The following is a 53777-nucleotide window of genomic DNA, read 5'->3' as shown; positions in this document are numbered from 1 at the left end:
ACCACTACATAGTGCACATGATGTTCTCCAACTTCCTGGGCCTATACCAACCAGCTGTGGTTGCTACTAAATAGCAGTAACAACTTGTTGGTTGGAGTCCAGGCCCCCTACATATGTATGGACTGCCCCCCCCCATGGCGGTCCTGTGTGTAGACTTCAAAATAATTTTTTAAGATCTTTTTTTTTTTTAATTGTTGATTTTATTTAAAGAATGATGTATGTGTTTTTTATATTTTATGGTTATACGACATAGTTGTAGCATGCCGATAATTTTCTTTACAGACATACAAGTCCAGGTCTGTGACCCTGAAAATTGGAAGATTGTTTAGAATGAAGGTAGATCTAGAATTTGTAGAAATAAAATATCACAGATCCATTTGTGTTGTGATTGCTCCACTGTTAATTTAAAGGGGAAACCCCTTGTGAGCTGTTGATGATATATCATTACCCTGTAATTAGTTACTGTGTATGAGCTGTAATAAGCAGAGGCTCAGCTTCTAATTCCTTCAAGAAATACATAATGATATGCTCCATTCACCGTGTGCGTGTCATCAGCTAATTCCAATACTTCATTTAAAGTACACCTGATGTCACCCTAAGGACACTGAACAGGCTCCAGCTCCTGCAACGCAAGCACTGAGTAGTGCCTTCACACATTTTTAGTAGCTCTCTCGTACAGCCCAGCAGCCTTAAACCCCATTGTAGTCTGAAAAGTTCAGTAATGCCGGTAATGCCCCTCTGACCCCTGAACTATGTACATTATCAAATTCTACCCCTTGCACTCTGTACATTACATACTCCTGACCCCTGTAGTCTGTACATTAACCCACTTTTGACCTCTGTACTCTGTACATTACCCACTCTTGACCCCTGTACATTACCCACTCCTGACCCCTGTACTCTGTACATTACCCACTCCTGACCCCTGTACTCTGTACATTACTCACTCCTAACCCCTGTACTCTGTTTATTACCCACTCCTGACCCCTGTACTCTGTACATTACCTATTCCTGACCCCTATACTCTGTACATTACCTACTCCTGTAATTCAGGAGAGAATGATGGAGATCTGATGGAGGTCTGCAATCTTTACACGGGTCTACCACTTTTTTGGGGCTGTTGTATTACACTGAAGAATTCAGGAGGAGCTGGTAGAGGACTAATCGGGGTCCGATAGAGGTCTGACAGAGATCTGATGAAGGTACAGAACCATCATACAAGTCAGCCAGCTATTTTGGGTTAATGAGGCTTGTTGTATTACAGTGAGGGATCCATGAGAAACTGATAGAAGTCTTAGCCCTTGTACACACGGACGGAAAATGTCTGATCGGACTGTGTTGTCGGATAATCCGACTGTGTGTGGGCTCCATCGGACTGTTTGCGTTGGAATATCCGACCGACAAAGTTTTAGAGCTGGGCTATAAAACTTTCCGACAACATGGTCCGATCGGACTTTGTCCAATTGTGTGTAGAGAATTCCGATCGGACAAAGTGCCGACCAAAGCTATTGGCTACCAGCCTGAACGTAGTCCCGTCGTAACTAAATAACGCCATCACGTTACGTACGATCGGATTTTCCGACAACTTTGTCCAACCGCGTGTATGCGACACAAGTTTCGGACAAAATCCGTCGGACAAAATCCAATGGATTTTGTTGTTGGAATGTCCGACCGTGTGTACAAGGGCTTATAGAGGTCTGGAACCCTCACACTGCTCTGTCCCTCTTTCGGTTATTGAGGCATGTCATTTTATACTGAGGATTTCAGAAGGAACTGATAGAGGCCTGATGGAGGCCTGATGAGATATAATGGCAGTCTAGATCCCTCCCACAGGTCTGCCATTCTTATGGTTATCAGGGCTTGTTGTATTACATTGAAGAATTATTAATGGGCTGATAAAGAGCTGATGGAGGTCTGGAACTCTAACATAGGTCTGCCACTCTTTTGGTTAATAGGACTTGTTGTATTATACTGAGGAATTCAAGAGGGGCTGATAGAGATCTAGAACCTGTATACAGGTCTGCCACTTGTTTGGTTAATTGAGCTTGTCATGCTACACTAAGGCCGCGTACACACGAGAGGATTGTCCGTCCAACTTAGTCCGCTGAACCGTGTTTCAGCGGACAATCCGCTCGTGTGTGGGCTTCAGCGGACTTTTTCAGCGGACAGTCTGATGGACTAAGTCTTTCGGAATTTCCGTAATTTTGTCCGTCCAAACTTGGTTTCAGCGGACAGTCCGCTTGTGAGTAGGCAAGTTGGACAGACTAAGTATGGCGCATGCTCAGAAAGGATTTACACGGCGAAGGTTGCATTGCAGTGTATTGGACGTCGTATTTCTAGTCCCGTCGTACGTGCTGTACACGTCATCGCGCAAGCTTTCAGCGGACTGTCTGTTCATCGTGTGTGGTCAAGTCCGTTCATTCAAAAGTTGGACGGACTGTCTGTCGGATTGTCTGACGAACTTAGTTGGGCAGACAATCCGCCCGTGTGTACGCGGCCTTAGGGATATAGAAGGGGCTGATAGAGGTCTTATGGAGGTCTGGAACACTTAGGTCTACTACTCTTATTGAGGTTTGCCATATTACAATAACTTACCTGAGTAGGCAGCTCCTTGCAACCAAGTGCTAATAAACAGATAAGAGGACCTTGCAGCGCTGAGGCACAGGGATCCAAAGACAGTAGAGGTTACAGCCCAAGCTCACAGGTGTACATGGAAACACAGACACTAAGAACATGTGCATGGAGTAGTACAACCAGGAGTGAGTAGCAATGCTAAGAGACAAAGAGGAATCTCTAGGAACAGGTAAAGGTGCATGGGGAAACTGAGCAGGAAACAGACTACAAATACATTGGGAGACACTGATCCAAACTGCAGACACGTGTTGGCAGGTGTAGGTCCTACTCCACCCAACAGGTGGCACCTTGCCACCTTGGAGATGGAATGGAGTCTCAGACAAATGATGTTCCTCTGCAACTTCCCTAGATGTCACCAGGGGAGCAGCTATCCCATTGGACAATGTAGCCCCTAGTGACCTTCCACTGCCATCTTGATTGAGGAAGTGCTAATAAATAACAGTGTCCTGTAGGGTTATCAGTGTACATTTGCGAGTGGACAGTGTAAGGAGAGGAACTCTGTTTGGCAGGGAGAGTGGATTAGTGTTAGGCCCCTTTCACACGGGCGGCTGTTCTGCCGCAGTTTATCATGTTTATTTTTTTCTACAAAATTCAAGGCTCCAGGCACAGCGATCAGCTGCGTTTGCACAGTGCGCTTACCAGCGTTTACATGCGTTTTTATGCGGTTGCGTTTAACTGCAGTTTTTATTCCCATAGCAACCCTTTTATTTATTTATGTTTTTGTTCCCTGGAATGTACCCATGATGCATTGCGGTCCTCTGTATTTAAACCTGTTTCTTTGTTCTCTGGCTGAGTGTGTGTTGGAGTTTTGCAGGAGTGGAGAGGAGTGCTCAGTTTTGTGCCAGAGTTTTTTGAAAAATGAATGCAAATATGGGTAGTTTGCTTGCAATGCTCATTTTGCTGATGATGAGGATGAAGACAAGAAGAGCGATCCAGAGTAGGCGACGTCCTCGTCGTTACTGGGTCCATCCCTTAACGTCTCAGCGCCTATCGATCGGCTACTTTGCCCTCATGTTCGGTGAGCTGAGGACTCATGGGGACAAGTTCCATAATTACACAAGGATGTCGGTGGCGTGCTTCGATGAGCTGTTGGTACTTGTTAGAGGACACCTGACCAGAACCACGACCAATATGCGAAGAAGCATTAGTCCAGAAGAACGGCTGTTACTTACTTTAAGGTAGGTTTTCCATATGTTGAACAAATGCTTAAATTCATGTACATGCAGGCTTAGGCAATAGTGTGTATGTGTGTATGTATGTATGTATGTGTATATATATATATATATATATATATATATATATATAGATGAATCTATGACCTAATCTATATCACAACAGCGATTTTTCGCACATTACTACCATTACCATTATTTTTTATCCTTGAAAACTATCTATCGTGCCTTAACACAGTCAGTTTTATTTTTTGCAAATAGGAAACGTCATCAAATTTCAGTAGTTTCTCATTATGCAGGTGAGCTCTGAACACAAAGGCAGAATTTTGCATTAACAAGCAAGGTACCACCAAATAATATTTTGTACTAGACCAACCCACCACCAGGCTTCCTGTTTGGATGCCAGCACCTACTACCAGAGCCGAGGGATGTTTTATCTTTGGGCTGCAATGTGTTAAAAGTCATCAGCTTATATAGATGCTGATGTTTATTTGTTACCATGTAGAACTCCATATGTATATTGATTTTTTTTTTTTATTTTATTTATTTTACTATATTTTATATTTTCTGAATTGTTATCAATTTTGTATTGCAGATACCTTGCCACTGGTGCCAGTTTCACCTCCCTCCATCATCAATTTCTGATGGGAATTTCCACCGTATCCACCATTGTGCACGATACCTGTCATATTATCTGGGAAGAACTGAGAACATCAGTCATGCCAGAGCCAACATCCAGTCTGTGGGAGGAAATAGCGGAGGAATTTTGGGAGAAGACCAACTTCCCAAACTGCATTGGGGCATTAGATGGGAAACACATCCGGCTCATCAAGCCTCCAAAATCCGGTTCCCGCTTTTTCAACTATAAGAAATACTTTTCCATTGTGCTTCTGGGACTCAGCGATGCAAATATGAAGTTCATCGCTGTGGATGTTGGAGCGTATGGGAGTTCTGGAGATTCTAGAATTTTCAGAAATTCCGTAATGGGGCGGCGGTTTCAATATGGCGAATTTCAGGTGCCACAGTCAAGGCCTCTCCCTGGTACTACTGGACCAGATCTTCCATTTGTAGTGCTGGGAGATGAGGCATTTGCCTTATCTACTCACCTGCTAAGGCCCTATACCAGGCATGGTCTCACTGCCAGGAGGCGAATTTTTAACTATCGACTCAGTAGAGCTAGAAGAATGGTTGAGTGCGCATTTGGCATTTGCACTGCCAAATGGCGTGTTTTGATGACAGCCATGCATCTAGAAGTTGATCATGCCGTCAATGTGGTTCTAGCATGTTGTGTTCTCCACAATTTTTTGAGGGGTAAGGAGATCGTGGCCACCGAAACCCCTGTTTCTGAGGAACCCATAGGTCATGTTACTGGCACTCGTCCAAGTAATCAGGCCCTATAAGTCCGTGAACATTTCACTGATTACTTTTTGAGTGAAGATGGACAGCTGCCATGGCAATTGGACTATGTGTAAATTTTTAACCGGTGTTGCACGGACCTTACATGTCAAAGTTTTTTCATCACAGTTTTCAAGTTTTTGTGTCAGTTTTCACGTTTGCCTTAAATAAAGTAGTCAAAAATTTTCAACAATTTAAATTGTTTTTATTTCTATCTTTTGCAATGCACAGGGTGTATAAAAAATAGAAAAACCTTACAAAAACATTGAATGCTTGCAAGTATAGAAGAATGTTTTTTAATTCCTTTGGAATATATATATATATATATATATAAAATCTCCTTTTAGTTTCAAGTATTGAATTTCAAGTGCAACAGATAACGAGTCCACAAAATATCCCCCACTACCCCCCTAAAAAAAAAAAAAAAAAGGATACAGTATTCCTGAAGTGCTGTAAGGCCCCTTTCACACAGGGCAGATCAGTAATGATCCGTCCCGTGATGATCCGCTCGGTCGGCAGGGATTGTTCCATTGTCCATTGTCCCCACTGAGCCGGTGGCAGACAGGGCTGTCCCGGCACACTGTGCCCTGTGAGCTCTCTGTTCTCTTCTATGGGGATCGGAAGAGCACGGACCATCTGTCCGTGTTCATCCAATCCGCTCTGCAGACGGCTAGAAAAATTGGATTTCCCTCCGTCTACAGAATCGGACAATTGCGGTGGCACCCGATATCGTCCGCCTCCGCAACAGTCCGATTCTGCAGACGGAGTAAAATCCTATTCTATCCGTCTGCAGAGCGGATCGGATGGACACGGACAGACGGTCCGTGCTCGTCCGATCACCATAGAGGAGAGCGGAGAGCTGACAGGGCGGTCCCTGCACAGTGTGCGGAGACCGCCCTGTCCGCAGCCGGCTCAGCGGGGACAACGGAGCAATCCCGCTGAGCGAGCGGATCATCACGGGGCAGATCATTACTGATCCGCCCCGTGTGAAAGGGGCCAAAGATGGGCACTGAGTGCGGTAAACAGTTCTGAAATATTTGGCTAGATGGAGAAAGTGCAAAAGATGTCTCCATGTACACTCCACTGTGTAGATGGGGTAATCTCCCACTGGGCCAAGTCTCTCAACCTAAACAATGCTAGCACCCAATCAGAAAGTTCAGGTATTGTGAGAGCAAGTGGGGCCAAGTAGCAACATGTATAAGCTTGGGACAGTGGGAGATTCTTCTGTGCGTACAGTTCAGTGTACATGGAGGAATCTGGGGTTGGTTGTAAACATTAGTTCGTGTAGGTAAAACATTAAGTAGTGTAGGTAAAACATTAAGTAACATTACACAACAAGAAAAATACAACCGTCATATCACTGCCATAGGAATACTATAAGTTTTCATATATTGGATAATTAGGGTTACGCAGGGAAGAATGGCTTGGTTCACTGCCAACATCTACGGGTGATCCTGAATGGGAAGATGAGGGTGAAGACACTGGGTGTGGCTGCACATGCATCCTTTGGTAACCAGGATTAGACGGGTAAGATGTATACAGTGGTGGGGGTCCTGCATAAGGGTTAATGGCAGATGTTGTGTCATGGCACTGCTGACTGGGCATTGGTCTACTGAAAGAGCCACTAGGTGAATTAAAACCCATAGCCCATGGCTGAAATTTAGGATATGGGCGTTGCTCTTTGCAAGCGGACACAATATACGTTAAATAGGCATGTATATCACCCCTGACCTCAGTGCGCTTATCTGCAGGAATCTCCCTGATTACACAAAGCAACATTCTCAAGAACATAACATCTGGGTCTGAGATGTTGAGGAATTCATCATCTTTGGCCTGGTTTTGTGATTGTTTTCTCATTTCTTCAATGATACGGTTGAAATATTCTTCAAAAGGTGTCTCTTGTTGAGTACGTGTTCGACGGGTGGTGGAAGTAGACCGGACTCTCCTATCTGGATTTGCCTGCAATAGTTATAATATATAGATTATGCATCTGATACTGAGGTCACACTTTAGTGAACAGCATATGATGGCTTGTACAAATATTGCAGCACCTGTTTAGAATAGATCACACACAGGTACTTGTTTTGCTGCAAAAACCTGATCTCACTGAAGACCTCCAAAGCCAGAAGAACAAGTCACACCTTGCCCAAAAATAAGCTGTTGTTGTTTCTCCAACATTTGTGCCAACACCAGCTGCCTTTTCAAAATGTAAGTAATACGTTTTTTTGTGGACAGAAATTGTGACATTTTTAAAATACATACCGCAGGTTCTTGAGTGGATGGATGATATTCTTGGGATGACACTGTCTCTGTGGTTTCTTGACTGGTGTCAGCGTCTCCTGATGGTGATGGCGACGAACTTTCGCGCCTTGCGCTTGCTCTCACAGGGACACTTGTCACAGTTCTAGGTAACAATAAAGATTACACGTTTAAAAAATGAACATGAATATGCCTTTACTGGTCACAAATCGCTAAGTAAAATAAATGGATATACTTACGTGCGCATCTCAGTGGTGCGCCTCAAAAATGACAAAGCCTCTGCATGGGGGTTAGGCCTGCGACGAGTTGAGGGTGCTCCGCTTCTCTCCGCAGCCTTCTCTTCGTTGACTTCTTTTTTGTAACGGTCGCGCAGGGACCTCCAACGTGTGTAAACCTCCTTTCCTGCAATATATAAAAAACATAGAATGCACTTTTTGGTTAAGTTCTATTGGCAGATAGCATGTCTAATTTTGTGGAATTTGCAGCATTGTCAGTGCTGTATTGCTATAAAATGGCCTGGTCATTAGGGGGTAAAATCTTTACTAGGATGCATGTGTACCCTGCTGCATAGACACAACAAACCTTGCACTCACCTCGGTTATCCTGTTCAGTTGCAGACATCTCGTCCCAGTTCGGTGTGACATATTTGTAGACTTCCTCCCACTTTGCTCTCTTCAGCACTCGGTCTGCATATCCTGGGCATTCTGAGTCCCATAACTCTGGTCGGGCATGCACCAGTGCGATGATGGCCTCGTGCGAGATATCTCTTGCCGCCATGCTGTCTTCTCCCCTTTCATCCCTCTCAACTTCCTGTGTCATTTCCCAGGTACACCTGCTGTATAGGATGTGCTTCCGGGTGTTTTTTTTCTTCTTTCACGCTGCTGGCCGCAATTGACACAAAAGACTGCGATTACCTGCGGTTATGTGCTTATAGCTGCGCTACATCGCACCTGGACGCATACAATTCTATTTTTTCTATTCGCACCGAACCGCACGTAACGAAATCGCAGTTAAACGCTGTGTGTGAACAGGGCCATAGGAAAGCATTGTGTGCCTTTGGCTGCGGTGGAAAACTAGAAAATCCGCAGCTAAAAGCACCATTCTATCCGCCCGTGTGAAAGGGGCCTTAGGGAGAGGTTACAGTGCAAGGATGGAAAGAATAAGAGATGCTGCTGTATGACCCACATAGCCAACAGTTTTTAGATCCACTGCCGCTACCTACTCCAGCCTAAAAGCAACAGAGCTACTACCTATGCCAAATGCCCCTTCAGCAGATGTATTCTGGTAATGTAGACTGTGCCTTTACTGAGACCTACTGTACCTGAGGATCTACCACTGCATATCTGTGGTAAGACCCGGTTCACACACGGACGACTTGTCAGGCGACTTAGCCGCCTGACAAGTCTTATTCCGTTCTGTACTATGGAACCGTTCTAAGCCCTTGTACACACGGTCGGACATTCCGACAACCAAATCTGTCGGATTTTGTCCGAAACTGTTGCATACACACGGTCGGACAAAGTTGTCGGAAAATCCGATCGTTCGGAACATGAATGATGACGTTATTTCGTTATGACGGGACTACGTTCAGGCTAGTAGCCAATAGCTTTGGTCTAGGAATTTGATCTGAGCATGCGTGGCACTTTGTCCAATCGGAATTCTCTACACATGATCGGACAAGGTCCGATCGGATGATGTTGTCGGTAAGTTTTATAGCCAAGCTGGAAAACTTGGTTCGTCGGATATTCCGACGGAAACAGTCCGATGGAGCTGACACATGGTCGGATTATCCGACAACACGGTCTGATCGGACATTTTCTGTCGGAATGTCCGACCGTGTGTACAAGGGCTTATAGGAACGACTCAAGTCGCTCCGACTTAGAAAATGGTTCCTGTACTACTTTGACGATGACTTCAGGGCGACTTGCATTGACTTCTATGCAGAAGTCATTTTGCAAGCCGCCGGTGAAGTCGTGTGAAGGTCGCCTTACAGAGTCACGCTGCAAGTCGGGCTGCCCCTATGTGAGGTGTGGGTAGGTGCAGCGTGGTGCAGAGACAGTAAACACTCAAAGTCCAATTACAGAAAACAGAACTGTATTGAAATTTAAATTCAGTAATGCACAACAAGCCCGGTGGGAAGATAACTTGACTGAGGACACTCACAGGATGTACAGCGATTAATAGTAGCAGTAGGTCACAGGTGTGCCAACAGTATCTACTGGTCTGTACCCAAGTGGGGAGGCTTCCACGATGGAGGGTGTGTCCTTGCATTTTCCCTACTTGTCTGAGACCTCTCCCTGATGCTAAGGACTGTTCCTGACAGACGGATGACCTGTCCCTACTCTAGCCACATGTAAAATTTGTGCCAAACCTAGGAGCTAGGGTCTTCAATAAACTCTGCCTGACCCAAGATGGCACCCAAAGTAATAAGGGATGTAAGCATCCAGTCAGATGCTACCTCTCTATGACTGAGGAGTAGTGATGGACGAACTTCCGACGGGACATTTCGCGAACACGGACCGCGAACGCGGCTGATAGTTCGCGAACCGGAACGTTCGCGGCGGGCCCCATTGACTTCAATGGGAGGCGAACTTCGCAAACCTATAGGTCAAATTCGCAGCCACAAAATAATTATTAGCTGTGCACAAATAGTCCCACCACATGGCCAATGACATAACACATGTATGAGGTGAATCTGGGATTGACAACTACAAGCATTCTTTTTTTATATGGGAAATTGTTGTTACAATTCAGGACTGTGGAGCGCATGAAGGCAATGGAGGAGAGGGAAGGTCAGGGACCAGGGTAGGCAAAGAAGAGGGTGCAGGAGATGATCACCAGCAGCGTGACATACAGCAATGACACCTGCACCGTGATAGAGTCATCTGACAGCAGCACCGTGATACAGAGCACTGACATCAGCAGCGTGACATACAGCAATGACACCTGCACCGTGATAGAGTCATCTGACAACAGCACCGTGATAGAGAGCACTGACATCAGCAGCGTGACATAAAGCACTCACACCAGCACCGTGATATACAGCACTGACAGCAGCACCGTGATAGAGAGCACTGACATCAGCATGGTGACATAAAGCACTCACACCAGCACCGTGATATACAGCACTGACAGCAGCACCGTGACAGAGAGCACTGACATCAGCACAGTGATATACAGCACTGACACCTGCACCGTAAGCAGCCCCAGGAGGAAGTCAGCATAGCACAGGGATGGTGGGAGCCCCTCATAATGAGCATAGCACAGGGATGGTGGGAGCCCCTCATAATAAGCAGCCCCAGGAGGATGAAGCAGAGAGTGAAGAAGAGGGTGCAGATCGAGAGGATGAGGAGGGTGCAGAAGAATAAGGCTGAGCGAGCCATTCAACCAAGTCTGGTGCGTCCTTTAAAGTAATTGAATGCACCTTCTGCAACTTCCCACTTTGGCTCAAGCCTGTTGCTCCTGCCCTACCCCTACCACCCCTGCAGAAGGGCCTGCCTCTTCCTCTGCCTGTCATTTTTTAAATGACCCTGTGACAAAGCTCTCAGTCCCTATACCAATGAAGGACTGCTGCAGTATAGGGCAGCGGTCAGCAGTAGTGCACCCCAACCCTATGTATTGTGGACCGATACCAGTCCTTATAGAATAGCAGACTGTACCTCACTCAACCCTATATACTGTAGCACCCTAGACCAAGTTACCAGTTCTTATAAGGACCTTTGTGGAACAAGCAGGTTGTGTGTGACTGATTAGCAGACTGTACGTCAGTCCCTATACTCATGAAGGACTGCTGCAGTTTAGGGCAGCGGTCAGCAGTAGTGCACCTCAACCCTATGTATTGTGGACCGATACCAGTCCTTATAGAATAGCAGACTGTACCTCACTCAACCCTATGTACTGTAGCACCCTAGACAGACCAAGTTACCAGTCCTGATAAAGAGCTTTGTGGACCAAGTAGGTTGTGTGTGAGTGATTAGCAGACTGTACGCCAGTCCCTATACCGATGAAGGACTGCTGCAGTATAGGGCAGCGGTCAGCAGTAGTGCACCTCAACCCTATGTATTGTGGACCGATACCAGTCCTTATAGAATAGCAGACTGTACCTCACTCAACCCTATGTACTGTAGCACCCTAGACAGACCAAGTTACCAGTCCTGATAAAGAGCTTTGTGGACCAAGTAGGTTGTGTGTGGGTGATTAGCAGACTGTACGTCAGTCCCTATACCGATGAAGGACTGCTGCAGTATAGGGCAGCAGTCAGCAGTAGTGCACCTCAACCCTATGTATTGTGGACCGATACCAGTCCTTATAGAATAGCAGACTGTACCTCACTCAACCCTATGTACTGTAGCACCCTAGACAGACCAAGTTACCAGTCCTGATAAAGAGCTTTGTGGAACAAGTGAGTTGTGAATGATTAGCAGACTGCAGCAGAAGGGCAGCAGTCAAATATAATATTCTTTCTATATTTGGAAGAAAGAATATTATACGTGTACAAGCCTATTAGGCCCCTTTCACACATGCGTCCGATTCTGCAGACGGAGGAAAATCCTATTTTTCTATCCGTCTGCAGAGCGGATCGGATGAACACGGACACACGGTCCGTGCTCATCCGATCCCCATAGAGGAGAGCGGAGAGCTGACAGGGCAGTCCCCGCACAGTGTGCGGAGACCGCCCTGTCCGCAGCCGGCTCAGCGGGGACAACGGAGCGATCCCCGCTGAGCGAGCGGATCATCACGGGGCGGATCATTACTGATCTGCCCCGTGTGAAAGAGGCCTTACCATACCACTGATACCAGTCCTGAAAAGAACCTTTGTGGAACTAATAGTAACAGCTACTGATTAAACTGACCCTCACTGCCTGACACACTGCTTCCTGCCTGTCCCTATGTAAACTGGCAAAACAGAGGCTGCTGGAACAATAACTGGTTACTGGAATAGCACTTTTGTGGACCTGATAGTAACAGCTAATGATTAAACTCACTCTCCCTGCAGCACACAGCGTCCTGTCCCTTTCTCTAAACTGACAAAAGACACTCAGACTGCTGCAACAATCACTAGCACAGCACTGCCTATCCTGAACTACACCTAACACCTATACCAGTCCTGAAAAGAACTTTTGTGTACCAAATAGCTAGCGATTTGGGTCACTGTAATCTCTCCCTGCTCCACACAGCAACCTCTCCCTATAGTGACAGAAGAAAGAATGTAAAATGGCCGCCGGATCGGGTGTATTTATAAGTTAGGGGGAATGTCCAAGTGTCCATGTGCTGTAATGTCTCAATTGGCTGTCCTGTACCCCATGATGGATGTGTCATCAGGTCAAAGTTCTTTTACACAGTAAAAACACGGAAGTCCGCCGGAAGAACCGCGCCAATAGTCCGCCGAACGGGCGGACCGCGAACAGCCGAAATTCGCTGCAAAACGACCGCCGGGCGAACTGTTCGGCCGTCACTACTGAGGAGATCATAGAGGAACTAGTTTCATCTCCACTTCCTCCTCCATCTACATTGACACTGCAGAACAGCGCCACCTGGAGTGGAGAAAATAGACTGCACCTGCCTAAAAAGGGTTGTAATCTCCCAGTACTGGCTGGCCTAGTTGAAATGCCATATCACCCCTGTACCATTAAAGGGGTTGTAAAGTCAGAAGGTTTTTTATCTTAATGCATTCTATGTGTAGCGATATAACTTTGGACAAGGTGTCTGTCATGTACAAATTTAGTTTTTGCCTCAGAACAGTAAAGAGGTTCTGAGGGTTAATTATGTAGGTTTAACTTTGACATCAGTTTGGCTGGGCTATGTTGGAGTTCTGCCTGGTCATGTGTACAGTTGGGTGCACGTGACAGGCCAGAACCAGGCCTGGTTGGATGTTTTAGGTATCGGCGTTCCCCGGAACCAATCAGTGGGTGCGCCGGGCCCGGCTGAGGAGTCTGGGGAAGGGTACTTAAGATGTTGAAGTCACGTGTTCTGTGTTCGTTCGTGAGGCCATAGCTGCCTGTTCCTGATTCTGGACCGGGGTAGCCCCACAAGGGGTCCCGGTCACGGGAGCGTGCGTCTCTCCGCAACATGCTTTGGTTGACTAACCCCAATAGAGCCGCCTGGTCTGGGGTAGGGATCTGTCTGTTCCCTAATCTTGGAGCCAGCTGGTCCGAGGCGCAGTAACTGAGGGATGATTCAAGGCGTCCAGGTGTGCTCTCAGCTTGGAGGGGCACCGCAGCTCGTGTAAGCGACCGGGGGAGGACTCTTCGGAGGAGGGCCAACAAGCTGGCATCCCAAGAAGTGCCTGGTTACTGGGTTGTGAAAGACACTAACGAATCCATGTTTTTCCAGTACTGCCAAGGAGACAGAGAACGTTCCAGGTACTGAGGAAAGGTTCCTGCTCACTTTCTGTTACAATTTATTCAAGGTCAGAGATTTTACAAGTTCTGGATCAAAGTGCTGACTGCCATAATCTCTGGCTAGAGATTTGTTCAGCTTTGAAGCGCCCAGCTGCGAGTGGCTACTCTCTGGGTGGCATTAGAGACTTTCTGATGATTAGCAGTTCAAGGTGCCTGAGTTTCTTCACCCTTGCCCTCTGTTCCCATACGAGACTGTGTTTGTTGGATGTTACCCCTGCAAATAAAAACCTTTCTAAAGGACTTTTATGGTGTCAGCGTCCAAAGTTGTCGGGTACAATCCCGGGGAACCCCTAGACGTGGAAGAACAAGCCAAGCGGAGGTAACCGGTAAGCCCAAAAGTTAAGGCCACCCAACAAGGGTTATGGCCGCTACATACAGTATGCGTTAAGATAAAAAGCCTTTTGTGTGCAGCCTCCCTCAGCCCCCCTAATACTTTCTTGAGCCCCATCTTTATCCAGCGATGTCCATGAGTACCTTGTCAGTCAGGACTCTCTCTCTCCTGATTGGCTGAGATGCAGCAGTGGCTCCATTTGCTCCCACTGTTGTCAATCTAACTTAGCCAATCAGGAGAGAGGGGGGCGGGAACTAACTGCACAGAGCTGCAGCTCGACTCAGGTAACCCCATAGCAATCTGCTTGCTGTGGGGACACTAAACAGGAGGGAGGGGCCAGGAGCTCCAGCAGGGACCCGAGAAGAGGAGGATGTGGTCTGCCCTGTGCAAAACCACTGCACAGAGCAGGTAAGTATAACACGTTTGTTATTTTAATAGAAAAAAAAACAAGACTTTACAATCACTTTAAGGACTGAGAAGAACAACCTCAGCCTCTCTGGATCACCTGGTTGAATCAAAGTCACTGAAAGAACTTAAAGGAACAAAAATGTGGATACCTTTAACTTGGTTGTGAATTAGCACCAAGAAATAGACACAAGACCATTTAGTGGTAAATGAACTCAATGTATTGGTATAGGTTAGAGTAAATGGTGGTTTGAGCTCTCTACCACTAGACTGGGATTAACTCATAAATCAGCAAGTCAGCCATAAACAGTACATATAAGCATTAATGTGATTGTAAAGTCTCGCTTTAATAATAAATAAATAACAAACATTTTATACTTACCTCCTCTGTTGCAGTGGTTGCACAGAGCAGCCCAGATCCTCCTCTTCTTGGGTCCCTCTTCGGTGCTCCTGGGCCTTCCCTCCTGACGAGTGCCCCCATAGACCATCAGCTTGCTATGGGGGCTCCCAAGCCGAGTCAGAGCTCTGTGTATCCATTCAGACACGGAGCCCCAAACCGGCCATGGCCACACCCCTCTCTCCCCTGATTGGCTAACTGACTTTGATTGACAGCTGTGGGAGCCAATGGCACCACATCAGTACCCCAGCCAATCAGGAGGAGAGCCCCGGATTGGCCGAGGGAATCATGGACATCGCTGGATAGAGAAGGGGCTCAGGGTAGGTATTAGGGGGTGCTGGGGTGCCTGCTACACACAAAAGTTTTTTTTTAATCTTAATACATAGAATGCATTAAGATAAAAATACTTTTGCCTTTGCAGCTCCTTTAACTGCACTGTAAATAATAATACTATAACTAGTTTAGAGAGGACTTTAGGAGAATAACGAGGATATGGTGCAATGTCCCCTTAGAGGTACCTTCTAGTATAAACAATAGGTGGAGATTTCTGTGTAGCAGCTGTAAAAGGGTAGTATTTAGTCCTAACTTTTCAGCCGGCTAGCATTGGGGCCATTTATACCAGTGGACCACATGAGAATAGTCCCAGTCTGACATGCCTGCAGGCAGCAATAAGGCTACCAGGTGGCTGTATGGTCAGTTTCTAAAGAGCTCAGTCTCTCTTATACTGCGTACATATGGGCGGATTTTCCGTCGGAAAAATCTTGGATGTTTTTTCCGACGGAATCCCGCTGAAGCTTGGCTTGCATACACATGGTCACACAAAAGTTTGTGGAACTTTCGACCGTCAAGACTGCAGTGACGTACAACACTACGACAAGCTGAGAAAATGAAGTTGAATGCTTCCGAGCATGCATCTAATTGTTTCCGAGCATGCGTAGGAATTTTGTGTGTCAAAACTGCTACAGACGATCAGAATTTCCGATCTGAACTTTTTCCGACCGAAAAATTGAGAACCTGCTCTCAATCTTTTGTTGGCTGGAATACGGCCAGCAAAAGTCTGATGGAGCGAACACATGGTCGCATTTTCCGACCAAAAGCTCTCATCGGTCTTTTTCTGGCCGAATTTCCGATCGTGTGTACGCGGCATAACAGAAGATAGTAAAACTCCACAGCAGCAGCCCACCAGTCCCTGCGATATTGCAGCTCATCATCCGGTCACACACAGTGATTAGACCACTCTCTGCTCTGCACTGCCCTCTGGCTGTCGACACATCTGGACACAGCACTCCGAATCCCGCTCGGACAGTGATGGTGCACACTGAACATCGATGTGCACACTCCGGTCTCCCTCGTGGCAATAGGAAGTCCTGTTTAGCCTGAGAAAATGCAGCTCTTTCACCTCCTCCCAGCAATCTCCCTCTGGGAAATGCAGTTCAATGGTCATTAGAAGCCCACAGTATAGCGCCCTTCTTGAACTTCACTTCTCACATTCCACTAAATTTATACACCTGCAAGAGAGTCGTTCTTTTGAAAAACAACAGACTTACTGGCCAGATCACCAGATTAAAATAGAAGAAGAGAAAGCATAGAAAAGAAAACTAGTGCAGCCATTGCATCTAAGAATTGGTAAGCTGCAATATAACAAATGTTTGCTTTTGAGTTTAAAATTGATATAAATAGAAAAGGAGATGGGATGGCTGCACTGGACTTGTAGCTAATTGAATCATCATCAGGTAGAACAAGTAAAATCAGAACTGTGCAAATTAAAGCCATGGAACTACAAGTATCAGCATGTCTGATGATCTTTGGGGATAGAGGAACTGAAGTTTAATCTGCTAATATTTTCCCTTCCCTGGTTACCCTCTGCCCCCGTCATCAACATGCTAATACCATTTTTCCATTTTCATTCCATACTTTATTTTAGATGTAGCTATGTCACCACTGGGTCTCTGTCATTCTCTATGCAATGCAGGCAGATCGTAGCTGGTGGGAGGGGCCAGCAGGGTGCTGTACATAGCATCCTGAAAAAAATCACAGCACCCTGCCTCAGTACTCCACTCAAGAGCCCTCACCCCCAATGAAAGCAGTGTTCTGGCTCTCGGGAGAAGTTATGCAAATATCAAAATGCCTTGATGGGTGGATGTCAGTCTGGAGGAGTGGGCGCTCCTAGGCAGGCTGTTTTGGCATGCAGATCACTCTAAGGGTCAGGCCAGGCCAGGCACAGTCAGGCTCTCTGTATGCAGGTGCAGTCTAGTTTCTCCACTGCAGGTGGCGCTATTCCGCAGCGACACTGCAGTTGGAGAGGAAGCAGTGGCGGCTGGTGCTCAAATTTTTTTTTTTGGGGGGGGACTGAAAAATTCTGAAAAAACCCCCATCAATTGCAGCCTCACTGTACCATCAATCGCAGCCACTGTGCCCATCAATTGCCGCCACTGTGCCCATCAAACGCAGCCACTGTGCCATCAAACGCAACCACCGTGCCATCAAACGCAACCACTGTGCCCATCAATTACCGCCACTGTACCATCAAACGCAGCCACTGTGCCCATCAATTTCCGCCACTGTGCCATCAATCACAGCCAGCCACTGTACCATCAAACGCAGCCACTGTACCATCACGCAGAAACGCAGAAACTGTGCCCATCAATTGCCGCAACAATCAATTGCCCATCAATTGCCGCAAGTACCATCAAACGCAGTCACTGTGCTCATCAAACGCAGCCACTTTGCCATATCAAATGCTCCCACTGTGAAATCAAATGCTGCACTGTGCCCTATCAAACGCAGCCACTGTGCCATATCAACTGCTGCCAGTGTGCCCCCCGCTGGCCTGCCATCTGCACTTAACCTCCCTTGGTGGGAAAGCTCCTCGATGTCTTCTCCCGTCCTCTCTTCCCTTCCTCTGCTATGATTGGAAGCCTGATAGGCGTCCAATCACAGCGCCTGTCATTTCAGCCAATCAGGTGACGGGTAACAGATCCTAGCACCTGATTGGCGGAGAGGTGGTGAGCTGAGTGACCTGCGAGCGCCCATGCATGAATCTATCTATTGGTACTAGAGGGGGTGGCAGGAGATAGGGGGCGGCGCCCGTGCACCCTTATGGATGCACCGCCGCTGAGAGGAAGTCAAGTGGAACATATATTTGTGTCACTCTTGGCATGGTTAGCTAGAACAGGAACCTAAGGTGAGTGGAGGATCAGAGAGATGGCTATTTGGATCACTGGCATGCCATCTTGGAAAATATATTTATAATTGAGAGATTGGCAGTCCCGCTTCATACCCTCGATTTCCTTCTATGGAGCCCCAAAAAATCCAGACCCCCGATCATGTCACCGACGCTATCCCATTCATTCACTTTGTGGGATTCCATCAAAGGCAATGCACACCTAATTTCTTCTTTAGAACCCCTGAAACACTTATTTCACAACCCAGACTTCCACCCGGGCCTAGACATCAAAGCGTTCCAGTGGTGGCTAGACAAAGGGCTCTACAGAATAGGTCACTTTCTCAGACCTTTAGGCCCCCTAACGAAGGCCGATTGTGTCAGCAAACTGGACATGCCTAGATCTGAACTCTTCAGATTTACACAGATATCCGCATTTCTTCACAAAAAATATAGATCCTTCCCAGACGGTCCACAAATTACCCCTTATGAACAATGGTGTGGGCAAGGCATCGAGCAGAGGGGTGGGATCTCACTGGTTTACAGGGCACTCTCGGGTAAACAGTCCAAAACCTCTTACATGTTGGCCTGGGAAGATGACTTAGCCCAATCTTGGGACCTGGAGACTTGGCAAAGGAATTTTTCCTACTCATACAAGGGCATCATGAATACCGGTCTCATAGAAGCGAGCATTAAAGTACTTACCAGGTGGTACTTAGTACCCACGAGACTTGCTCACATCTTCCCGTCCACATCTCCTCTATGTTTCAGTGGCTGTAACCTTAGAGGTGATATGCTTCATGTTTGGTGGTCCTGTCCCAGGGTGCGACATTTCTGGCGTAAATTTTTTTCCTGGATAAGCATAATTACCTCACAGCCTATCTTACCATCCCCCCTCATTGCACTTCTCAACTTCCCAGTCTCGGGAACGCCCAGGATTACACAACGCCTCATCCACTTTATTTTACTGGGTGCCAAAATTAACCTGGCAAAAGCCTGGAAAACGCCTACTGTTTCACCCAGAGCAGCAAAGAAAAAAATTTCCTGGATCATGAATCAAGAAAAAATGGCCGGTGTAATCCTGGATCGTTCTGAGAAATTCTATCACACTTGGGAACCTTGGGCATCTTTTGTTGGGATCACCCTCCCACATTGAAATAGCTGTACTACTGGCTGTCGCTCACTTCTCCAGATGACCTTCTACACCGCCCTTTACCTCCTTTTATACTCTTCTACGCTACTTGTCCTTTTCTTCTACTCTTCCTCTACCTTTCCTGCTCCTATTTTCTTTGTCTATTCCTTTTTCCTCCTATACTCCATTTTCCCCTTCCTGTAGGGGATGCTCCCTTTGATTGCAAATATTCTTTGTGATTAGTTAACAATTCACTTATTGGATTTCCTAGTCTATACACTGCAAGGAAATTTTCATCTGTTCTACTATGTTCTTTTGCTCTCCCTCCCAGAAATTGAGTATATATCGCGTGTGTCTTATTCAGTTGCATAATTCAAAGTTCTCACTTGTACTATTTCGTTTACAGAACCAATGTAGTTTGTTGGCCAGTCCCTTTCGCTGGGGGGTGGGGGGGGGCCCTGGGGAGGTGCCCGGTCGCAGTGTGATCCCATTTGGGGCGGCAGGGCGATCTTCCCTGGGCCCGCCTCGGCCTCTGGTGGAAGGTGCTATGGAGGGATCTCCGGGGTCCCCATGACTTAAGGGGGGGCCTCGTTGACCCTTTGTTCTCGAATGTATCTTTGCTATCACGCGCTCTCATTCTCGGGCTGGTCAAGGTTTATTCTCTTATCTCCTATATTGCAACCTTGGTCTGGGGGGGATATGTTTTTCTTACTTGTTTTCTCCTTATATGCTTTACCAGTATGATGCATATGTCTTTTAGGGGGCGTCTTGCCCTACTATCACTTATTATTGACATGTTTTGTAAACTGTTACTATACTTAATAATAATAAAAATCTATTGAAACGGAAAATATATTTATACTTCTCCTCTAGGCATAGGAACTGTTTCTATGCAAGAAACATTTTAAAGAATAATTCCAAGCATGGTATATTTTTCACAGGATGCCAGGGATAGGTCTAGGACAGGAGGTATGTAGGCAAGTGCAGTCTCTCCTGCAGGTGGGGCTCTTACACATCGTCACTGTTGTTGGAGGAGAGGAAGTTAAGAGGAACAAGGTTCCGCTATGGTTTCCGGGGTCACTGGGGAAGCAATCCTATTGGATGCTGCCACCATATGTGACTCTAGCGGCCATCTTGGGTCAGGCAGACCATTTTTAAAGAGGAAGTAAACCCTGATGGATTTTACTTCCTCTTTTTTTTCCCTGCAAAGTAAAAGCATAATGGGCTTGTTTCGTCTTGCCTACATAGAAGGCGCCGCATTCATATGCCATCATATAAACGACCCCACGTGTTTGGCAATTAACGAAGTACATGGGTGTGAATATTTCACCATTCAGGAGAAGAAAAGATTTTTCCCTTCCAATTCCCTTCCAATTAGGAGACAATGCGAAAAAATGTCCACATGGGAAGGAACCATTGATCGAACAGTGTTTTTTGGGGTTTCCTTTGTACTCACTTCGAACAATTTTATCTTTTATAGAGGGAGCTCGCTTGTAAGTTTTTTTTTACGATATGAACTGTTGGACCTTCTGATCATCCAAAGGATGGACCAATGTCTTTGTACAATTTCTCTGATCTGTATGTGTAGTCTAGGAAAGCGCATAATTAGTCTCGTGGAGTCAGGTTCACCTGCATTTTTGAACTTCTGTTTGAAAAGCATCTCGGAGCGTAATTAATTGTTTTGTTATACACTTTGCGTAAGCATGATCGGCTATATCCTCTTTTTAGCAGTCTACTCTGAAGCTTTCCAGCTACATCCTTGAATAGGGCATCATCTTAACAGTTTCTGCGTAAATGCAGGTACTGTCCATATGGAATGGAATTTTTTAGAGGTGGGATGGAACCTCAACATATGCAGTACCGTATTACCCACATCCCTCAGTATTACGGGTTACCTTGACATCTAGGAATGTAATGGTTTTCTTATCGTTGACCATAGTGAATTTCAAGTTGTAATCATTGATGTTGATGTTCTGGAAAAACTCCAGAAGTGCACTCTCCGGGCCCGCCCATATGACGAAGACATCGTCAATATAACGGAGCCAAGTAGACACAAGGCTTGAGTATTCGACAAGGTCCTCGCCACTGAGGATGGGAGGGGAAGATAAGGGACTATGTACAAGATTTTTAGTAAAGATACCGGTACCATAAGCAGTAATCAGCATGGATTCATGAAGAATCGTTCTTGCCAAACCAATCTATTAAAGAGGAAGTAAATCCTGATGAGTTTTCTTCCTCTTTCATTCCCTGCAAAGGCAAAGCATAATGGACTACTATGCATCACATAGTAGCCCATGCGCACGGGAGCTGAGACGCGCGGCATTGCGCGGCATCTTCGTCATCGATGATGCCACACTCAGTGCGCCTGCGCACCGCTGTCTATGGCGCATGCGCCGTAGACAGCGGTGCCCGTCTTCGGGCAAATATCTCCTAAACCGTATAGGTTAAGGAGATATTTCTTGGGCCTACAGGTAAGCCTTAATCTAGGCTTACCTGTAGGTCAAAGTAGTTTGTAAGGGTTTACAACCACTTTAACCTTCTATAAGGAGGTGATCTGCCATCTAGATAAAAGAAGGCCCGTAGATGTAGTGTATCTAGAGTTTGCAAAAGCATTTGATACAGTTCCCCATAAACATTTACTGTACAAAGTAGGGTCAGTTGACATGGACAATAGGGTGAGTACATGGATGGAAAACTGGCTACAGGGGCGAGTTCAGAGGGTAGTGAAAAATGGGGAGTACTGGGAATGGTCAGGGGTGGAAAGTGTGGTCCCCAAAGGTTCTGTTCTGGGACCAATTCTATTTCATTTATTCAAAAACGACCTGCAGGATGGGATAAACAGCTTGATCTCTGTATTTGCAGAGGATACTAAGCTTAGCAGGGCAATAACATCTCTGCAGGATGTGGAAACATTGCAAGAAGATCTGAACAAATTAATGGGGTGGGCAACTACATGGCAAATGAGGTTTAATGTAGAAAAATTTAAAATAATGTATTTGGATGGCAAAAATATGCATCCAATCTACTTACTAGGGGAAGAACCTCTGGGGGTAATCTAGGATAAAAAAGGACCTGGGATCCTAGTAGAAGCTCAGCAATGGTATGCAATGCCAAGCTGCTGCAAGCAAAGCAAACAGAATATTGGCATGCATTAAAAGAAGGATTAACTCCAGAGATAAAACAATAATTCTCCCACTCTTCTGGACTCTGGTCCTGCCACACCTAGAGTATACTTTCCAGTTCTGCGCACCAGTCCTCAGGAAAGATGTACTGGAAATGGAAAGTGTCCAGAGAAGGGCAAAAAAATGAATGAAGGGACTGGAGGACCTTAGTTATGAGGTAAGGTTATGAGCACTGAACTTTTTATCTCTGGAGATGAGACGCTTGAGAGGGGATATGATATCAATGTATAAATACAGTACTGTTGACCTCACAATAGGGATAAAACTTTTCCGTGAAAGGGAATTTAATAAGACACGTGGCCATTCACTAAAATTAGAAGAAAACCTGGTTACCCTTAAACTGCGCAGAGGGTTATTTACTGTAAGAGCAGTAAGAATGTGGAATTCTCTTCCACATGCAGTGGTTGCAGCAGGGATCATCGATAATTAAAAAAAAAATATTAATTAAGCACCTGAATGACCACAACATACATGGATATACAATGTAATACTGGCATAAAATCACACACAAAGGTTGGACTTAATGGACTTGTGTCTTTTTTCAACCTTGCCTACTATGTAAATACGTAACTATGATCTGCTATGAACTATGAGCCCAAATTGTCCTCTCCGCGCCTCCCAAGACCTCTTGCTCTCTAGCTCTGTAATCACCTTCCTCCATGTTTGTCTCCTTCAGAACTTCCCCAGACCCTCTTCCATCTCCTAGAATACTCTACCTCAATCTGTCCAACGATATCCAACTCTGTCCACCAATCTCTAAAACCTCATCTCTTCAGGAAGCCTATCCTGCCTCAACCTAGCAACTTAACTTTTCTTTCTTCATCAACTCATCTGCACACAGTTATTACCTTTTGTACCACCCGCCCCTCCATTTTGGATTGTAAGCTCTCTTGAGCAAACCCTCCTAACCCTCTTGTATTGAACTGTAATGTATGCTTAATGTCTCAATTTATATTGTTAAGAGCGGCACAAACTTTTGCTGCTACATATAACTTGTGTATTAATGACTATAATATGCACAATGGCTCCCTTGTCTTTGAAACTAGCTCCTGCCAGAAACTACAAGCGTGGTCAAATTCCATGAAGCATTAATCATTGTGAGTAAATTCTGCCCTACCTGTAGCACGCCAGTTCACAAACCACCGTGCCTCTGTTCCTGTATTTTACTTATGACAAACTAATAGGCCTCCCTGTGAAATGCAGCTATGTGTGCTAGCACATGCAAGAGAGGCAAAGTCTACACATCTGAGAGATGTGCTAATGGGAATTGAAATTGAAATAAAACCCTTACACACTTATTATATTTGTTCTTAGATTTTATTTGCAGCAAGCATATCAAAGAGTGGCTTGGGTCTTGAAAAAGGTGATACATTGACCAAAAGATTTGCAATGTTACCTATTATCGGTTATGGAATACATTTGTACTTCAGAGAAGATACAGTAAGCACCTAAGTAAATCTGTGTTTCTCTGATTGGGTAAACCATAAAACGTAAAAAAACATATATTATATCAATAGTCCTATGGCTTGTGGTTGTACAAGTGAAGTAAAAAAAAAAAGGAGACAATGCTTTTTGTTGACTGTCCAACTTGTACCCAGTGTTCTCTGCAAGTTGATGAAGATCTAAAATGAAATACAAAAGGCTTACTGTTTAACATTAATTCTATAGGCTCAGGAAAAGTTTTATTTAAACACATTTCTCCTTTTGTTATTGCTTGATAGTAAATAACGATTGTTCCTATCTGGTCTCACCAGAATAATATAACATTTGGGCAGAAATATGCAGCTTAGCAGTCCTGCGCTGGAGGCCAAGATAGCAAATATCTGAACAGCCACTGTGTATTTGCCACTGGTGCTCAGATAGGCCGGGATGAAGGAGATCCAGACAGAGCAGAAGACCAGCATGCTGAAGGTGATCAACTTGGCCTCGTTGAAGCTTCCTGGAAGGTTCCTTGCTAGGAAGGCCACTAGAAAACTTGCCATAGCGAGAAATCCCATGAAACCCAGAGTCATGTAGAAAAATACCCTCTGTCCTTCATTACACTCAAATGTTATCTTATGGCTTTTGGTGTTCAGCATGGGAAATGGAGGGGACTTGTATAGCCAAAATGAACAAATGCTGATCTGCAAAACAGAACAGATCCCAACAACATTACGAGGGATGGTGGGGCCTAGCCATTTCCTCAAAGGGCTGTCCAGTCTGGTGGCTTTAAAGGCAAGGATCACCATTATAGTCTTGGCCAAGACTGAGGAGATACAAATGGAGAAGACCACACTGAAGAAGGTTTGTCTCAGGAGACAACTGAAAGTGGAAGGTTGACCAATAAAGACCAAGCTGCAGAGGAAGCATAAAATGAGAGACACCAGCAGGATGTAGCTCAGCTCTCTATTGGTGGCTTTGATAATAGGTGTTTCCTGATATCGAATGAAGATAATTAGGATGCAGAGTGTGAGTGTTGACAACATGACAACTGTTGTCACCAGCATGATTCCCAATGGCTCATCGTATGATAGGAACTCCAAAACCTTTGGGACACACCTGTCCCTTTCCTCATTGGACCACTGATCAGAAGGACATATGGTACACTCATCCGCATCTAAATAAAATATGGATATGCTATATTAGTGATCAGAATAAATCATCTTTTTGGTTGCAGTATTTTATAAAGATACTAGAAATAATAATCTTACCTTATCAGTGTATGTTAATGCTATGACACCTGTTTTAATAGTATAATAGTTACAAAATGGCTGTATATTTAGGTATCTGGGAAGATTTTGTACAAGATTTTGGAGTGTATCTCTGGGAATAAGTGCCCATTCAGCAAAAATAGTATTTGTGAAGTCAGCTATTGAGAACTGTGTTTGAGTTAAAGAGGAAGTAAGGCCTCTTAAAAAAAAAAAAAACACCCTGCAAGGCAAAGGCATATTGAGCTAGTATGCATAGCATACTAGCTCATTATGAATAACTTACCTGAGATTGAACCCCTGGAATCGGCCCTCGTTCGCTTCCTCCAGTGCCGCCATCTATCCCAGATGACGTCACTCCTGCTCATGTGCGCTGGTGCCGCCACTAACGGCATGATCACCGTTAGAAACGGCACGCTCAGTGCACCTGCGCCCGATGTCTACGGCGCAAGAGCCGTAGACATCGTTGCCGGTATTCCTGCAAATATCTCCTAAACCTTTTAGGTTTTGGAGATATTTCTTGCACCTACAGGTAAGCCTTAATCTAGGCTTACCTGTAGGTTAAAGTTGTTGTAATGGGTTTACAACCGCTTTAATCCAAAAGGTACACATTCACAAATAGAAAAGGGTGTTTTTCTTGGTCATGGTATAGATACAGTCACATTCACCTCCTCCAACACCAGGTCCATGCTCCAGTGCATATCCGCTGGATCCTGGATCTCGCTGATGTCCCAACTAATCAGATCCTGGCCACTTCCTTACAGGGCTGAAAAGTACATTCGAACAACATTTTGCTTCTATCTGCCAAACCCCCTATGGATCCAAGCATCCTCAACAATCCTGTGATCCCAATGTCTTCTGCCTTGCTGCACCCTTGTCTTCTCTCAGTGTCATTAGCATTCCTCTATACTCTCCTCTGTCTCCAGTTCTCATGTGCTGCAGACACTGTGTCCCCTTGTGCCTCTAGGGACACCACTGCATCCTAATGCCGCATACACATGATCGGATTCTCCACCAGAAAATGTCCGATGTGGGCTTTTGGTCGGAAATTCCAACCGTGTGTATGCTTCATCTGACTTTTGCTGGCGGAATTTGCGCCAGCAAAAGATTGAGAGCAGGTTCTCAATTTTTTGGTCTGAAAAAGTTCCGATCGGAAATTCCGATCGTGTGTACCAATTCCGATGAGCAAAATTCCTCCACATGCTCAGAAACAATTTGACGCATGCTTTGAAGCATTGAACTGCATTTTCTCGGCTCGTCGTAGTGTTGTACATCACCGCATTCCTGATGGTCGAAAGTTCCGAGAACTTTTGTGTGAACGTGTGTATGCAAGCCAAGCTTGAGCGGAATTCCATCGTAAAAACCATCCAAGATTTTCCCGACGGAAAATCCGCTCGTGTGTACGTGGCATTCGTCTCCAGTGACCGCAGCACATCTTGTATCTCCAGTGATCCATGTGCATGTGTGCATGCTGTGTGTCCTGTGACCCCAGTGAAAACTGTGTCTGCAGTGACCCCTGGGCATCTAGTGTCTCCTGTGATTCCACAGTATTCAGTGTATTCAGATCTTCTGTCACCTGCACGGGTATACTGTATCTAAAGGCTGAGACCTGACAGCTATTCTGCAGCAAAGACCATCACCCCTTGTTCCTTGGTCCTTTTTAGAGATCACATCATCTCTATACATGTAGGCAGCATAGGGGGGTACATCTTATGCCTTCTGTCTCTCCACAGTATCAAGTGGCACTTTGTGTCCACTTTGTACCCAAAATCTTCCTGTGACCCCATTGTGCCCCATTGCCTCTGTCACACCCACATTTCTATGTAGCCCCTAATGCACTCTTCTGATTCCTGGACTGACCTGCTCTCAGTGGAAATGAACCCCTGTCCATGACAGATAGCAGGAGTTAGTAACACTCTACTGGACTTGTCCTGTAATATTGGGAATATTTTACTACTCACCCAAGTGTCTTTCTCAGTTTAAAAGAGTGTGGGGAACATACTCCACATAAGCAGGTCTGACATTAGACATTTGTGGGTTCCCCACAGTCTATCTGACAACCTCGCTGTTCCCCCAGAGATGATCCTAAAAAATTGCATTGCAAATTGCACCCCCCCCCCCCCCCAACACGCTTAATACAGTCAATAAATATGTCAAGGAAGATGGAATTTTCTACCATGGTAATGGCCAACACATGAGTGGAGGTCTGTTTGTACTGGTTGTTGACTCTTATTCTCTGACTTCCCTTGACTTCTGCCTGTCCTGACTATCTCTCCAAACTTTAACCATTTTAGATTTTGGCTTTGGCATCTCACCTGGTTAAACTACCTTTGTTGACTCGCCAACTAGATTTTGGACTATGCTTCTGTCCCTTGGATCCAATTATGCTTGGTTGTTTTGAACCTTGTTTGTACTTTGACCAACACATGCTTACCCCTCATGCATTGTCCTGCTTAATAAAATCTGCCCAGACTTTATAAGTGAAAAAAAATAAAAAAACTGGACTGTGCATTACAAAACCTATGCAAAAGGTGATTAATACATGTGAAGGACAATGTTGCAGTAGTTATTGGGTATCAGCAAAAACTTTTATCAAGGTGGTGGTGTGAGTTTTCTTTTTAACTTGTTTGCCATTTTTATCAGTCTATTTCAGTGATATCTGATTTCCTTTTCTGGAGGAAAAGAGATTTAACCTCCAAATGCAGAAAGGCTTCTTCACAGTAAGAGCTATGAATAGGTGGAATAGACTCCCTCAAGAGCTGGTTCTGCCCAGCTTAGTAGATGCTTTTTTAAAAAGGCCTACATCCTTTCCTAAATGCACAAAATATAACTGGATAGTAATATTTATGCAAGAGAAAAACTCACCCAAGCTCTACCGCTATATAGTATAATTGGTGTGTAGAGTAGTCGGTGCTCTGGCTAATTAAGCTCACAAAAGATCCATAGAAAGTACAGGCCGGAAACTCGACAGCTTCTCCATAGAAAATATTTATTTAAGCATTACAGCAATAACATCATCCAAAAATGCTGACACATTTCGGCCTTAGGCCTTCATCAAAAGCAAATTATGTTGATGAAGGCCTAAGGCCAAAACATGTTAGCATTTTTGGACGATGTTATTGTTGTAATGCTTAAATAAATATTTTCTATGGAGAAGCTGTCGAGTTGCCGGCCTGTACTTTCTATAGTAATATTTATGGGTAAAGTTGATCCGAGGAATATCCGATTCCCTCTGGGAGAATCAGGAAGGATTTTTTTTCTGCCGCTGGGGCAAATTGGACCATGCTTTATTGATTTTTTTTGTCTTCCTCTGTATCAACTGTGAGTATATATTATAGTGTATATGGATGTTTTTTATCTGTGTATGCATATTTTTGGAGAGTTAAACTGGCTGGACCTGTGCCCTTTTTCAACCAGATTAACAATGTAACGAAGAATTATTATAACAGGTACTTATATAGCACCGTCAATTTATGCAGCACTTTACATGTATATAATGTACATTCATATCAGTCCCTGCCCTCAAGGAGCTTTCATACTAAGATCCCTAACTCACATTCATACATACACATACTAGGGCCAATTTAGACAGGAGCCAATTAATCTATCAGCATGTCTTTGGAGTATGGGAAGAAACCTATGCAGGCACAAGGAGAACATGCCAACTCCAGGCAGGTAGCATCGTGGTTGGGATTCGAGCCAGTGACCCCAGTGCTGCTATGCAGAAGTGCTAACCACTTAGCCACTGTGTTGCCCTATTATTATCTAGCAACTACTATATTACGCTTTGTAAACAAACTCCATAATCCTTTCAGTCCTTCCCAGAACTTTCTCCCAGATAGACAGGTCTGAAACAATGTTCAGATGACAAAAAAACGGGAAGATCCCCAAAAGATATTTTTCAGAAAAGGATATATCGGATGAAACAAGATTTATTCTTAAATATCCACATCACATAATAAATTATAGAAAAAGTACATTTTAATATAAAACACCACCTCCAACCCAAGTGATTTAAAATTAAGACAAAGGTCTTAATGAGACACCTGTGTCTGCCATAAACACTCATACACACCTTTCATTCATCCTATACACACAAATCTACTAAGAATTTGTTTCAGTAGTCAAACCAAGTATGATCAAAAAATATACTAATTCAAAAATTTGATTTGTGTATGGGATGAATGAAAGGTGTGTATGAGTGTTTTTGGCAGACACCGGTGTCTCATTAAGTCCTTTGTCTTAATTTGAAATCACTTGCGTTGGAGGTGGCGTTTTATATTAAAATTGACTTTTTCTATAATATTATGTGATGTGGATATTTAAGAATAAATCTTGTTTCGTCCGATATATCCTTTCTGAAGAATATCTTTTGGGGTCTTCCCGTTTTTTTCTATAAGCCTTTTTATTCAGAGGATTACTACCCCGGTGGGTTGCCTGATTTATTGGCACTGATTACCTCTGGCTGACGGTGTTAACAGATTGTTGTATCGGGTAGATCAGCCTTTCTCAACCTTTTCAACACAGAGGAACCCTTGAAATAGTTCTCCGGTCTTGAGGAACCCCTGCTAAAAATTTGAAATCTACAACTCATGATACATTAGAGTGATGGTCAGTGGGAAGAATAGTCCTTACACTTGTGGTCTTTGGGAAGAATTACCTCCTTACAGATGGCTAAAAAGATCAATGGTGTCAGGGGGAACTTATCTGAGAGGCAGAAATTGCCCAATGCTGAAGGAACCCCTAGCAACCTCTGGAGGAACTCTAGGGTTCCACGTAACCCTGGTTGAGAATCACTGGGGTAGATGCTTGGTTAAATCCTTCTTAACCCAACCAATATGGACAAGATTAGATGAGCCTGGGTGTCCCCTTCCCCCCTTTTTTTCTTTAATGCTCAGATGAGATACTAAAACCAGTTGACCAGCCAACACAAATTTAAAAGGATCAGCATCTTTACTATTGGATACCTGTGTGATTGGTCATCTCTCCCTCAGAGCAGGGGACACAGTCATAGCAGCAGATGGGTCTTCCTTGCAGAGAGGCTTTCCTGTACCCAGGCTGACAGCTGTTACTGCAGACAGAGATCGGCAACTGCCAAGGAGACAAAATCATCATGACAGACAAGAAAAACAACAGTTGAGCAAAGGTTTCTACAAGATTGTTTTGTTTCTTGAGATTCCTCATTTGGGGCTATTGTGCAGTGCCCAAAAAATACAGGAATGATACCCGATCTAGCCAGAAGGTTCAGGAACCTGTCACCTGTTTATGGTTATCTTTGGTCATTAGAAACCTCATGGACAGCTTGCCCACTACTAATATAAAGCCACTGCTCAACCACTATCTCTAGAATTATGCCATGAACTGTTGAAACACATAAGTGTTGACTATGCTGTTTTTGTTATGGGATCTTCAGTAAAAGTTCCTCCACACCAAACTGGTCAATCCGTGACTTTATGGAGCTTGTTTTTTGCACAAGGGTATAGTCAAGCTGGAACAGAAAAGATCCTTCCCTAGATTGCCACTGTAGCGGAGTGCCCATTAACTCACAATGCAGATGCAGGCTCAGACCCCTTTAACCATGAAAGTTTCAACAGCTCTTGCAAATGCCAAGGCCACATTCAAAGCCACCATCATTTAACAAAATGGCAGAATCAGTGGTACAATGTCAGAAATTGAATTAATTACCTGTAAAAAGTCATCATTCCATAGTATAGCACTGAAGTTCACACTGATCTTCTCATCCGCTTTGGCTTCGGGGTCAATCATCCCTACTTTCACCAGGTTGAAGCTGCCATTGAGGATCTGCATATTCAAGATGTCAGAGGAAGCAGGAAGGTCCCCCTTGGCATTAAACTTCATCATCTCCCCAGACTTTGCATGGAAACTGGTTTTCTTGAGGTAACGAAACACCTGTGTTATTTTTTGAATACCAAAAATATCTTGGAAGTTTATTCGTAGCCACATTGAAAGCCCAACTCTGGGTATTTAAAAAATAAATCTTAACATATATGTAAACCCTCACCTTGTAAACAACCTATTCAATTTCAAATATAAATTAAAGGCAATTTGTGTATAGATATATAAAAAAAAACATTATAATTACTAATAAACAAGTAGGCCCTGAAAGCTCTTTCCCCACTGTTTGCGACAACCCTTCAACCAAAGCCTTTCTTCTTGCTGGTCTATGACTCCCCTCCCATTAATGTTATCATGTGTAATGCAATACCTGTCACCACCTATGGTCCTGCATTGTAGATGATGACATAGAAGTGCCCACCAACATTCCTGCACTGGAAAGGGCCAGACCACTGGCTGCCATGGGGGTCATAGAGTAAGGTAATTAGGTATATATAAAGGTCAAGTTGACAAATAAAGCAATTTAATATTAATAGTGATTGATCAAATAGGTCAAGGTTTGATTTATGAGCGGGAGGGGGGGATCTTCTTATTCAACCAGATCTTTTGAAGGGCTTATAAGAAAGCTATTATCAAACAAAAGACATGGAAAGCCTGATACTGATATGGGGGACAAGTTTCAAACTGCATGAAAAAGCATTTTCATGTGGTTCTAAAGGCCACATTGGAATTACAGGCTTATGGTATGCCTTAAAGCAGTGTGTAATGTAATGGGACATGGGAACCAAATGATATGTAGCACACTACTGAATTCCACAGTACATCATTGTATAGCACAATGTCCCTCCTTAGACAGAATTGTCAGCTCTACCTGAAACTAGTTTCTGGTGAAAACTCACAACCATTATTACCCAACAGTTCAGTAATCAGGTTTTCTGCATCCTTTAGGGAATAGAACCTGGGGAAAAAATTCTGTGCTATCAGCTTCGGGATTGCGATACACATGGAATAACGTTTTTGACAAATTCAAGGCTCCTCGGGTTACCAGCCAGTTATGGTGAAGAAATCCTGTCTTGGTAGCTTACACTAAAGGCTAATATTTTATCCACACTATATCTGCTCACTGATTCTCAACAAGCTACAACTGGATGGTCTTTATGGAAAGACGTTCTTGCATATCATCTCTTTTGAGATGGCTGTCTTCTAAAAACTTTGACCAATAATTGTCCATTTGAGAGCCTGCTGCAGGTCCACATTTGTTAATCTATACATGCAACTGCCACAGTTCTGACTTTCTGTGCACTATATGGGTTATAGTAGAGTTGTGTGTCTCTTGTTTTATCTACGATGCTTTCTTAGAATCCAAATTATTATTATTGTGCTATAATCTGAATCAGCCAGTCAGCAACTCACCTTCCAATGTTGAGCATCATTAATATTTCCACAGGTCCCATTAAAAAATCCATTTGATCCAGTAGGACAGCCAAGGAGAGAATGCAAAGCATGTACATAGGCATACACAGCCAGGTAGGCATGGTAAGTGTAGCTTAGATCATTCATTTCAAACAACTGGGCAACTTTACTGCCCAGTTCTTCTTCACCAGTGCAGGTCACATCTACCTTTATATCGGGAGTATTTAACATCTCACTATTTTCATTAGTCCATTGGCAGCTGAATGCTTTTTCCCAGAATGGCCTAATAAATGGGTAACTTGAGTTGCCAGTTGGATGAAGTTTCAGAAGGAATTCCTCAAATCCTTGCATGGTACCAGTACGTGGAATAAATCCAATTGTCCCATTTAGAACCTTCCAGGTTTTTTTAGAGAAATCTCCAGGCGAAAGTCCAAAGTAATCTGAAGCAAGGAAAATTTTCCCGGAAGCCCCCTCATCAAATAAAGACTCTAGTAGGGCCTTAATATGGATGTCTGGGCAGTGCATAAGAATTACATTGACAGAGCTTTTTTTAATTATGTCCACTACTCTTCTGATCTGTTTGCCTGAATAACTGAGATGGATCTTCTCCAGAAAGGCAATACAGCCTCCATTGTTTTTTACTCTCGTTTCCATAATCTGTCCACCCTGATGCCCAATATCATCATCCGCCACCAAAATGCCAACCCAAGTCCAACTAAACTTCCCAGCGAGGTCAGCAAGAGCCATTGGCTGAAGTAAGTTGGGTACCGTACGGAAAAATGATGGAAACAGTATTTTATTGCTGAGAGTTGCAAAGGTAGACCCATAACTTATCTGTAAAGAGAATGACTTTTTGTTTAAGCAGAGTGGCGAAGGATTGGAGTTTACAACAGTGTTTTTATGGCTGTCCATGCCTTCCTTTCGCTGTGACAACCATACCTCCTAATTTATTATCCTGGTAGAACAGGGACTGGAAGTTAAGGAAGATTTCCTCAATAGGGTCATAGACAGAAACATTGTGCCATATTTTCAGTTTTACAGATGGATGGCTATCTGTATGCCACTAATTGTCCTTGATAGATGGCACATCAATCAATAACAGTTTAGGCCACATAAAGAATAAGGTGGTTCCACAGGAAGACTACAGGCTAGCTCTCTCAGTAAATGAATACGTAATTTACCTAATCACCTGTATTTCATGCAGCCTTAGATATGAAGGTTTTACCACACCTTTGAGAGCCCGTATAAGGGAACATTACACAAATAACCCAAATGCTAGAAATATTTTGAATGTAACATGTCACTTTAGAACATGTCATCAGGGCGATCTTTCCTCATTTAGCTTCAGAGGAATAGAACGGTTGTCTCACTCGCCCAAAGGAGGTGATAGGGAGAGAAGGCTACTGGGGAGAGAAGCGTGGTGGATTTTTACATTAAAAACAAGATAACCTCAGGGGTTAAACCCAAAGTGGGATCTGGACTTACACTTACATTAAGAATGCCTCTCCCCAGAGCCTCCTCTCTCTTTTTTCTTTCCTCTTTTCCTTTCTCTCTTCTGGGGTCTTTTTTCAAATACCTAGATTATTATTTTAATCTTTTTTGTTTAATGTCTTTTGAATTATATGGTGTGTTTTCTTATGCATATGTGTATATGTGTATAAATGCATGCACATGGGTGTAGATCCATGTGTGTACATACTATCACTACAAGGTGTGTGAAAATTTGTGGAATACACACGGATCACCCTATATGTATTGCGGTTGATTCTCTTTTATTTGGATAATTGTCTGTGATAAATCAAGACAAATAAAGGGTGGAGCCTGTGATCTTTAGAGCTACTATTTATTTCAAAGTTTTATGTCTGCAATGTGGTTATGACTAAGCCCTTGTACACACGGTCGGAGAATCCGTCGGAATGTGTCCTATCGGACCGCGTCATAGTTTCATAGTTTCATAGTTAGTAAGGTTGAATAAAGACACCAGTCCATCCAGTTCAACCTGAGTGAATGTCTACAACTGTCCCCATCCCTGTACACTCACACCAGTCCCTACCCTCAAGGAGCCCACAATCCTAGGTCCCCATTCATATACTAGGGCCAATTTTGGACAGAAGCCAATTAACCTCCCTGCATGTCTTTGGATGGTGGGAGGAAACCGGGGTACCCGGAGGAAACCCATGCAGGCACAGGGAGAACATGCAAACTCCAGGCAGGTAGTGTCGTGGTTGGGATTTGAACCAGCGACCCTTCTTACTGCTAGGTGAGAGTGCTAACCACTACACCACTGTGCCGCCGTCATCGGATAATCCGACTGTGTGTGGTATGCATCGGACTGATTCCGTCGGAATATCCGTCGGACCCAATTTTCCAACATGTTGGAAATATTTCCTGACCAACTGGGCCTATCGGACATACTCCGATCATGTGTAGAGAATTTTGATCGGACCAAGTGCCACGCATGCTCAGATCAAATTCCTACATCAAAGCTATTGGCTACTAGCCTGAACGTAGTCCCAACGAAATTACGTCATCACATTCTGAATGATCGGATTTTTTGACAACTTAGTCCGACCGTGTGTATGCAACAGTTTCGGACAAGATCCGACGGGCAAAATCCCACGGATTTGGTTGTCGAAATCTCCGACCGTGTGTACAGGGGCTAAGACCTTATAGGCTGAAACGCATCAACTGACTTAATCTGCGTTTTGTTCACTGTGGCTATTCAATAAAATGAAGAAATTTTAAGGGCAACAACCAGAGTGTGAATAATTTTTTCTACATTACTCTACTCAGCCAGCAACTGTGGATCAAGCACCTGGGAGCTCTGCTATCTATGTGTTGTATGGGTAGTAGCACTGACTTTTCGGTTTATAACATGCCTCCCAATGCGTTTCCCTTCCGATGTGTTTTGCCCCATAGGGCAAAACGTGTTGGGGACATGGTGGAGTTCAGCCTAAGGCTGCTTATACTATAGACACCACTGGGCTTTGCTGGCTGTGTGGCATTTGGGAACTCTCCTTCCTGTATGTTTACTCATTGAGATAAGACGAGTTAACCCCCAGCCTGCACTCTTTAGTGAGGGTCACCGGACCTAGACAGACAAGAAGCCTGGAGCAATACTCCTAATTTTGCAGGCAGAAAGAGGAGATTCACTACAGGCATTGTGTCATGATGTAATTTAAAGCTGGTAACTTGGTGGTAGGAGAAGATAGGTGTGATGACCTCATCAGTGAGGGTTGATCCTTCACTGTCTGATCAGCTTGCAGTGGGGAGGTTGGTGACCAAGCTGTATTCACTAACATCATCAGAGAAATAAGAAGTCACCAACCTGGCCATGCCGTCTAGTTAGGGTGGCTGGTTCAAAAGTCCGGCTGAACAGAATTACAACTGCTTTAGCAGGTAAAACAGACCCCTATGTATTTTACCTGCATATTTAGCTATTTGTCTGGAATCGCGTTTAAGGGGCAGAATGTAAGTATAAATACACCCATATTCAACATCTATAATTTTATATACCTGTGGGAACTGGAAGACGCCAGTAATCTGAGCAATAGGAATGGATAAAAAGGAATAATTGTCACCTATAATACCGACCATGACTGAATGTGTATGACAACCATATCCAGGAAAGGGGTTTCCAAGTCCTGACATTAGGGACAAAACTCCACCCACAGCCCGGGGCTCTGACATACAGGAGTCCAGCACACTGAAGCCAAGAGTGATATTAGGCAGGAGGTCCTGAGAATTGTTAATTTCATCTACTGCAAACATGAGACCAAGAACATCCCGATAATATCGAATGTGGAACCTACACAAGATGAAAGAACATTGAGAAATCAGTGAATATATTGGAATATGCTAGTGTCACATACCTGGTTGGAAGCAAAAGGGATGAGAGATCTTCCATTACAGCTCTGGTCCAAACATACCTGGAAATAGCGATAGGGAGAGAAAGGGCACAAAGCAGCATGCTTGCCCAAGAGTACAGTCCACAGGTGATCACTCTAGGTTGACACCAGGGCAGGGAGGTACTTTTGTAGACTGCTGAGGAGACTACTAAAGAACAAGGTGAAGAAGCCCCAGAGGAACAGATTGGAACAAGCAGCTGACAGAGGCACCAGAACCCATGATAGGGAAGCTAACTGTGGTGGACAACCCAGAAATCAGATATCAGGGAGAAAACATGGTCAGGAGGCAAGCCAATGTCAGCAACTGAAAGACAGCAGGATCTTGGCTCAGGAGGTAAGCAGAGGTCAGCATCAGCTGGAAAGATGAGCTAAGGTAGGAACCAACCTGGTCACAACAGGCTATCAAAGAAGATCATTCAGCAACCTCTTGTTTCAGCATTCTCTTTTAAATAGGCCATCTGGAGACAAGTCTTGCCATTCTCACTTAAAAACAGGCATGCTCACCTAACCGAATAGTAAAGATCCTTGCTCTGCATCTTGCAACACGTGCATTGCAGTGACATTTTTCCTCTTAGCAACACCCCTGACTGGCATTTTTCCTTCTAGTGCCAATATAGATGCTGGGCCATTTTTTCTTTCCTGTGATACCACAAACACAGGTAAATTTTTTTCCTTTCAGTGACACCACCAACACAGAGACATTTTTTCCTTCCAGTGACACCACCAACAGAATTAGGTTTTTCCTTCCAGTGACACAACCAACACAAAAGCATTTTATCTTTTCAGTGGCACCAACGCAGGGACCTATTTTAGCTGTACCTATTCTCAGACTTTTAGCAAAATGGCAAATTCTACTTGTGGGCTTGTCAAGTGGCCCTATTCAGCCAGTGGCTTCTCCGGGGGTAGCGCTACATGCTATTAGCTATTTACCTAATAAAATAACAATGTGTGAACAACCAACACCACCACCACCAGGGGGTTATAAATATTAATACAGAGCGAGCTATGAAATGGGAGGGGCTAGGACCTTATAGGTGAGAATGGCCATAAGAATGGCCAATCATATGTAAGTGATTTAAAAATTACAATCAATACAGAGTCCATTATCTTGTGTGTCAAATAGAACTATCTTTCAAGTCAAGGATAATAAGAGAGAAGTGCAGTAAAAAGACTTATCTACCGTGCTTTGAAAAAGTATTCAAACCCCTTGAAATTTTCCACATTTTGTCATGCTACAATTGGGATTTATGTGATAAACCAACACAAAGTGGAAAATAATTGTGAAGTGGAAGGAAAATGATAAATGGTTTTAATAGTTTTTTTACAAATACATATCTGAAAAGTGTGGCGTGCATTTGTAATCAGTCAATACTTTGTAGAACCACCTTTCGCTGCAATTACAATTGCAAATCTTTTTGGGGATGTCTCTACTAGGGATGGGCCCGATGTTTGAGTCGAATATAAGTTGGACTCGAACATTGGGCGTTCGCTGAATAGCGAACAATTTGGGGTGTTCGCGGCAAATTCGAAAGCCGTGGAACACCCTTTAAAAATCTATGGGAGAAATCAAAAGTGCTAATTTTAAAAGCTTATATGCAAGTTATTGTCATAAAAAGTGTTTGGGGACCTGGGTCCTGCCCCAGGGGACATGTATCAATGCAAAAAAAAAAGTTTTAAAAACTGAAGTTTTTTCGGGAGCAGTGATTTTAATAATGCTTAAAGTGAAACAATAAAAATTAAATATTCTTTTAAATTTCATACCTGGGGGGTGTCTATAGTATGCCTGTAAAGTGGTGCATTTTTCCCGTGTTTAGAACAGTCCGAGAGCAAAAGGACATTTCTAAAGGGAAAAAAGTCATTTAAAAGTACTCACGGCTATAATGAATTGTCGGTCACGGCAATACACATAAAAGTTCATTGATAAAAACAGTGGAACCCGGAACAATTTAAAAAAAAAATGCATGGGGGTCCCCCCAAATTCCATACCAGGCTCTTCAGGTCTGGTATGGATATTAAGGGGAACCCCGCGCAAAATCAAAAAATGGCATGGGGTCCCCCCGAAAATCCATACCAGACCCTTATCTGAGCACGCAACCTGGCAGACCACAGGAAAAGAGGGGGGACGAGAGAGCGCCCCCCCCTCCTGAACCGTACCAGGCCACATGCCCTCAACATGGGCAGGGTGCTTTGGGGTAGACCCACCATAGCACCTTGTCCCCATGTTGATGGGGAGAAGGGCCTCATCCCCACAACCCTTTAACAAGGGGACCCCCAGATCCCGACCCCCCCTGTGGGAAATGGTAATGGTGTACAAATTTACCACTATCATTTCACAAAAAATTTGTGAAAATGGTAAAAAAAACACAAGACAGGCTTGGGACAAGTCCTTTATTAAAAAAATAAAACAGTCCCACGAAGTCTTTTTCTTCTTCTCTCGCTCCGATGGACCGAAAAAGAAAAAAAAAAAGAAAAGCTGCACGCCGCCTACGATCTGCCTCCATGGGAGGCACCCGCCATAATGACCGACCTCTCAGGTGATGGCTCTTTTATAACTGAGGGCCGGGCCACACAATGATGTTGCCGGGTGTCCCTGCCCCCGTCTGACGCATGGGCACAAGGTGCTTTGAGGGGCTACCCCAAAGCACCCTTCCAATGTTGAGGGCATGTGGCCTGGTACGGATAAGGAGGGGGGGAACGTTCTCTCGTCCCCCCTCTTTTCCTGCGGCCTGCCAGGTTGTGTGCTTGGATAAGTGTCTGGTATGGATTTTTGGGGGGACCCCATGCCATTTAAAAAAAAAAATTGCCGCAGGGTTCCCCTATGGGAACTTTTATGTGTATTGCCGGGACCAACAATTCATTATAGCCGCGAGTACTTTTAAATGACTTTTTTCCTTTAGAAATGTAATTTTGCTCTTGGACTGTTCTAAACACGGGAAACATGCGCCACTTATACCCCCCAGGTATGAAATTTAATGGAATATTACACTTTTATTGTTTCACTTTAAGCATTATTAAAATCACTGCTCCCGAAAAAACTGAAGTTTTTAAAACTTTTTTTGCATTGATACATGTCCCCTGGGGAAGGACCCAGGTCCCCAAATACTTTTTAAGACAATAACTTTCATATAATCCTTTAAAATTAGCACTTTTGATTTTTCATATTCGTGTCCCATAGACTTTAATGGTGTTCGCAAATGTTTTGCCTGTTAGCATGTTCTGCTGTGAACCAAACAGGGGGGTGTTCGGCTCATCCCTAGTCTCTACCAGCTTTGCACATCTAGAAAGTGAAATTATTCTTTTTCAAAATAGCTCAAGCTCTGTCAGATTGAATGAAGAGCATCTGTGATCAGCAAATTTCAAGTCTTGCCAAAGATTCTCAATTGGATTTAGGTCTGGACTTTGACTGGGCCATCCAAACACATGAATATGCTTTGATCTAAACCATTCTATTGGAGCTCTGGCTGTAGGTTTAGGGTAATTGTCCTGCTGGAAGGCAAAGTTTTTTTTCTAATATTGCCCTGTATTTGACTTCATCCATCTCCCTATCAACTCTGACCAGCTTCCATGTCTCTGCTAAAGAAAAGCATCCCCACAACATCATGCTGCCACCACCATGTTTCACAGTGGTGATGGTGTGTTCAGGGTTACGTGCAGTGTAAGTTTTCCGCCTCACATAGCGTTCTGCTTTAGGCCAAAAAGTTCAATTTTGGTCTCATCTGACCAGAGCACCTTCTTGCACATGTTTGCTGTGTTCCCTTAAATGGCTTCTCACAAACTGAAGATGGGACTTCTTATGGCTTTCTTTCAGCAATGGCTTTCTTCTGGCCACTCTTCCATAAAGGCCAGACTTGTGGAGTGCATGACTAATAATTGCCCTGTGGACAGATTCTCTCACCTGAGCTGTGGATCTCTGCAGCTTCTCCGGAGTTACCATGGGCCTCTTGGCTGCTTCTCTGATTAATGCTCTTGTTTCCCGGCCTGTCAGTTTAGGTGGACGGCCATGTCTTGGTAGGTTTGCAGTTATGCCATACTCTTTCCATTTTTGGATGATGAATTGAACAGTGCTCCACAAGATGTTCAAAGCTTGGGGTATTTTTTTGTAACCTAACCCTGCTTTATCCCTGACCTGTCTGGTGTGTTACTTGGCCTCCATGATGTTGTTTGTCACTAAGGTTCTCTAATAAACCACTAAGGGCTTCACAGAACTGCTGTATTTATACTGAGATTAAATTACACACAGGTGGCTTATATTTACTAATTAGGTGACTTCTGAAGGCAATTGGTTCCACTATATTTTAGTTAGGGGTATCAGAGTAAAGAAGGCTGAATACAAATGCATCCCACACTTTTCAGATATTTATTTGTGAACAAAAAATTGAAAACCATTTATCATTTTCCTTCCACTTCACAATTATGTGACAAATAGTGTCTATCACATAAAATCCCAATAAAATAAATTTACAGTTTTGGTTGTAACATGACAAAATGTGGAAAATTTCAAGGGGTATGAATACTTTTTCAAAGCACTGGAGTGAGCTGCCAAAATGTTTACTTATGGCATTTTAGCCATATTGAACTAAGGTACTTAGATTGTATTGTAGTGTCCTGCCCAGTATGCAGAGCATGTGGTAAACTGTCCAAAATCGTACACATCAGAAGATGACCACAATCAGAAAATTTGTATGTCTCCAGAACTTACCCAGTACAAGAAACCGGCTTTGGCCTCTCCTGGAAGGTTGGTTGTTGGAAAACAATTCCAGAATGGACCACAAAAACTCCACCAAGCAGAATATCACCAGATTGTGAGAATTTATCCATTGGCCAACCCTGGAGACTGCAGCCAGGGCTAGACTGACCATCACCCAACCACGAGAGGAGGAGGAGGAGGACCTGCAGGACTCTACTCATGATGGCCACTCAGGTGATATTAGCAATCTGGAGATGGACCCTTCCAGATGAAGTCCTACTGAAAGATAACAGATTTGGGGGTTAGTCTATTATAGAACAGACTCAGAATTTAGAGTATTACACAACAGATTAGAGGTTAGTTTACAGGTTAGAGTATTACATGATCTGAGTTGGCTTTTGTCACATTAATTTTAGAAGAAGATTAGCAATCTATCAGTATAGAGTAAAAGTGAGACAATCTGGCTATGGCTGATTAAGTTTTAATTTTATTCACCAATCTGCAGAGCTTTCACTGTAAACTAAGGAGTGACGGAGTCTTCCTACTACTTTTAGAGCTCTGTAATTACGACTGACCTTCTCTAACTGAAAGTCTTTCCTGAACTATAAAGAGTAGGGGTTCCTCTGTGTGTGCAATCTGAGCTTGAGATGTTGAGATGTACAAACAACAGAATTTTTTTTTGTTTAACCAACAATGCAGAAACAACATATAATAAAATGGCAAGCAACTTTTAGCCATGGATGAACGTATTCAGAGATGCCCATCATTGCTGACAAGATCCAGTCTCTGATGGTTCTCGGAAAGTCTACTGGCTCAAATCTTTTAATTGAATACTATATTATGATGTCATACAATATGCCACTCTTTATTACTTCATTGTTGGTAGTTTAATGGCAGCATGTTGAGCACCACTCCTGCATGTTTCAAAGAACGGGAACTTTTCCAATTTTTCATAGTAAAGGGAGCCTATCTTCAAATAGAAAGCAATCAGATATCCACCTGTCCATCTGACTGTTGGGATCTATTGATGCAAGATCAGAACATTTGGCTGATTGTGTCATATAAAGCATAACTAAGAATCATGGGGGCCCATAGCAAAACTTTAAAGAGCCCCTCCAGTTAGCTCTCTCTATAGCAGTTAGCAGTGTCAACTGTGCCAAAACTTTGATTGATCTTCACATATAGATGGCTCAATTAAAGCAAGGTAGTTGGAGAGCTGTCAGTATACACTATGCAAGTGCCAGGCCCTGAAGCCCCTGGTAAGGGCCACATCCCAGTTACTCCCCACTCAGGGTGATCATGAGTAACCCACAGAAACAACAGCTACTTCCCTATGGTGCTCACCACCAGATGCCACCTGCCCATCTGCCACTACTAGACATGTATTCTGGTCATTGGCAGGGGAGTGGTCAAATGCTCTGGGCCAAGCTCCATGATGTCTGAAACCTCCTATAGGATCCCAGATGATGCCAAAGATGCATCTAGCAGCTGTAGAACGTCGCCCCCAACCCCCACAGGCAGGAATGTCCCCATAGCAGGTGGGATGATGGAAGCGCGACGGCCAATGACGCCAAAATGGCATGGGAACATGTTTGACAAATTTCAGCCAACTCTACAGAATTTTCAGCTCTGCTCATTGCATTGTTCATCTTGGCACAAGGATTACAAAGTCACACAGGCACCTTAAAGTTGTAAAATTTCTGTCTCCTCAAAATAACTCAACACAAAGCCAATAATGTCTAAACTGCTGGCAACAAAAGTGAGTACACCCCTAAGTGAAAAATTTCTAAATTGGGCCCAATTAGAAATTTTCCCTCCCCGGTGTCATATGACTCGTTAGTGTCAAAAAGTCTCAGGTGTGAATGGAGAGCATGTGTGTTAAATTTGGTTTTATCGCTCTCACTCTCTCATACTGGTCACTTGAAGTTCAACATGGCCCCTCATAGGAAAGAACTCTCAGAGGATCTGAAAAAAAATAATTGTTACTCTACAAAAAGATGGCCTAGGCTATATGAAGATTGCCAAGACCTTGAAACTGAGCTACAGCATGGTGGCCAAGACCACACAGCAATTTAACAGGGCAGGTTCCACTCAGAACAGGCCTCACTATGGTCGACCAAAGAAGTTGAGTGCACATGCTTAGCGTCATATCCAGAGGTTGTCTTTGGGAATTAGACGTATAAGTGCTGCCAGCATTGCTGCTGAGGTTGAAGGGGTGGGGGGGTCAGCCTGTCAGTGCTCAGACCATACGCCGCACACTGCATCAAATTGGTCTGCATGGCTGTCGTCCCAGAAGGAAGCCTCTTCTAAAGATGATCCACAAGAAAGCCTGCAATCAGTTTGCTGAAGACAAGCCGACTAAGGACATGGATGTCCTGTGGTCTGATGAGACAAAGATAAACTTATTTGGTTCAGATGGTGTCAAGTGTGTGTGCCGGCAAGCAACCAGGTGAGGAGTACAATGACAAGTGTGTCTTGCCTACAGTCAAGCATGGTGGTGGGAGTGTCATGGTCTGGGGCTGCATGAGTGCTGCCGGCACTGGGGAGCTACAGTTCATTGAGGGAACCAAACTGTCTGTATGTACTGTGGCATATTGCAGCAGAGCATGATTCCCTCCCTTTGGAGACTGGGCCGCAGGGCAGTATTCCAACATGATAACGACCCAAAACACAACTTCAAGATGACCACTGCCTTGCTAAAGAAGCTGAGGGTACAGGTGATGGACTGAACAAGCATGTCTCCAGACCTAAACCCTATTGAGCATCTGTGGGGCATCCTCAAATGGAAGGTGGAGGAGCACAAGGTCTCTAACATCCACCAGCTCCGTGATGTCATAATGGAGGAGTGGAAGAGAACTCCATGCCCAAGATGGTTAAGTCAGTGCTGGAAAATAATAGGGGCCACACAAAATATTGACACTTGACAGTATTGACAGGCTGACCCACCACTCCTTCAACCTCTGCAGCAATGCTGGCAGCACTCATACGTCTATTTCCTAAAGACAACCTCTGGAAATGACGCTAAGCATATGCACTCAACTTCTTTGATCGATGATGGCGAGGCCTGTTCTGAGTGGAACCTGTCCAGTTAAACTGCTGTATGGTCTTAGCCACCATGCTGCAGCTCATTTTCAGGGTCTTGGCAAACTTCTTATAGCCTAGGCCATCTTTACGTAGAGCAACAGATCTTTTTTTCAGATCTTCAGAGAGTTCTTTGCCATGAGGTGCCTTGTTGAACTTCCAGTGACCAGTATGAGAGAGTGAGAGCAATAACACCAAATGTAACACACCTGCTCCCCGTTCACACCTAAGACCTTTAAACCCTAACGAGTCACATGACTCCGGGGAGGGAAAATGGCTAATTGGACCTAATTTGGACATTTTTACTTAGGGGTGTACTCACTTTTGTTGCCAGTGGTTTAGACATTAATGGCTGTGTGTTGAGTTATTTTGAGGGGACAGCAAATTTACACTGTTATACAAGCTGTACACTCACTACTTTACATTGTAGCAAAGTGTAATTTCTTCAGTGTTGTCACATGAAAAGATAGAATAAAATGTTTACAAAAATTTGATGGACGTACTCACTTTTGTGAGATACTGTTAATTTATTTTAATGAAGTAATCTTGTGTCATTTAACCTTTTTGGGTTTTCTTCTCTGAGAATAATGGATAAGTAAATAAAATAGTTTGAAAAAAAAAAAATATGAAACATCTTTGAGGCTTTTTGACAAATTTCAGTCATTCTGGCACTGGGATGATAAAGTGACACAGACAGTGGGGAATCTATTTATTAAAAATGTCAAACGAATAATGGATTTTTGTTTCAATACACTTTGCCTTGCTTTGTCCATTGTTTTTAGTTGTTAAAAATCCAAAACCCTCAAAAAAAGGTTAAAAATCTGGAAAACATCATTTATTTTTGCTTAAATACCCTTTGCAAAAAAGGGGTAAAAAAGTATATTGGGAATTTTATTTTTTATTTAAATGAAGTCACCTTGTGTCAATCCACTACTCTAGTTTTGTTACTTTATGAATAATGAATATGGAGTGTATTAAATTATTCTTAAAAATACAAAACCAAAAAATGCTGGTAAAAAGTTAAATTGGGGATTTTTTTTTAAATTAAATTATATCTGATTTAATGAAGTAATCTTGTGTCATTCTCCCTCTCCGGGTTTTCTCCCCTGTGAATAATGGATATGAGGTGAATTAAATTGTTGTTTAAAAAACAAAAAAATCTTTAAATCTTTTTTGAGAAATTTCAGTCATTCCGGCACAGGGATGATATAGTGACACAGACAGTAGGGAATCTATGTATTAAACATTTCAAACAAATAATGGAATTTTACTTCAATACACTCTGCCTTGTCTTGTCCGTTATTTTCAGTTGTTAAAAATCCAAAACTCCCAAAAAATGGTTAAAAATCCAGGAAAACATAATTGATTTTTGCTTAAATAAACTTTGCAACTTAAAGTTGCAAGCAAGGAGTAAAAAAGTAAATTGGGATTTTTTTTAAATTTAAATTAAGTCATCTTGTGTCAATCTTCCTCTCCAGTTTTTTCCTTTAAGAATAATATATATGGAGTGAATTAAATTATTGTAAAAAATAAAATAATATATATATATTTTTTTAAAGCTCACAAAATCATTTAGCTTGGAGCTGCAACTTAACTTCTTGCAGTACATTTTGGTGTACTTACCAATAATAGATGATTTTGTGACAGATAAGTAATAGACAGAGGAATTAATAGACAGAGGAATGGCATCATCAGAAGCACTGCATAGGCCTATGGATTACGAATTTCAAATTGTATTCTTTTAAATAACATTTTGATAAAGAAAATTTTATATTATGTGCTCCCAGCACGACCCTCAATCCATTGTGTTACGATGACGGATTATTAATTATTTGTATAATTCTTATACAAAAGTTCCATTCCAATCATTCTATTCCATGCACAAGTACAAATAAAGATATTTAAGTTGTATATATATACATATAAAATTACTCAATCTGTATGGGGAGTTCCCTCGTCGTCAATGCTCCCTCCTATAAATAGAAAAAGTGTACAGATAGTTACGTGAGCCGGTAGTGGGGAGCAGGTGAGAAGTTGGCACTCTGCTGACACCAAACTGACATAATTACTGGTTCAGTTTCCTCTCCGAAGATCCTCCAGGGGTTGTGGCACCATCAGCCAAATTAAATGTTCGTTATGCAGTAAGAAATATTGATGATTACAGGAATTTGTGGACAATTACAGGCTCTGAGAATTGCGACAGAATCTGAAGGGTTCAAGATTTAGAAAATTGCTGGCTAAATGTCTCGTTATTTTTTCCAGTAATTATATGTGGTGGTGAGGAGCAGATCCTTGAGGGATGTTAATGATAGACCTTTACCTTGAACAGATCTCCCTAGTGCAGTCACAGGAGCGTCAGCTACTGATGTTCACAAAAAAAAAATCATATTATACTAGCATCACACACATTGTACTTACTGTAAATTTAAGCATTTCAGAGGAGTCTACAAATTGTCAGCCTTATTTCCCTAATTTTGGATTCAGATTGTTATTATTTTTTTCTTTTGAAAATTTAGTTTTCCTCTTTTTCATAGAGAAATATTGTACATCAATATTTTGTATATCCCTTTGAAGTCTGAATCTTTAGGATCTTTAGGCTACTTTTCACATATTTTACTGTTCCTCTTGTATTGTTTACAGACAGTTGTTTACAGAGCTCAATACCTCAAGTTGGATTTACACACACAAATGTGGAAAGGTCAGAGCAGTGGTTCCAAGGTTTCCAAGAGAGACATTGTGTATGAAAGGAGATTAGACATGTGCATTTGTTTTTGTCCGAATGCATTTTCGTCCGAATTTCGGGTATTTTCGTTATTGTTTTAAGAAACGATAACGAACGTGCAGAATCCGAAAACCGAAAGATCCAACATCAACAAATGCTTTATTTTAGTTTTCATTGCAACAGTTCGATATAGATAGGAGATTCGACATGACGCTCATAATAGCGATCTGTGTCCATCGAACCTGTGGTCAAATGTGCCTAACCTTAGTTCTATTAGTTCAAGATTATTCTACATAGAGAAAAAAGACTTGACATAGAGAGAAAAGATTTGACAAAGAGAGAAAAGATTTGACATTATAGAGACAATAGCTAAAAAGGTTGAATGTGCCTAACCTAACTCTATTATTCCAAGATTATTCAACATAGAGAGAAAAGATTCGACATAAAGATTCGACAAAGCATTCGCCGCGAACTGATATTTATGGTCAAATGCTCTGCCCATAGGCTATAGAAGAATTCTTATGTTGGTTGACTAGTAATAATAATTAATAAATATAATTATTACTAGTGTCATCCAACATTAGAATTCTATTATAGCTTGTAGGTGGAACATTCGATCGGAAAAGTACGATTGCGGCGTTGTACAGTTTAGCTGCTCCATCATATTTTCTTAGAACATTCAACAGACACCATAAGCCTTCAGTGACAGATTTGACTTTCATTATTTCCAATTTTTGGACAAATGCATTTTTTAATGAAACAAAATAAATAAAAACAAATTTCGGGAGTAACTAAATAAAAAATTTTTTTTGGACGAAAGCGAAATTCCGAAACAAAATATTTTAGTGTGCACGTGTCTAAAGGAGATAACTATTCCTGTACTCTCTCTTTAGAAAAAACCCTATAGTACCACTGTAACCATAAACTGCTGCTACAAGACTACCCTCACCTTTGTCTTATTACAATTGTCCTCTGCTTCCTCTAACATCCTAGGGATGAGCTTGAATTTGGGCTTGAGTTTGGCCTGAAGTTAGTTGTCATGGCAGGACCAATGAGCTGTGAGCTATAGATCTTCCATCCTGCAGCTGACACAAAGGGATGCAAATACTCATGACTAGTGATGGACGAACTTCCGATGGGACGTTTCGCGAACGCGAATCGCGAACGCGGCCGATAGTTCGCGAACCGGAACGTTCGCGGTGGGCCCCATTGACTTCAATGGGAGGCGAACTTCGCAAACCTATAGGTCAAATTTGCAGCCACAAAATAATTATTAGCTGTGCAAACATAGTCCCACCACATGGCCAATGACATAACACATGTATGAGGTGAATCTGGGATCGACAACTACAAGCATTCTTTTTTTATATGGGAAATTGTTGTGACAATTCAGGACTGTGGAGCGCATGAAGGCAATGGAGGAGAGGGAAGGTCAGGGACCAGGGTAGGCAAAGAAGAGGCTGCTGGAGATGATCACTAGCAGCGTGGCATACAGCAATGACATCTGCACCGTGATAGAGTGATCTGACAGCTGCACCGTGGTAGAGAGCACTGACATCAGCAGCGATACATACAGCAATGACATCTGCACCGTGATAGAGTGATCTGACAGCTGCACCGTGGTAGAGAGCACTGACATCAGCAGCGTGACATACAGCAATGACACCTGCACCGTGATATACAGCATTGACAGCAGCACCGTGATAGAGAGCACTGACATCAGCAGCGTGACATTAAGCACTCACACCAGCACCGTGAAATACAGCACTGACAGCAGCACCATGATAGAGAGCACTGACATCAGCAGCGTGACATACAGCACTGACATCAGCACCGTGATATACAGCACTGACAGCAGCACCGTGATAGAGAGCACTGACATCAGCACCGTGACATACAGCACTGACATCAGTACCGTGATATACAGCACTGACAGCAGCACCATGATAGAGAGCACTGACATCAGCAGCGTGATATACAGCACTGAAACCTGCACCGTAAGCAGCCCCAGGAGGAAGTCAGCATAGCACAGGGATAGTGGGAGCCCCTCATAATAAGCAGCCCCAGGAAGATGTCAGCATAGCACAGGGATGGTGGGAGCCCCTCATAATAAGCAGCCCCAGGAGTAAGTCAGCACAGCACAGGGATGGTAGGAGCCCCTGATAATGAGCATAGCACAGGGATGGTGGGAGCACCTCAAAATATGCACAGCAGAGGTACAGCCCCAGGAGGAAGTCAGCACAGCACAGAGATGGTGGGAGCCCCTCATAATATGCACAGCAGAGGTACAGCCCCAGGAGGATGTCAGCACAGCACAGGGATGGTGGGAACCCCTCATAATAAGCAGCCCCAGTAGAAATATGACACCGCTCAACCTCATCAAAGAGGAGGGTACGGGCATATAGTACGGTGTGCTTTTTTTGGACAAGGAAGTGAGCCAAATGAAAAAAGAAGGTCTCTGTGCTCGATTAAAAAAATTGTTTATAGACATATACATGGTCTACTGGTCACATGTGTTGAATTCCTCCGATATCCATGCCTCATTCATTTTTAGAAATGTGAGGTAGTTAACACTGTCGTGAGCTAGGCGAGTACGCTTATCGGTCACGATCCTTCCTGCTGCGCTGAATGTCCTTTCGGACAGGACACTGGATGAGGGGCAAGCCAACAGTTCGATTGCAAATTGGGCAAGCCCTGGCCAGAGGTCAAGCCTGCCCACCCAGTAGTCCAGGGGTTCATCACTCCTCAGAGCGTCCACATCGGCCGTTAACCCGATGTAGTCGGACACCTGGCGGTCTAGGCGTTCCCTGATGCTGGATCCGGATGACACCTGTCGATGGGTCGGCTGAAAGAATGACCTCATATCCGAAGTCACCAACACATCTTCAAACCGGCCTCTTCTTGCAGGCGCTGTTGGATTGGTACCCGCAACTCCTTCTCTGGGAGTGGGAATTGCTCCTCTGCCAGCGCACGCAAAAGCAGAATGCAGCATTTCTCGAAGCAAGGCCTGGAAGTGCTGCATTCTGACAGCCCTCTGTGACGGCGGTAACATTTCCGCCATTTTGTGTTTGTACCGGGGGTCTAAGTACGTTGCCACCGAGTACTGGTCCTTGACCCTTATACTTTTTATACGGGGGTCCCTATTAAAACACTGGAGCATGAAGGCCCCCATTTGCACTAAAGTGGAAGCGGTGTGGTGGCCTGGCTCCTGCTCATCATCCAGGATAATGTCGTCCTCTTCATTCTCCTCTCCCCATCCACGCACAACAGGGATCCCAGAAAGGTTTAAAGCATGCTCATCTTGCTCCTCCTCATCCGCCCCGACACCATCCTCCTCTGACTCCTCTTCAGACTCCTGTTGTTCACTTGTCTCAGATAGAGTAGCCCCCCCTGGGAATTCATCCAGCATTGCGACTTCCTCATCTTCCCGCTCCTGCTCCTCCACAGCATGATCAATGACACGACGCAATGCACACTCCATAAAGAAGGCATAAGGTACCATGTCACTGATGGCGCCATGGCTGCGACTGACCAGTTTGGTGATCTCCTCAAATGGGCTCAGAAGTCTGCATGCGTCACGCATGAGCAGCCACTGGCGCGGTGAAAAAAACCCCAGCTCCCCAGAACCGGTTGTGCCGCAGAGTTCATACAGGTAGACGTTAACTGCACGTTTCTGCTGGAGCAGCCTATCAAGCATATAGAAGGTTGAGTTCCATCGCGTCGGGCAATCGCAAATAAGACGTCTGACCGGCAGATTGTGTCGCCGCTGAATGTCAGCAAGGCGAGCCATGGCCGTGTAAGATCTTCTGAAATGGGCCGAGATTTTCCTTGCCTGCCGCAAGATGTCCTGGACCCCAGGGTATTTGACAAGGAATCGCTGCACGACCAAGTTTAAGACGTGTGCCATGCATGGCACGTGCGTGATTTTGCCCTGTTTCAATGCGCTAAGCAGATTGGCACCGTTGTCACACACCACTTTACCAACTGTCAAATTGAGCGGTGTTAGCCACTCATCTGCCTGTGAACGCAAAGCTGAAAGGAGTGCCGGGCCAGTGTGGCTCTTGGCTTCCAGGCACAACAGACGCAGCACGGCATGGCAACGTCTCACCTGGCATGTCGAATAGGTTCTGGGGAGCTTGGGCGGCGCAAAGGAAGAGACGCTAGCAGCGGAAAAGGAGGAGTCAGCCGAGGAGGAGAGGGAGGAGGATGGAGTAGGAGGAGAAGGAGAAGAAGAAGAGTTAGGCCTGCATGCAATCCGTGGCGGTAAAACCAAATCTACACGGGTGGCACGGGTTACATGCTTGACGGCCGTCAGAAGGTTCACCCAGTGGGCAGTAAAAGTGATATACCTTCCCTGCCCGTGTTTGCTAGACCACGTGTCTGTGGTCAGATGTATCTTGGCACCAACACTGTGTGCCAGAGACACATTCACTTGCCGCTGAACATGGCCATATAGCTCTGGGATGCCCTTCTCCGAGAAATACTTCCTTCCTGGGACCTTCCATTGTGGTGTTCCAATGGCCACAAATTTGCGAAAGGCCTCTGAGTCCACCAGTTTATATAGCAGTAGTTGGCGGGCTATCAGTTCTGACAAGCCAGCCGTCAACCGTTGGGCAAGAGGGTTATCCGGCGTCATCATTTTTTTACGCTCGAACATTAGGCCCACGGAAGCCTGCCTTTTTGCAGAAAAACGTGAGCTTGGTGTGATGGAAGGTGGAGTGGAGGACAATTGTGAGGAGAGAGGAGAAGGAGAAGTAGAAGACGAGGCTGGACGGTGAGAGCCTGCAGTGTGGCTTTGTGTGTTCCGTTGCTCCCACTGGGCTCGGTGATGGCTGCTCATGTGCCTTCTTAAGGCGGTCGTCCCTAGGTGAGTGTTGGGCTTACCGCGACTAATGCGTTGACTGCAAAGATTGCAGATGGCAACGCTATTGTCAGCAGCGGACACGTTAAAAAAAGCCCACACTGCGGAGCCATGTGCCGGTGTCCTGGGAGCGCCAGATGTGACCGTACATGGTCGATGACTCGCTCCTGATACATTTGCAGTCTGCTTTGTCCCTCCTGTGCAATGTAAGTTATTCCTGCTTCTCCTCCCTATCTGCTGGTCCATATCTCCCTCTGAACTCCCCTCCTCTTCCTCTCTTGTGGGCACCCACGTGACATCACTAGACACGTCATCATCAACGTCACCTTCCCCACCGCTATAAGTAGAGATCTTGGAGTAGGCAGCAACACCGTGGACCAACCTCCTCCTTGGGCTGATCTGGGTACTGTCGTCAGACTGCTGAGTAGCGGTTGTTGCTACCTCCTCTTCCTGATCCAATACCAAGAGTGGCTGCGCATCAGAAATGTCCTCTTGATATGGATCGGAAAATAATTCCTGTGACTCAAGCGGAAGGTATGTGGTGGTGGTGGTGGTGTTGTTGGTGGTAGTGTCTTTGGGGGTGCACATAGCAGAGAGTGAAGAAGAGGGTGCAGATCGAGAGGATGAGGAGGGTGCAGAAGAGTAAGGCTGAGCGAGCCATTCAACCAAGTCTGGTGCGTCCTTTAAAGTAATTGAACGCACCTTCTGCAACTTCCCACTTTGGCTCAAGCCTGTTGCTCCTGCCCTACCCCTACCACCCCTGCGGAAGGGCCTGCCTCTTCCTCTGCCTGTCATTTTTTAAATGACCCTGTGACAAAGCTCTCAGTCCCTATACCAATGAAGGACTGCTGCAGTATAGGGCAGCGGTCAGCAGTAGTGCACCTCAACCCTATGTATTGTGGACCGATACCAGTCCTTATAGAATAGCAGACTGTACCTCACTCAACCCTATGTACTGTAGCACCCTAGACCAAGTTTACAGTCCTTATAAGGACTTTTGTGGACCAAGTAGGTTGTGTGTGAGTGATTAGCCGACTGTACGTCAGTCCCTATACCAATGAAGGACTGCTGCAGTATAGGGCAGCGGTCAGCAGTAGTGCACCTCAACCCTATGTATTTTGGACCGATAACAGTCCTTATAGAATAGCAGACTGTACCTCACTCAACCCTATGTACTGTAGCACCCTAGACCAAGTTACCAGTCCTGATAAAGAGCTTTGTGGAACAAGTGAGTTGTGAATGATTAGCAGACTGCAGCAGAAGGGCACCAGTCAAATATAATATTCATTCTATATTTGGAAGAAAGAATATTATACGTGTACAAGCCTATTACCATACCACTGATACCAGTCCTGAAGAGAACCTTTGTGGAACTAATAGTAACAGCTACTGTTTAAACTGACCCTCACTGCCTGACACACTGCTTCCTGCCTGTCCCTATATAAACTGGCAAAACAGAGGCTGCTGGAACAATAACTGGTTACTGGAATTGCACTTTTGTGGACCTGATAGTAACAGCTAATGATGATGACTAATCTTGCTGTCCCTACAGCAGCACACAGTGTTCTGTCCCTTTCTCTAAACTGACAAAAGACACTCAGGCTGCTGCAACAATCAGTAGCACAGCAAACCTATATACACCTAACACCTATACCAGTCCTGAAAATAACTTTTGTGTACCAAATAGCTAGCGATTTATCTCTCCCTGCTCCACACAGCAACCTTTCCCTATAGTGACAGAAGAAAGAATGTAAAATGGCCGCCGGATCGGGTGTATTTATAGGTTAGGGGGAATGTCCAAGTGTCCATGTGCTGTAATGTCTCAATTGGCTGTCCTGTACCCCATGATGGATGTGTCATCAGGTCAAAGTTCTTTTACACAGTAAAAACACGGAAGTCCGCCGGGCGAACGGCACCAATAGTCCGCCGAACGGGCGAACCGCGAACAGCCGAAATTTGCCGCAAAACGACCGCCGGGCGAACCGTTCGGCCATCACTACTCATGACACCATAGACTTAAAATGGGCACGTGGCCATACCATAATAGGTTGATGTAAATGATCTACCATGGCCATGTAGCCATATTAGGTC

General features: G+C 44.2%; 1 protein-coding gene across 1 annotated transcript; it reads right to left on the bottom strand.

The window, feature by feature from the left end:
- Positions 1-23786: 23786 nt before the first annotated feature.
- LOC143989254 (extracellular calcium-sensing receptor-like) lies at positions 23787-41293 on the bottom strand. Its single transcript, XM_077489325.1, has 6 exons — positions 41035-41293; positions 35944-36235; positions 32428-33261; positions 30844-31068; positions 30126-30249; positions 23787-25067 (listed from the first exon to the last, which is right to left on the bottom strand). Exons 1-6 carry the CDS (start codon positions 41241-41243, stop codon positions 24154-24156), a joined length of 2598 nt encoding a protein of 865 aa, XP_077345451.1. The 5' UTR covers positions 41244-41293; the 3' UTR covers positions 23787-24153.
- Positions 41294-53777: the final 12484 nt, after the last annotated feature.

Source organism: Lithobates pipiens, unplaced genomic scaffold, assembly GCF_037356315.1.
Source record: "Lithobates pipiens isolate NorthernLeopardFrog02 unplaced genomic scaffold, aLitPip1_a1.2 Scaffold_18, whole genome shotgun sequence".
In the NCBI taxonomy this organism is placed as follows: Eukaryota; Metazoa; Chordata; class Amphibia; order Anura; family Ranidae; genus Lithobates; species Lithobates pipiens.
The sequence above is the reverse complement of the archived record's forward strand: the minus strand, read 5'-3'. Positions and strand labels throughout refer to the sequence as shown.

Bases quoted from the DNA above. Each gene is read 5' to 3' on its own strand.
- LOC143989254 (XM_077489325.1), bottom strand. From the start codon at position 41,243: ATGAGTAGAGTCCTGCAGGTCCTCCTCCTCCTCCTCTCGTGGTTGGGT. The intron at 36,236-41,034 runs GTAAGTTCTGGA...CATCTTGTGTAG, and splicing joins AAGCCGGTTTCTTGTACTGG to GTTCCACATTCGATATTATC. The intron at 25,068-30,125 runs GTATCCAATAGT...TATTTTATTTAG, and splicing joins AGAGATGACCAATCACACAG to ATGCGGATGAGTGTACCATA.